Source organism: Castor canadensis, chromosome 15, assembly GCF_047511655.1.
Source record: "Castor canadensis chromosome 15, mCasCan1.hap1v2, whole genome shotgun sequence".
Lineage (NCBI taxonomy): Eukaryota > Metazoa > Chordata > Mammalia > Rodentia > Castoridae > Castor > Castor canadensis.
Genome location: NC_133400.1, coordinates 91,203,722 through 91,275,810, shown reverse-complemented (window position 1 = coordinate 91,275,810; position 72,089 = coordinate 91,203,722). Strand labels below are relative to the sequence as shown.

Sequence of the window (72,089 nt, the reverse complement as noted above, 5' to 3'; positions counted from 1 at the left end):
TCTATACTAGAGGATACTTTCTTTTCATTAAGTGTTCTTCATCTCCTTCTTTTTATTTGTCATTTACTCTTTGACAGGACACTCACTATTATAACATCGAAACTTTCCTTCACCATGTAATCCCAATTTGCTACAATCCATATCTCCTTTTAAATAGTTTAATAATTTAATCTGCTAGCATACATAGAATCTGGAATAGTGACTGCTCTCTCAATGCTGTTTGGTTCAACAATTTCATAGCTTGTTGGAACTCTGAAATATAGTTGATTTTGGTAATAATATACAAAAACCACTTGATGAAATTAGTATTAAATCTTTGATGAATTATTGAAAGTATAATCAAACATATGCAACATATGCAAATTCAATCTCATTGTTTATTTTTAATCTTTTTGTTCCTCAGTCTTGCACAAAGATAGCAATATATTTAGCTTACCTTCATTATATATCATGATGGTCTAAATGTGTCTCCCAAAATGCATGTACTGTAAACTTAATCCTTAATTCAATAGTATTCAGAGGGGAGAACTTAATTTTTTTACATTTTTCATTCACACATCATGATTGTATATGTCAACACATAACCATGTGGTATTTCAATACATAAATATAATTTATAATATCAAATCAGGGCAATTAGTATAATTATCACCTTGAACATTTACCATTTCTTCATGTTGGGAACATCTCAATCCTCCCTAGTGTCTACCTGTAATATGTATTAATTCTTGTCAATCATATTTACACTATTGCTATTCTGTAGAATGTTAAATGTTATTCTTTCTCTCCAATCACACCCTTGTAGCTGTAAACCATCCTCTCCCTGTCCCCTAACCTTCCCTGACTCTACTGAATGTGGAAAAGGTAATTACATCATGAATACCTGCCATCATGAATGGATTACTGTGGTCACCGTAAGAGCAAATTTGTTATAAAAGTAAGTTCAGACTTCTTTCTCTCCCTCCTTGCCTCCACACCTTCCTCTCTTACTCTTGTCCTCTTTCCATCTCTCCCTCTCTCCTTCTCTTTCTCACTAGTGTTCTCTTAACATTACACCATCTACTATGGGATGATGCAATAAGAATGCTCTTGGCAAATACTGGCACCTTGACATTGTACTTCCCAACCACAAGAACTGTGAAAAAGTTCTGATCACTGCATGGTGTCTTGTGGAGTACATTATTTATTAGAGGAGAGAACAAAATATATTAAGGCATAATAAAAGCAAGATTTTTCCAAAATAAAGGGTCATAAAATGAGTTAATTATAGAAGCACTTTATTGAATAATAGATGTTAATTCAACAAAGATAAAATTAATAGTCATCGCATAACAACTATAGTACTATTTCAAGCTTTTTAAATTATGAAATAAATACATGGTTATAATAAAACATCTAGAAAATAACTTAGGCTTCATAAATTAATTTTTTCAATCTAAAGTACCGATGGTAAAACATAAAGAATGGAAGCTTAAGATGGTCACTAAATCAGAAAAATATTATCAAAGCTATGCAGCACAAATTATGTGCATTTAGAAGTACAAACTAACTGAATCTTCATGCACTTTCTTTTCATTTGGTCAACACATACTATATTGAGCTATATCAATAAAATATAATATTTATATGCACACATATATATTTATATATAAAATCTTGAGCAAGTTATTTATTTCTATAAGCTTAGAATATTTCCTGCATAAAAATGGAAATATTAAATCTATTCTTGAAGATATTTGTGTATACATATGTATATACAGAGTAAAAGGTTAAAATAGATAAATTTTGTGCTTAATATAGCACAGGCTCAATTACTCTCCCTTTAACTTCACTACTCTTAAAAGATTTAAGGAAAGTTTATGATGTATTCGTTTACCATTATTGTCATGAAGTTAAAAACATCTTATGGCCTACCTATATCAATTGATAAGATAGAGCCACTCTTTAGTTTTAAACTAAAGAATGTGTGTGAGTGTGTGTATGCATGCGTATGTGTGAGAGAGAGAGAGACAAAGAGACACACACAGAGAGAGAAAGACAGGGAAACAGAGAGAGAGAGACAGAGAGACAGAGAGAGAAGGAAGGAAGGAAATGGACAAACCCAAGTTTATGAAGTATGGGCAACTAATTCGCTATATTTTTGTTTTTTGTTTTTTGGGTTTTTTTAAATAGAACAACCAGACAATTGTATTTCTTCTTCCATGCTGTCATTCAGTAATGTGTTTACTCATTCTTCCCAAGATTATAGCTTTGCACTGCAGCGTGGATGGGAAATTGCCACTCTCCTGTGTTTTACTGGAAGGCAAATAGAGGAAACAGAGCCAAAACTCCGCTGGGGGTTACAGATGTTTTGAGAGCAAAAATAGATTTTCACAGCTTCCAAATATTGATCAGTCTTTGCTAAACATCTTTTTATGTGCACTAGTTGAAAATTTTCATGAGAATGATTTTCTAGTTGAAAAAAATATATATAAACAATAATAATAATGTTGATGTGTAACAATGAAAATCCCTTTTTACATCTGAGCATTTTATTTGCCATCATGATATCACTTCATGTTAACTGATGTGTATCTGGGAAAAACTTTAATCTCTGTGGATCACTTACTCTCCTTTCTTTGTAACTCATTGAGGGATAGTGGTACCTAGCTCTCAAAGTCTGTCTTGATTTTAAATGTTCATTGAAAATGAAAAATATATTCCACTTGTGGTTATCATACTTAAAACCTATAGGTTCTTCTCTTTCTATGATCCCAACTAAAAGGCAAGTCTCAGAGAACTACCTTTCTTAAATTGAGGAGAATTTTGAAAGAAATATATCTCTTTCAAGAAAAAAAAATTAAACAGCTGAATTAGATCCCAGAAAGGACAGGACCTATAAGGCAGCTGATGACAGCTTCTGGTGGAAGGATCTTCTCTAAGTCTGTGCCCAAACAGAGTCTCTTTGTTCTCTGAGGATTAGAATGTCCAGCTGCTGCAGTCAGTAAATGGCAAGTTGGCAAGGGTGGCTGGGCAAAGGAATTTTGTTGTAATGCTGTATTTGTAATATTTGCATTTATTATATTATTGTGGTAATATTGTTAATATTTACAGAAAGGGAACCAAACAAAAACTACTAAGTGTGACTTATGAAGTTTCTGAAAATAGGCATTCTAAGAGTACGTTCCTGTCACATCATGCTTAATGGGAGCAATATTCCAACCATGGCATGCCCTCGTCACCTGATCACCCTCATCTCCTGAGTCAATGGGCAGGTATTCAGCACAAAGGGGACTTCACAGAGTCCTCTTGTAACAATACGTTCCATGTGCCCATGTGACATTACCTTCACTAAGTAGGAAGGGAAGGAAAGAAAAAGTTGGCATGAGGACAATCCAAAGATTTTTACTGAAGTTATAGTATACATCCTAAAAGGAAATAGCATGGGTTGAGAGAAGTAAACACACAGTACAAGTAAAACCACATCAACATAAAAATATTAACACTATACCTAAAGCTCCTTTATTTCCCTTTCAAGTCATCATTTCCTAGGCTGTCTCCTGAATTACTCTTGAATGAGATCTGCTTGATTTTGAACTTCATACAAATGGAATCCTATCCTATGTACCCTTTAGAGCCTAACTTCTTTCCTCAACAAGACGTTTATAAGATTTTTTTTGTGCTATAATGTGAATATATTTATTCTCATGATTATAGAGAATTCTATGAATATAATACATTTAGGCTGTCTTCTGGTTTTGATAATTACAAATAGTGCTGCTTAGAACATTCTTGTACTTTTTCTGGTAAATACATACATTTGGGGAGTTATAAACCCAGGAGTAGAACGCTGAATTATTTTCTACTGTCGCACTATCCATACATTGGAGATTAAGTAGATACAGATCTTTGCTAACACTTGGTATTATCTACCTGTTTGAATTCCCCCATTCCTGTTAGTGGGTCAATAATAACTTAGTTTTTAATACTTTGTCTAAAATAAATCAATCTTCAATAGTAAAACTATTTAGTCCAATATTAGGTGTTCCAAGATATTTTTTAAAATACAAAATGATTTAATAGGATTGCTGTAAGAAAAGGCCACAAAGCAGAGTGAGTACCAAAATTATTTCACTAAATTCTGGCTCAACACAACATATAGTTATTCACTATGATCTAAAAAATCATAGAAGTATCTTCCTTCTTCATACCAACCCAAAATATACAGCCTTTGGATGACCTCCATCAACCATCTTAGCCTTGATATATCCATCAAAAGCCATTCTGGGAACCATTCATGTTAATAGGACTGGATTGTAGTGTATAATTGCTTTCAAATTTTAGTAATAGAGAACATATAATTAAATAATAAGAGTAGTTGGTCTCTGGAAACAAATTGCTAGATATCTATGCATGAAGTTGATAATTCCTATAGTGATTAAATAATAATAATTTCTTTTGGTTATTATCGCTGTATTTCTTTCTCCAAATCCATATTCTCAGGATTCCATATGTATGTTTGTAAAAAGGTGAGAACTACATTACACACTAATAGTAGGTAGATCTTAGTCATAGTAATTTTTTCTATGATGCATGATAAACTTGGACTATAAGAGAAAAACCCAGATAAAAATATAAGTAGAAAGTAGAAGAATGAATATTTATCTGCCTGTGTATCTTAGGAAACTCATCAGAAGAAAGAAAATTATGTAAAATATTTATTTCTTTCCTCTTGTATCCTAAATCACGTTTGTATAAGAAACACCAGAAAAGGGCTTATAATATCAGATTCTTTCTAAATAAATTTTCTGATAAAAGCCATTTTTGTTCTCTATCAGCAACAAAATTCAACAATTGCCCTGGGTTTTATATGTTTCCACAGAACATTATGACTCTTGTTCATGAAAACGAGCTGGTTTTAAAACAATTCTTGAACCCAATCCAATTATAGACCTCCCTTGTTTTGCTTCATTTAGTTCTTAGCCCAGCTAACTTTATATATTTGGCCAAAAATTTGGCTAAAACATAATTATCTTTTAAAGACAGATTGGGAGTGGTAAGATATCACTTGAGAATTCATATTGCTCTTAAATTAGGGTAATAATGGGTTTATGTTATTCCAAAGAACAACTAATTGGCTAAACTAAGAGATATGAGTTCCAATCCCACACTTAATTCTAAATTGGTTCCAGATATAAAATGAGGTTTTTCTCTGGAGGCCTTTCAGAGTGGAGATGCAGACAGACACTCCATGTTATAAACATGTTCTTGGCAATGTCATGAAAGAGTAGTTTCCACCCATAATTTGCTAACATTTATGCTTAGAGTAGTAAATGATTCTCTCTGGCAAGTTGAATTTGGCAGATATTCTATGAAACAGTTAAGTCAGAGAGCCTTGCTCAGAAACACAAACAAAAGGGATATTTAGAGTTTTCCTTGAATGAATACAAATGGCCCCATAAGTCATCCCGAGCAAGAAGTGAGCCCGTTGACTGTATTATTAGCCATACCTTTTAATATCTCTAGCACTCATCCTTGTCCACCCAGAGTAATATAGGAACACATTTAGGGTGGGAAATTTACAATTTTTCTCCTGAGAACCACTGAACAAATTGACCATACATCAATTACATTCCAAGAACTAGTAATGGAATAAAGAAAAGTTGTTGAGTAACTACGAAGAGAAAATGAAGAAATAAAACAAAACAAAAACCAGATTGCTGAAAGATCAATTCATTATGTGAGAATATATTTCAAACTACATTTTAAAATTTGTATTTATTTAATGGATAAACAGTAATTGTATATATAAAGTTCAGTACTAGCTTTGTTTTTCAGAGACAGGGTCTCCCTGCATAGCCCAGACTGGCCTCAAATTCAAGATCTTACTGCTTCAGCCTCCTGAATAATGGGATTACATGAGTGACCATGATGCCAAGCCAAATGAAGTTGATCTTTATATAAATAGTAAAAAAAAAAAAACATTAATTACCATATCTATCACTTTACCACCTTATCATATTTTGGGAGAAGGGTGGTAAAAATCTATTGTTTTAGCAATTTTATAGTAGTCTATGTATTTTTATTAATGGTGGTCATCATTTAGGGCAGCAGATGACTAAAACTTACTCCTCTAGTCAAACTGAGATTTCACCTGCTTTGATCTACATCTCCCTTTCTCTATCCCTCCCATTGGCCCCTCAGACCACCTTTCCACTCTGTTTCTATAAATTTGACTTTTATAGATTCCACATGTAAGTGAGATCATACAGCAATTGTTTTTTTGTGGTTGACTTAGTTCACTGAGAAAAATATCTTCCAGATCCATCCATGCTGTTGAAAGGACAAGAGTTGTATTTTTTCAAAAGGCCATATGGTATTCCTTTGTTCCTTTGTGTTTTTTTATGTCACATTATCATTATTTATAATACCATCTGTTGAGGGATACTTAGGTTGCTTCTTATATCTTGTCTATTACGAATAATAATGAAATGAACACGAGAATAATGGGAGTATAGTTATATATTCAACATACCAATTTTAATTCCCTTGGATATACTCACAGAAGTGGGGTGATTGTGTCATATGATATGTCTGCTTTTAATTTTTTTTGGGGAATATCTGTAGTATTTTTCAAAATGGTTTTAATATTGTATCTTCCAAATTACAGTGTTGCTTTTCTCCACATCCTTACCAACACTTGTTATTATTCATATTTTCATAATAGTCATTTTAACAGGTATTAAGTGATACATTATTGTGGTTTTAATTTTAGTTTCTGCTATGAAAAGAAATATTGAACTTTTTTCATACTGACCATTAGTGTGTATATTTTTTTGAGAAAGGTCTGTTCAGGTACTTTCCCTATTTATTAAGTTGTGATTTTTTTGGAGGGGTTAGTGGGTTTTTCTTTTGTTGTTACTGAGTTGCTTGAGTTCTTTGTATATTTTAGATATTAGTCCTTTATCATATGCATCGCTTGCAAGTATTTTTTCCCAATCTGTGGGTTGACTCTTAACTCTGATAGTTCATTTGCCGGCAGAAACTTTGCAGTTTGATGCACCCCAAAGGAAAGGCAACATGTAAACCGAGCAAAGGACAAGTGTCCAGTGGGAAGGACAGGATACAAAGACAGCCAAGAAAAAAGCAATGAAAGTCAGAGTGACAAAGGCCAGAGTTTCAGTACGCCTGACACAGACAGCAGAGTTCCTCAGCTAAGCGGAGCTGCCAAATTTTCACTTTCAGAACCTCTTGGCATAATAGGGGTCTAAGGACAGATTAAAGGAGTGACCCAGCCAAATCCTGTATGTAGTAAGAAACAAAAAACAAACACTGTAAACAGACCAAACCTCAATGTTCACTAAAAGAATAAAGAGCATAAAACAAGAAATCTAGTGGGGTTTCCTTGATAGATCCAAGCTTCCCAGATTTAAGATTAAGGTTGTGTTTGTACTGTACCAGTGATGGTTCCAGCTGTAAGGGGAACACCATGGCTCTCCAATTAAAGTGAGATTTTTACCTTTTCTTTATGATATTAAAAATAACTTTATGATTTATTTTGGAATTTCAGATCCTAGAGGTTTTGAACATGATTTTCCAATGATGCTTACCTGCTATATTTTGCTCCATTCTTTTTGTCAAATCATCTTTCAACAGTTTGTTTGTCATTTTATAATAAATTACATTTCAAGAACCCATCTTACTCCCACTGCCACACTTCCCACCTTCTACTAGCATGGAGACTAAATGCTCTATGTTTCCTTCCTCCAACTGCTTTGACAGTGAGGAGTAGTAGAGGGGGATGATGTGTGAGTCTGTATGTTAGTCAGCTTTACATAACTGTGACAAGCTATTTTAGATGAACAATTTAAGGCTGATAGACATGGTGGCTCGCAGCTATAATACCAGCTCCTGAAGAGACAAAGATTGCAGTTCCAGGTCATCCTGGGCCAAAAAATTAACTGAGGATACCCAATCTCAACAAACAAGCCTCTGTGTTGTCACACCTCTGATTCTAGCTATGTAGAAGGCATAGAGAATAGGATTGTGGTTCAGGCCAGCAAAAGCATGAGACTATATGAAAAATAACTAAAGCAAAGAAAAGGCTGGAATATGGTTCAAATGGTAGAGTACCTGCTTAGCAAGCATAAGACCTTGAGCTCAAACTCCAGTACAACCAAAAAAAATATTTAATTAAATAATAAATAAAGGAATTAGTAAAGGTTAATTTTGATTCACAGTTTTGTGGATTCAGTATCAGTCTATGTTGGCTTATCCGTGTTGCTTTGGACCTATGGTAGCATAGTAAATCATGGCAGGTGTGCACGGCAGAGGAGGTTGCTCACCTCCTGGCAGTCAGGAAGCAAAGAGAAGGACAGGAAGAGATCAGGGTCACACTATTCCCTTTAAGAGAAAGCCTCCAAAGACCTAACTTCCTTCTACTAGGGCCTAAATCTTAAATTTAGGCCCTACATAATAATGCCATGATTTGGGGACCAATTCTTCAACACATGATTACCTTGGAGGACATTCCTGTTCCAAATCGTAGCACTCTTCAAGAGCTACCACACAAAGTGTCATAGACTGGGTGGTTGAAACAGTAAAAATATATTGTCACAGTTCTGGAGACTAGAACTCTGACATCAAAGTATATATTGGCTTGATTTCTCTGGAGGTTTCTTTTTTCTGATAGACTTACAATCCATATCATCTTCCCTCTCTCTATATGTGTCCTAGTCTCTTTTTATAAGAAATCCATTTATTGGATTATAGCCTTCTTTAATTACCTCATTTACCTAATTGTCTCTCTCTATAGAGATCCAGTCTCTGAATGAAATCACATTGTGAGTTCCTAGGGGCTAGGATTTCAACAAAAATTTGCGGAAAATTTAGTCTATGAATTGTGATGCCTTTCTCTCATACCCATTCCTTTTTCTTTTTTGGAAGCCCAACATTCTAGTGATGAGACTTGGAAGGGTACTAAAAGAGAAAAATCAAATGTCTTTTGAAGTCCCACTCAATACCAAATGCAAAGGGTTCCTGGAAATATCACAGAGAACTTCTTCAAACTTATGCTAGAACTCTGGGAACACACTTCAAGTTTCTGTGTTCTCAAAAAAGACATAAGCTTCTCTTATTAAAATGAAAGTTTTGTGATAGAGGAAATAGGGAAAAAAATAACAGATGGAGGCTTCTCAAATCTTTCACTTTCATATCAAACTTTACTTTGGGGGACAAGGTGGTGGTGACAACCAGAAACCTGCTTGGAGCAAGGTGTCATTTAGAGGCTCATTCATAGAGAAAATAAAACCGGAACTTTTTTCTTCTTCTAAGCTTGGGGAAGCATCTAGGTTCTTGTACCTGAGTAATTTTTTCATTCCATGGAAATTATTCATTTCTACATCATCACTGTATTAGTCGAGTTTGTGCTACTACTGTGAACTATCTGAGGCAATTAACCTATCAAGAGGAGACATTTTATTTAGCTTACAATTTTTGAGGTTCAAGACCAATATCAGTCAGCCCTTCTTCTGGGGACAGTGATCCATCATGGTGAAGCACGTGTAGAAGCAAATTGCTCATAACACGATATAGGAAATAGAAAACTAAATACCAGGGTCCCACATCACTTCAAGGGCACACTCCTGATGACCTAAAATCCTCTCACTATGTTCCACCTCTCAAAGTTTCTACCTCTTCTTAAAGTGCCACAGTACTTCCCAATACTGCCACAATGGGGACCAAACCTTCAACACATGGACCTTTTGGGGACACTATCCATATTCTAACCATACAATGGCCTGCGCACTTTGAGTTGGAGATTATTAGTAAGGAATGTTTGCTGAGTATTTTTGAAACTCCATCTAAGCATTTCTTGCCAACTACTAAGATATTTAAAAATACTCCTCTAACTTTACTTTTAGTAGTTCTTTGGACTTTGGACTTTTTCTAACTATAAATGCAATAATTCAGGCTTATTATAAAAGATGATAAAGGTGTCATGCTTTATATTCTGCAGAGTTTAATGATTTTGCAAACAGTTGTGTGATCCATCTCCTCACTAGAGCTTCTTGGTGTCTTTTAGCACAGTGAGGAGATGAAAGTCAACATAATTTAGAAGTGAAACCACATTTGACCACAGCCTTATCTTGACATTTTCTTTCTTTCTTATATCGTTCTTTTTGTCTCTCTTTCATTTTTTTTTTTTTTGTGTGTTCTGGAAATTGAACCCAGGGCCTCATGCATGCTAGGTAAGTGCTCTGCCACTACACTAAACCCATAACCCCAAAACCCATGACCCCAAAGTAATTTTTAACATAAATTATTTTGAGGGCTACAGACACAGTTCAGTAGTAAAGTGCCTGTTCAGTGTGTGAGGCCCTGGATACAATCCCCATAAACACACACCACACACACAATTTGAATGTCTTATTAAAACTACTTTCAACATTTTGCTAACAGGAAGAACAATTTAGGAAGCAGCATTCTATCTATGTAGTTAATAAAAGATGATTCATATTTGGAGATATAGAAAAGTTAATGTTTGATGAACATATTGGACTACTTCCATGAATAATTATCATTTAAGGCTTTATGATGCTCTTTCTCTTGAAGCATATATGTAAATATTTGTATAAAGACATAGTTTTACAGAGTATATCTTCTATTTTATATAAGCTAAATCTGTAATTCAAAACATTGGGTAATGTTAAAGGAAAAATCTGTTCTTCAAAAGGTCAGTTTCTTCTCACGGGAAGGTAGAGGGTCACCAGTAACACAAGCGAAAGCTTTTTTAATAACATGTACTTTCATGGTGACTGATTTTATTGTGGTGGGAGTTATTAAGATGATTCAAATGATCTTCTGTGTAGACATAGATTGCTTCATTAGAAGAGTTACTTAGCCATGATTTAATACTGAAAAATTTGCTAATGCTTTAAAAATATTAATCATAATTATAATACTAAAATAGACTATATTTTACACATATGTAAACTAGATCATCACAAATATTTATAAGACTTTAAGAACATACCACAGCATATTGAAATTGTTCGCATGCTGTTATTATGTATTTTAAAATAAAATTGCAACAGACTTTGGCATAGTACTGTTGATATATGTAAGCATATGCTGTGTGTTTATCAAGTTGCTTTGCTATTTTCTTTTAGAATGGAATGTTTGTTTCCATGGAATCTTATCAAACTGCTCCACAAAAATCCTAGTAGCCCTGCTTATCCCACCCTAAAATAGAAAAACCTTTTCCTATTTGCACTGAAGATGTTGGCACCTACTGAGGTAGAAGTGTTCTCCCAACTGCAATAACCTTTTCCAATAAATCTCCCTTTGCTTCAGTTTAGATTTGTTTTTGTATTACAATGTCACAAACATACACAAATGTTAATTGCAAGTATGAATTTATTTAACATATTTTTTAAGCTATTTGTATGTGTCCTGTGCTGTTAGATAAGTTAGGATAAAATGCTGTCACCTAGTAATTTACAAAGTATACTTCTGAAAGTTGTTTAAATAATTGGTATTTTGTAATTCAAATAATATATGACTATGTGAGAGAAAAAGTAACACAAAGCATTGAAGAAGGCAGTTGTTGGTATGTCCAGAACAGTGAACTCTGTGATCCTGATTTCAATAAGATCCTCAAGATAGCAGGAAGAAATCAATTTTTTTAATATGGAAGAGGAAAGTAGGAGATCAAAAAAAGAGTGAGAAGTTAATTTTCTCGATAGAGCCTGGTTTATCCTCCGGAAAGGGGAAGGCTTCGATGAGAGGTTTTGAGATAGGCAGAAGCACAGTGGAAATGACTGGGCAGGAGACTGGGAGCATGAAAAAGAGACAGAGACAAGTGGAGAGGCTGTGAGTGAGGGACTAGGGGGGAACACATTTGTTATTCTAGGTGCTCTGCCTCTGTGGGCTTAGAGTTCCTTTTAGTATAATTTACTGACCTTTCTCTTAATTGTGTCTTGGGTGAGTTCCTCTTCCTCACTACACACTTTGGTAAGTTATCCCAACCTGTGTTATCACTATGATATATGAACGCTGGCTGCCATTGGCCCATGGACACCACATTCCAAAAATAGGTTTGGTTGCCATAGTGTTCCTACATTTGAATCAGAGAAATTAACTGACATCATCTCTGCATCTGTCAATCAGCAGCAGGGTATTAGTGAACATCCCATGCAATGAAGCATTACAGTGAAAGCTTTCTGGCGGGCTTTGTCTGTAAGTAGTTATGGAGAAAATTCAAGGTAATGGATGTTGTGCCTTTTGTATTTGTATGTAATTTCCATTTCTATGTGATTACGTAGGAATTTGGTGAGTTTAGTTTTCCTAATTTCTAATGGTGTCTATTTAGGTATACTTTTTCTAACGCTTCTTTTGGAAATGCCAAGCAAGTAGTTCACTCTTAGCAACCACCTCATGAATGAGTTAATCATCATAATTTGCCTGGGCTCATAAATTCTTTCAATTGTTATGAGGTAAGCCTTCTCCATTGGAACTCCCAACACAAAGTTAAGTAACTAAATCAAGCTACAGTCATACAATGTTGCACGCATTTCCTTAAAACCAAGCTGTGATGCACAGACCAGTAATTAGATAGGAACTACTTTTCACTGTTCTCTTCCAGCTATTCATTCGAGGGTGTTTCTCTAGATGGTGTTGTGTCCACTCCTCTTATTTATTGCTAAATATGCTTGAAAGTTCATGCCTTGAAGCCCAAGATGGGCAATCACCTTTTTCTTCCCATTTCTCTCTCACACTCTCTCACTTTCCCTCTCTCTCTTGAGTTTGATGATTTACTTTTGCTTCTGTTTGGGAACTGGAGGGTTGGCTATAGTAAATAGCTTCCTTCAGTTTTCCTTAAGATGAGAGGGTTTATGTATCCTTCTCTTGCAGATGTTTGTTGTCCTAATGGGAAGCTCATGCCCTCTGATTCTAAACCTTAGCTGCTCAGCATGCTGAATCAGCATTGATGGGGGATGGCATGCTTTAAAATCTGCCCAGGAATTATGAATTGCAGCAGGGTGACAGCCACTAAGGAGCATCCAGGGGTGATAGGCAGATGATTCCCTGGCTATGAAGACAAAGGGACCCACTTTATTTCCCTTCCTATCTTTACTTCAAAGCACTTGTAACTACACTGTAGCATCAAAGGCATCAGGAGCCCCTGGGGCTGTGACTGCCAGAGGCCTCACAGCTCTGAGGACCTACAGAGCTTTGAAGTTCACTGTGAATTCCTATGGCTATAGAGAAGTGGTCCATTAGGGGAATTAAGGCGGCTATTTGCCAAACAGAATGGCTTTCCATGTACTTTCCCAGGGACTCTGAGGGGGAGACAAGCATCACCCCCACTTAAACTCTGCTCTCTTGGCTGTATTAAATATCATTCTTTATGATAAATGAACACTTAGTGTCCCTGTAAAAGTTATCAATGACTGTTGATTTTAACTCATTTAATCATGTTATTAAAAGTTTTTCTGAAGTAACAGGAAATATTTTAAGTGTTTGAAGACATAGAAAATAAGGAAAACTGAACTCTGTATCTGTTAACAATCTCCTATAGCAATTTGGTCCCTCGTGGACATATGGTCTCTTTAGGATATAGCTTAATTCAAATTTCCCTTAATGGAAGAAAATAAAGCAGATTATTCTTTCTAACAGCTTATTGTATCACAACATAGCTACATATGTCCAACAGAGGGAAAAGGCACACATTCTGCCACTCCAGCACACAGGTGCTCCAAAACTTTCTTATGAAATTTTCTAGGAGCACAACCTTGTAGTTTTGTCTTTAATGCATTTTTCTACTATGACTTTGGGGATTATAAATGTTAATATTCAAGAAGTATTAGAGAATAAAAGGATTAATAATATTGGATTCCTAGAAATAGCTAAATACTTTATTACCACATAACAGAAAATATGCAAATTTGCAGACTGGGTTAGTACTTTTATTTGTATATAGAAACAATTTCTCAGTAATAATTAACTATCTTCATGATACTATTTCAGAAGATGGAAAGAGGTCCTCAGAGTTTGGAAATGTTTCATTAGGTTACTTTGGATTAGAAGTAAAGGTTTAGTACAGTTTAGAAAGTAAAGAATAAATAAAGAATAAAATCTATCCATGACAATTTTGATAATTAAAATTTATTCTGCAAATATGCATTGTTGATAAGTTGTATTAAATTAAAAAAATATTTTTAAAGAGTAAAGTACCATTTTGAATACTTATAGAATGAATTTGCTATTTCTGGACAAAGTTGTTAATTTGAAAACATACCCTCACTGTGTGCAGTGGCTCAACCCTGTAATCCCAGCTACTGGGGATGCAGAGATACAAGGATCATGGCTCCAAACTTGGGCAAAAAGTTAGTGAGACCCCCACCCATTTCAATGAATGAAGTCAGGCATGTCATCCCTGCCACTGGGGAGGAGTAGGTAGGACAATGTTTGCCAGGCTCAGTGTGTTGCTCAAGTGACAGAGCACCTGCCTAACAAGTTGCAAAGCCCTGAGTTCAAACCCAGTACCACCATCAAAAGGAAGGGAACCTCAACTCTGCAAAGCAAAGAAATATGAACCAATGATTTACATAAGGAATAGTCAAGCAGAAGCAATTTATATCATGTATATTTTCTATAATGAAGTAATCTAACATGTATTAACTTCTCAAATTCTATTTCTTTCTACTATAGCAGGTTGAAAGTGCTAATGTTACCTCTCAATGTCAAAAACTCTGTGCTGAACAACAACTACTTCCATGCATAATTTTAAAGAAAAATGATCTAATGACACCTGTTAAAGCACAGTGAGGAAGAATTTACTCCTGATGATTGAGATAAGAATAGCAACTACAGCAAGGGATCTTGGAGTTGGAGAGAGATTTATTTGAATCCTGCAGATGGCCTGTGCAAGACACAGGGTGGGACCTGTGGAAGAAAAATTACTGAGAGGAAACTTTAGGAGTAATAGGGATTTTAGCTGAACTGATTTAATAGGATTCTTCCCCTCCTCCCACCTGTACTGGCTTTTGAACTAAGGGCTTCAGATTTTCCAGACAGGTACTGTTCCACTTAAGCCAGCCTTCCAGGTAGCCCTTTTTGATCCATTTGGGTTTGCCCAGGCTGGCCTCGACCATGATTTTATGCTTCCTGACATGACTGGGATGATAGGTATACCACACCCAACTTTTTTCTGTGGAGATGGGGTCTTGTCAAAGTTTTTTAGCCCAGGCTGACCTGGAACCATGATCTTCCTCATCTCAGCCTCCCATGTAGCTAGTACTACTGGCATGAACCACTGGACATGGCTATCAGGATTCTTTGCTGAGGACAGACTAGGGGATCAAACATCAGTTGGGGAGTGAAGATCCCAATTAGATACGGAGGATGATCACATATTATTGAAGATGGTGAGCTCTTGCTAAACTGAGTGATCAGGGTTCTTTGATAAAATTGAATTTCATAAGCAAGTACATAGATGGGCCTGGAAGTAAGTTCAGTAACCTGGCTAAAAGTTTGGCCAAGCAAAGAGTATCTGCTAGAACTATGTTTGAGGTAGAGCTGTACTCATGCTAACTTCCGATGCAACTTAGGAATTCACTTTAGCTGTCTCTACATTTCATTGACTATTTATAGTACCTAAATGTGGAAGCAGAGAAGTGCCATAAATTAAAAGGCCTTACAGACCTAACCACTTCTGTCATTGGTCTCTGGCATATTCTAGAAGATTTGACACATGTTCTCTCTTTTGTTTTTTTTGCGGTACGGGGTTTGAACACAGGGCTTACACTTTGATCTGCTCTACCAGAGATGGGTTTTTTTGAGATAGGGTCTTGCAAATTTGTTGTCTTCAAACTGCTGTCTTCCTGATTTCCACTTCAGAAGTAGCTTGGATTACAAGCATGAACCACAGGCACCTGGCACATGTTCTTTTTAATATCTAAGTAAACACCTGATGAGATATGTTCTACCATAGTCATGTGGTGAGGGGAAGAGCACCTTCAACTTCAATGTGTTGGATCATCTGAGATCCTGTTATACATAATTTAATAGCAGACAAGAATGAAGCCTTATATTGGGTGTTTAACAAGTTCTCAATTGATGTTAGTGCTGCTTGTTCAGAGAATAGTATCTGAGTAGCAAGAATGAGGCTTTGGCAGGGTACCAAGGGCTGACCCCTATAATCCTAGTTACTTGAGAGGCCGAGATTTGGAAGATTTCAGTTAAGGTCATAACAGGAGAAAAAGTTATTAAGCCCCCATTTCAAAAGAAAAAGCTAGGTGTGGTGGCATATGCCTGTCATCTCAGCTAAGGCAGGAAGCTTAAAATAGGAGGACCCTGATCCAGGACGTGAAAAGCCTTAAGTTAAAATGCCAGTACTGAGAAAATATGTATTGTAGCTTTTGGACATCCATGAGTCTTACTCTTCCTCTGTCCCATAGGGTGTAAGTCAAGACTTACAGAGTAACTACAGGTCCATCTATGGAGCCCTGCATGAATTCTGTAAGCCTGGATTCTTCCCTTTTAGATAACAGTAACACTGCTTACAATTTACGTATTATTTTTCAAAACAATGAAATACTAAGTGAAATCAAAAACACGGAGGATAAAATCTAAGAGATACTGAATCCATACTAAAATTCTTCCTTTGCTTAAAAACATTGATTTGCTACTAAGAAAGGATGACAGAAAAAATGCCATATTTTTTCTTCATGTATGTGTTTGTTATTCCTATAATAATATACAGGAACTACATTAGATTTTCTATGTGCTAGCCAAAATCTACACAGAATTGTTAATGTACCAAGACAATAATAGACAGGGGTCATCACTGAGTTTTATTAGTTTTAGTCAAAGTTAGACAATTTATTTCAAAGCAAGACAGCTATTTTCACTAGATGTTGTGACATTCTGCCCAATATCTCTTATGCTGTTTGATCACTTGACTTTTCATATGCTTGGTGAAAAAAATTTTTCCTTTGAATGTGTTTTTCTTATAATAAAACCTCCCTCTGAAACTAAGGGCAAATTTTAATGTGGAAACATATTCCAGCTTGAGAATGAATCAATGCCACATTTTTTCCATGGAATGAAAGCAAAATGTCATCAAGCGTTTGTGTTTTTACAGATGTTACTCCCTTTTTGCCTGGATGTGAACTCTCCAAAACATATTTAGTAGCTACAGTAGGTGAAACTTGAAATTAGAAATCAGGGAGAATGTTACGGCTACTGAAATTTTCAACTACTTAAATTTTTATTTTAAGTAATACAGGCCACCTGTAAAGCAAATATTTGGAACATGTCTGTTTTGATTGACCTTGCTGATCTCCTGATGATACTTTTAGGACAAAATGAACATATTGTTTCAGCTTCCTGTACCCTGAGAGTGGGGACCAGGCTGTAATGTCTTTAAATAGTCACAAGTTGTATTATTAACTTTTTTGTCTTTTCCTCATGATTCATGCCCCTAACTGCGGCTTTTGAATAACTGTCAAATTATGTATATATACGTATGCATACATATATTTACTACTCAGAATTGTTCAACATAAAAATATAGAGCAGTATTTATTTCTCCATTGTGTAAATAAAAATAATTGACCTTTAGATTTTAAAAAGGCAAAAAAACAAAAACAAAACAAGACAGTGAAGTCTTGAATGATGTAGCCTTTCTTGCTGTAGGCTGTCATTACTAACTTGGTATATTACAGTGAGTCTGTAAGAAGCGTAAATTTAAATGTTTTAGTGTAGATTTGTCCCAAAGCACTTCCTATCATGGGTCAGCATAAATGGCTTAAAACAGAAGTGGAAAAAAATAATGAAAAGACAAAAAGGCTAGCTTATGGTGATGTCAGCCATGGAACAGTAGGAAGCAGAAAGATTTGGAGCCAGAATGCTGTTGACCAACTGTCCAGTCTTCTTGACACTGATGATTTTCTGATTCATGGATTCTCTGAGCCAACATCAGGACAGTTGGTCATCCCAGCTGTCATCCACACTTGGGTTCAAACACTAACTCCACCTTTTACTAGCCTTGAGGCCTTTCAGCAAATCACATTTTGAAAACCTTAGTTGCCTCATCCATAAAGACGATAATAATGACTATTCCTCTGATTTTAAAGTTGGAAAGACGATGGATACACAGAGCATGGCACAGGCTCCAGAACATAGAGAGGGAAGTGGTGAAGATGTGCTGAGTCCTTCTGATGGATCAGACAGCACCTGGTGCATTTTATATACACTATTTGTCAATCCTTCTGCAATGCAGTGGGTAGGCCCATTTTAAGCCCTTCTCTACAGGCAATGGATCCACAGCAGGAGAAAATGTCCAAAGAAAATTGTCCCCAGTCCCACTGAATTGCTCTGTCCTAAACCACACTACTCTGTCCATCCTCCCACCAATTGTGTTGTATGGATTTTTCTGATATCTTCAGATAAAAATACAATAATTGGTCTTGTTCTCTTCAGAATGCCTGGAGAAAGCCAAACAGATTCTGTCATTTTTCAACAACCAGAGCTACAGTTTGGGCTGACAGATTCCAAACTAGAATGTTTATATCACTTGGACATCCCAAGACTGACTAACTCCTTTACCAACTTTTATTGTTTGTAATGGGTTATTACTTTCATGTTTGTAATGCCCTGCAGTGTGCAAAATAGGCCATTTTGCAGTGGTTTATCATTGGATCTCAAGAAACTAGGCCTTTATTACTTTAAGTATTCAAAAATCCTAGAGGTAAATGGTGTGCTTTCAGTAACATGGCTATAATGGAGTAAACTCAGGAAGTAGTTTCTGGTAGCATCTTCAGACCTTCACTGTCCAGGGGCATTTGTTTCCTTTTCAACAAATATCTCATCCAGGTTGTTACTCATGTTAGTCGCATCCTCAATTTATTTTGTGGTCTGAACACTAACCACTGAAGACAGCCTGTGGACACTGTCTGCCGAACTGTGCAGAACAATCTATTACACAGAATTCTGTTATTCTAAGAAGTCAAGCCCCATAATTCTGGCATTTTTTTCACACCGTCAATGTTGCCAGAACTCTGGGCATTGTTGTGTGTAAGCTGCTGTGATAGCTCATGCCAAACTTGACTCTCCTTTTCCACTGTGGCTGATTTTTAATCCACTCTCTTATGCTGATGTAGTGGTTCTCTTTGTTTTCCTTCCTGACACCAGGGAGAAGTTTCCAGAACCCTAAAATACAACCACAAGTGACTTACCTTGCTTATTATAGCTTAGTTAATGTATGAATATTTTTATAAAGTATTATTTCCTATGAATTGTTTAAATTTAATACAATTATTTATTTCTCTTCAAAAAGTACATAAATAAGTTAAAGTTGGATAAATTCATATGATCCTGCCATGAGAGAAGAAAAATCATTTTTTTCCTCCTAATTCTATATTTGCTGAGTTTTTCTTCAGCTTCTCTAGGTTCATTATTACCCTAGGTCATTACTATAGTGTGTTCATTTTTAAAATATGATTCAACCATTAGAGATAGTCTAGAATTTCAAATATCCGCCAAATGCCTTCTATTGATTTTACAATTTTTCTTAGGTTTTTACAAAATTAATAAAACTAGTTTTGCTGTTTAGAGTGATACATCATTGTGCCAACTACTGTTATCTAGCAGAGTCAATGGCAAAGAGATTGGTAATTTATGTTGGATTTGGATTTGGGGGAAATCATTTGTCTTTTATTGTCTTTTCTTCCCCACTATAATCAAAATTTTAAAATTGAGAAAGACAAGCCTAACAAATAAGTTAATCAAAAAGGCCCTGTGCCCATCAGTTCCCACTAGCATAACAAATGCCTAAGATAATTACTATATAAATACGAGCTGTATTTTGACTCATTTTTTTGTTAAGAGGTCCCATTCTATGACATTATCTTCCTTACTTTGGGGCTGTGGCAGCACAACATGGTGGGACAATGTGGGGAGACAAAAACCACTCACCTCATGAGTGGAAGCGACAGATAAAAGAAGAGGCTGGGTTTCCACTGTTCTACTCTGGGGCACTCTGCCAATGAATGACCTAAGACCTCCCAGCAGTCTCCACTTACTAAGGTTCTACTGCTTCCCAAAAGCACCAACCTAGAGACTATGCCCTTAAATTTTGGGCTTAAGGAACATTCTAGAGTTAAGCTATAGCAGCCTCATTCAATTTTTCACAGATCCTTGGAAATGTATAATAATAATACACTTATCTCTGCTATTTCTTTTACTATTATCATATTCAGTACACAAAAATATGAAAATGAGCAAAAATGAGGGTTAAGGAATCAATAGATTATATTAAATCATTTCTATGATACTATACGCTATCTATTTCTAGGCAATTCTCTTGTGCGCTAAATTATTGACCATTAGTTAGACCATAAGCAGATTTTTCCCCAAACACTCTGTTACAAAAAATTCTAATGTAAAAAGCTGAAAGAAGTGTACAGTGAACACTTATGTATCTATCACCTAGATTTTATAATTTATAACATTTGTTGTGTTCCTCATCTGTCTTATCATTCTATCCATAACTGAATCTATTACAAGTATAATTTTAGTAAGTTGAATTGTGTGGTTATCCATACTCAGAAGTTTGGGTGCAATGTATTTGGACAAGGAAAGTATGCAAATGGGGAGGTAGGGTGTTCTGATGGATCTTAGTACATTGACAGCCTGAGAATTCCACGTGGAGATGGACGTTTATTAAAGTGACAGGCACAAAGAAGAGAGCTCAATATTGACAGTGTTTGTACAAAATAGGAATGGTGTATAAAACTAGGAATAGTTGTATAAAATAGGAATACTTGGACTAGGGATATAGCTCGTGGTATAGTGCTTTCCTAGAGTGTGCAACACACCAGGTCTGATCCCCAGAAACATACACATGTGCATACACACATACACACACAAAAAAACAGGAAAAGTCAGGTCATGTCACATACACTACAAGTCCCTATCCCAGTGTTTGTATACTGAAAATCTCTATGCACATTGCAGACAGTATTAATTATACTGCAATGTCTACAAAGCCTTTTCTACACAGGATAGCAAGGCATTACCAATGGAACAGAGTTGAAACTATTTAGTCCCAGAACTCATTTTATAGCTTATTTGAAACTACATGTACTACAACCCTGAACATTATCACTCAATGAGGTAATCAAGCAGACTGTCTCAGTGTGGACCTGTGTTTTCTATTCCACACATAAGTTGGATTCTTATTACTTCTTATAGCATTAATACCTATATTTCTATCAGATTCTTAAATTTATTAAACTTTAACCCCAGTTCATATGCACTAGCAAGTTATTATGATTAGCTAGCATGACAGCCTTTAAGGTAAAAAAAATACTCCTACATAGCCACTACCTATTGGGTCTCTACATCACTTGTGTAAACTATTAATTCTGGCTCTATAGGCTTTGAAGGTATATTATTAAAATTAGAGGTTATAGAATAATACAGATTACTATTCTATTAACTCCTCTAACACTATGAATGTTATTCCCATTTATAGTATTATTGCTATGAGTTATATTTATAACAAACTCTATCTGCCTGCAACAAGCTGATCTAAAATGATTAATTGCTTACTCATCCCTAAGCCACATAAGCATTAGTAATTGTTGCTATCTCAATTCAAACACCATGAAGTTTTATGGGAGCCAAAGCACTAATAATAGTTTGTAGATTAATATCATTGGTACTATTCTACCTTGCAAATGCATTCTAACTAGGAATGAATTCATAGTTGCCATTAGTTCTATCTGGAAGTCTGCAAAAAGTTCTTCCAGTTACAGTTGGATGATGACTTGTAGGAAGTCTCATGGATTTAGCTCTTCCACCAATTATCAAAGTAACTAAAGAGTTTGTTCATAATTATATCTTCATTTTCATGATCTCATATAAAGATGATAATAATGAGATCTGGCATACTTATTACAGCTCTGTACATACTCTGTATATGTCCTAGTCCAAGTTAAGTAGAAATTATTTGCCATCAATGATAAAAGAAAATTCTTCCCTACATAGTTTAGAAATTCCCAAAGCAGTTGAATCAAAGCAACACATAATTGATGGAGATAACAATAAACCTGATTATGAATAAAACATAAAATCAATAAGTATAGAGTCCCTGGTATTCAATAACATCAGTCCTTTTCTAGTGTTTACAAATTCAGGTATCTTTCACTCCCTTTGTTTAAAATGAGAAAAGAAAATTGAAGTTTTGTGTTCCAACTGTAACCATCTGAGATGTTTTAACATCTGCTTTGACATGGAAAGTTCTCAGTTACTAAAACTTTGGTTTTATACAAAAGAAGAGACCAATCCTAGATATCACATGATATATAGATGGTTTGCAGTATCCATGTGTCCAAAGATGGAAAGGTGTGTCAGTGTTGAAGTCAGAAGTAGGACAAGCACAAATTCTCTTCTGTGAACCCAGAGTAAGGGTGAGATAAATGAGGAGAAAGGATATACAGCCATTTTCTGAATACTGGATTTGCTGACGTGACATTATTTGATTTTTATCATTTGTTGTAAAAATCTAAAAGACCCTAGCAAATCAACAAATTTGCCGGGGCAAGTCTCAAGTGGCAGGGTGCTTGCGTACTAAGCACAAGGCCCTGAGCTCAAAACCCAGTACCACAAAAGTCAACAGACTTCAATGAGCTTGAGTTTGAGTTTTTATAATTTCTTAGTTTATTGATTTTTCATTATTGATGGTTAAGCAGGGTGATGATTATGGATACTCTGAATAACAAATGATATGATTAAGAGAGAAGACAGGGATTTTAATACATATTTCAAGAAAGTTAAAAGTTAACTTTTTTTAAAGTTCTAGCACATCAGTGAGGAATTTCATTTATTTAGAAAATTCCTGGAACTACATATCTCATTCTCCAACAACTCATGACTGAGACATTACTTATACTCAGAGAAATATATTTTGCAAAATGTTGACTTTTTGAAAGAAGTGAAAATATTACTTTTAATTGATCTTAATTCCAATAAACTAAATTGATTTACCTTTTGAGATTTGCTGACAGTATAGTTAATGGGAGTGCATTGAGCTACCAAGCCTGGAGGGTGTCTGGATTCTGTGTGTGTAACTTACCCTCAGGCAGTGTTTGTGTAGCTGGCCCAATGAAAATAGAGGGTTTCCCTTTCTTCTTATTCTAAGACCCTTGACATCATCAGAAATATCAGATTTCCAAACACTGTGAAGATTACCAGGTCAGGTTCAGAAGCACCATATGTTCCCAATTGTGTCTACAAACACTTCTGGTTGCTTCCATTCTGTTTATGGTAAAAGCTAAAACTGTCACATCTTAGAGGCCACCCTCACAGGCAGATGATCTTTCAGATTGTGCGTGGAGGAGAAGCATTTTCCGCCTTAGGGGGTGGTCTGTGGCCACAGCATGGGGGAGCATGAGTTCAGTGTGATATCTTCATATGCGCTATGTGAGACAACTAAACATTTGAGGAGAACCTTAGTTCAATATGAACCAGACACCACAGACAACCTGCCCTGGCAGGTGGAGTTTCAGCTGGAACCAGAAAGTGGTCCTAATGGATTGATGAGTTTAAGTGCATTATAAGTTTGAAGGATGAAAAAACCCTTACGGCACAAAATGTTTCCATGGTCTAATACACAAATGCTTACTATTTCCCTATATGTTCTCAAAATTCTCAAAATTCTTCCCTCATTGAGGCCATACTGTGGATGAAAACTGTCAGAAGACTGCTTCAGACACAATGGGTAACTGTATTTCTGGAATTACATTTTCCCTTATGGATGTTTCGGGTGGGCTGGCATGGTCTCTGCAGCATAGCAGACCTAGAGAGTTGCTTGTGAAGATACTAGCATTATGATCTATACACTAAATTCTTTAAGAAAGAGTGGTTAGTGCATGTGTATGTGTACTTGCTTATGAATGTGTGATGTAGATAATATTTGAAGACCCAATATCTGATATGTGCTATGCAGACTTATTAGGAAAACAATGATCCAGAGTTATTTTAGACAGGTAACCAGTGTTCTGTCCTTAGTAGCTAGATGATTTAAAGTTGCATAATAGATGAGGTCAACCAAATCTCACCATGCTTAAGTTTAAAAGAAGGGATCAGTAGGATAGTACTGCATAATGTTCTCTGCTATCTGAATTTCTCAATTAAGTAAGCAGGTCCATTCTGGACCCAGTTACTCATGATGCTCAATGCTCCAAGGATGAGATTCTGAAAGCCTCTATTTAAGAAAACCAGCAAAACGTGAGGGATTGGCAGAGATCCTGTACGAGATAGTTCTTGATGCAAAAATAAAGTTTTAAAAATGACATCAGAAATGAGTCACCTTTCAATGCATATCCTTATATCCTCTACTTTCATATATATTGTTTTATGATATTATTGATGCTCTATCATTGTTTTCCTTTCACTTTTTTCCCAAATTCCAAAGACTTGTTCCACTATTACAAACATGTTCAGCATCTGAGTTTGTATATGATCATGTTTGTTTTTGTGTACATGTTTATCTTTTGGATCTATCTTCCTCCAGTGAGAGAAACTATGTGACCTTTGTCTTCCTGGGCCTGGATACATCACTGAACATGATGCCCTCTAATTGCATCCATTTACTTTCCAACCACATGTCATTATTCTTTATGGCTGAGTAAAACTCCATTATGTATATATACCACATTTTCTTGATCCATTCATCAGTTGTAGGGTATCTGGGTTGTTTCCATAGCTTGGCTATTATGAATAGTGCTTCGGTGAACATCAGTATACAAGTTTCCCTACTGTATCCTGACTTATGTTCCTTTTGGTAGATGCCCAGGAGTAGTATCACTGGATCATATGGCAGTTTTATCTTTAGCTTTTTGAGGCAACTCCATCCTGCTTTCCATAGTAATTTTACTAATTTGTATTCCCTCCAACATGAATTAGGGTTCCTGTTGCGCCCCATCCTTGGCAGCATTTGTTGTTGTTATTGTCTTTGATTATGGCTATTTAACTGGGGTGGGATGAATTCTAACTGTACAAGGATATGTATTGAAAGCTGTTGAAAAATGGGGGTTGGGAGGTAAAGGGGTAAGGGAGACAAACGGAAGGGGTTGAATGGACCAAAGTAAAGTATACTTACAGTGGGGAGGCACTGAGAATCCCTTTGGAACACTGACTTAAATATTCATAATAAAAGACAGGATTATAATATAGGTACAGTGTGTGGGGGGGAGAATACTAGTGCAAGGGGAGGTATGTGAATGAAGGAGATTGAGGTGAGGGATATGGTTGATGGACTTCATATACCTATATGAAATAGAATGAAGAAACCTCTTGCAGTTGCTTTAAGTGGGGCAGGGAGTTGAAGGGGAGAGACAATGGGAGTGATCAAACTAACGTACAATATAAGTCTATTCAGAATTGTCAAGATGAATCCCTCCCTGAATAACAAATATGTCACAATAAAACAAACAAACAAAAAAGAAAGAAAAGTCAGCATGTTTTGCTGTAATTGTCAGATACTTGTCAATAATTCATACACACACAAATTTATGTATAGATAAATACACCATGTGTTAAGTTCCACTACGCCCCCTCAAAGAAAACCTCCCAGAAAACTCATATTCTTGCATTATCTTGTAAGATGCCTTGTCTCCATCAGGAAAGAATATGGTCCATGTGGCTTGAAGGCCAAGCCCAAAACACATACCTGTGGATGGCATTTAGTAGACGATTATGACTTTGATTTTTATCTTGATTTATATCCTTTGCATTGTTTCCCAAGTCATCCCAGCTTGAATATGAATTAAAGAGAGTTTTTGCTTTTGTTATAAAGTGTTGATTTTATGGACATCTTGGGGTGTGGGTTGAGGGGCTCTCTGGTAAGTTTCAGCTCATTCAGGACTTTGGAATTCAGATTTCCACCTGTCCCCAAGATCATGACTCTCTCTGTGACTCTACTATCACCTTTCACATTGTGAAGCAACTGTCACTCACTGCTTTGCCCTTTGTTTTCATTCTCTCACTCCCTTCTTCTCCCACTTCCTTTTTTTCTCTTTGCATACAGGGAAAAAAACCTTACATTTTAGTTTCTAATTTAGGAATTTGCTTTATTTATTAAATGGAATCAATATACCAAAAAAAGTTTGTAAGTGTGAAGTATGCGTGGATCATATACTGCAGTATGCCCTATTTAAAGCCTGTAAAGATGTGCTTGTTTTCTACTGAGCTGGAGATTTTATTATGATTTCAGAACCTTTTAACCCTTTTTTTAAAATTATTCATTTTTTTGGCAGTACTGGCAGTTGAACTTGGCCTGGAGTTTAATGTACAGGTGTGCTAATCCTTGAGCCATGCTCCAGTCCTTCTTGCATTGGTTATTTTTGAAATAAGGTCACACTTTATTTCAGAGATGGCTTGGACTGCAATTCTCCTATTTACCTTTCCCAAGTAATTGGGAGGGCAGGTATGTACAAATATGCCCAGCACTTTTTATTGGTTGAGATGGGGTCTCACCGTTTGCCCAAGGTGGCCTCAAACCAAGTTCCTCACTATTTCCACCTCCCTAGTAGCTAGGATGATAGGATGAACAACCTGGTCCTTTTTATTTTTTAAGACTATTTCTCCTTACTAGTGTGTTAATGGCCACAAAAGCAATAATTGTATCTTGTTCACTTGTGAACATATGCCCACCCCAGCACAGTACTCTTAGTTCACGCTCACCAACTTTGTGATAGATGAAGGGGTGGAAGAATATATGACCCCTTAGATGGAGGTAGAACAAGGAGTCACAGCAGATTCACTGAACATCTAGCCATGGTTTGAACTATTTCCAGGGGTGAGGTTTGAACTGTGATCCTCTTGATATCTGCCTCTTGAGTAGCCAGGATTACAGACATGAGCCACCTGCATACAGCTTGAAGGAGTCTTTCATTTGAGGTTGTCTGGAAAGCTATCTAGCAAGACCTCAGAAAGCATACTAAATCTCCAAAGTTACAGTAATATTGGGATATTTCTGCTCATTCTAAACAAATCTTTATTTTTATATCAATGTTTTATATTCAGAATTTTGTTCTTTTTTGAAAAAATAAAACATTTAGTAATTGTATAAGCTTTAGAATCCACAAGATTCAGCTCAGCTTCCTAATGAGGCAGGGTAATATTTTCTTTGGCGCTTTCATTTTTCTCTTGCTATATTCTTTTTCTTTCTACTTTTCCATCTTTTAGCTTCTTGAATTCCTTCCTTTTCTCCTTTCTTCCAATTTCCTTTCCTGATTTCCATCATTCTGAAACGGCCGCCATGTTGCCCAATAATTTAGACTGTCGACACTAGTGGTAGCAATTTGTCTTTACTCTTCTAACGCCTATCACTTGACTGTCTCTCACTACACAAGATTTGAGAGTCATTTCTAAAACAAAATCTGCACGATTTGTAACCTGATTAGATTTGGGGGTTGGAGATCGAGAAGTAGAGGAAGACACTAGCTTCTCATTACTGGGAGGTGGGTGGATTATTCGTCACACACAAACACACACAATATGCATGCAAATCAACCCACATATGAACCCAGACACAGAAAACACCAAACCAACAAAATCAGAGCTATGTGAGAGATTGTTTGAAAGGAGATTGCTCGCTGGTAAATGGATGGAATTGGAGAACATCATTCTGAGTGAGGTTAGCCTGGCCCAAAAGACCAAAAATCATATGTTCTCCCTCATATATGGACATTAAATCAAGGGCAAACACAACAAGGGGATTGGACTTTGAGCACACGATAAAAGCGAGAGCACACAAGGGAGGGGTGAGGATAGGTAAGACACCTAAAAAACTAGCTAGCATTTGTTGCCCTTAACGCAGAGAAACTAAAGCAGATACCTTAAAGCAACTGAGGCCAATAGGAAAAGGGGAACAGGTACTAGAGAAAAGGTTAGATCAAAAAGAATTAACCTAGAAGGTAACACCCACGCACAGGAAATCAATGTGAGTCAATGCCCTGTATTGCTATCCTTATCTCAACCAGCAAAAACCCTTGTTCCTTCCTATTATGGCTTATACTCTCTCTACAACAAAATTAGAGATAAGGGCAAAATAGTTTCTGCTAGGTATTGAGGGGGTGGGGGGAAGAGGGAGGGGGCGGAGTGGGTGGTAAGGGAGGGGTGGAGGCAGGGGGGAGAAATGAACCAAGCCTTGTATGCACATATGAATAATAAAAGGAAAAAAAGAAAGAAAGGAGATTGCTCAAGGGAAAACAATCACTTTTGCACTTAGAAATAGAGTAAAGGGAAGGTAAACTGGTCACAGAGGCAACTGAAGCATGTGTGGTCAAGGTGGGCCCACAAGAATCAGAAGGAAAAAAAAATTAGATTCAGGAGAGTGGCACAACACAAACATTAAAAGAAGAGCATGCTCTGTGAAGTGGGTGAATCAACCAAACCAGTCCCAGTGGAAGGCCAAGGAGAGTAGTACTAGCAGCTAGGTGATGCAGGAGCCCTTAGAGGCAAACACCTGTATTAACACACCTTTTCAGTGTTCTGTCCACCAAAACCATTTTGGGGAAAAAGGCCGAACGTGTTCAGAAGAATTCCTGTCTGCCATCTTTATAACAAGCTGAACATATCCAGAAGTATGCTATCTGGTATTTTAACCTTCCAAATATGTGCTCCATGACCTTGGGCAAAGCATGTCCAGGAATGTGTTTCACATTTTTCCTCGTTCAACCTTAAACTGACCGTGCTCAGTAATGTATCTAAAACTCTGCATGCTCAGGAAAGTGCCCACCCCAAAGAGTTTTCCTCTACGAATATGTATAGGATCCCTGAATAAAACCTGCAGACTTCTTATGTTGGAGGAGGGCACTGCTTTTGGAAAGAATAACTCCAGTGTTCTCCTTACTTGCTTCAGGTAATAAACCTTTCTCTATTCTTTTATCTTCTGGCCCTGCTCTTATTGGCATTGTATTCACCAGAAGAAAAATTCATTTTGTTCAGTTACAGGACTCAAAATAGGAGAACACATTTGGAAACCAAGATAGAGCCAGTACCTTGTATCTTAGCAAGAAACTTCTCTTTGGCATATGCAAAGTAGATGACTGAGGTTAGTTGAGAAATAGGTAGGTAATGGAAATCTGTAGACTAATAACATATTTAGATGCTTATAATGGGAAATATGACATTAAAAGCATGTAGGGGATGGTGTGTTTAATCAGACACGCATGGCTATAGAAATTTTACCCCCATGCAATACCACTCACCTCTGCAGAGAGCCAGGAGTTGGTCCATTATGTTTAAAAATAGGTATAAATATTCTTATAAGATAAAAAAAATAAAGAAATAAGGTAATGGACCAAGCAGATTGACTTACCTTGTTCATTTCACAGTAATGTCAATGCTTCTTCAAAATGTATTTTAATAACATGATACAACAGTGATATATACCATCACACACTAAGACGACAATATTTTCAAGTAACGAGTATTAGTGAAAGTGTGGAGAAATTAACAACTTCACACATTGCTAGTGGGAATGTAGAATAGTGATTTCACTGAAGAAACAGGCTGGTGTTCTACAAAATCTAGCCATCGAATTGTCCCAGACCATTACTCTCATTCTTAGGTTTTAACCTGAAAAACTGAGAAAAAATAAGTGTTCAAAATAAAAGTTGTAATAGAGTAATCATAGCAGCATATTCATAGTAGCCACAAGGGAACAACAACCCAAATTCCACCTACAGATAACTACATAAACAAAACATGTTATATGGATACAGTGGAATAGTATTCAGCTACAATATGGAATGAAGCAATGATGCTTGCTAAGACATGGGCAAACATTGAAACCCAAGATAAATTAGGTCATATGTTGTATTACATTTATATTAAACATCCAGAATAGCAAATCCAGAGACATGAAGCAGATTGTAGCTGCTGGGTCTGTGTGTTGGGGTGGATAGATGGTAACTGCTTCCTGGGTCCTAGGTTTCCTTCAGGAATGATGAAGATGTTTGGAGCTAAAAAGTGGTGATGGTTGTCCAGTATTGTGAATGCACTAAATGCTACTGGATTGCTAAGTTTAAATAACTAAAATGCTGAATTGCTACACAAGTTGATTTTTAAAACGGTTTTGACTATCGGTGGTATAAATCAGTGGTATAGCACTTGTGTGGCATGAGCAAGGCCTTGAGTTCCATTTTCAGCAATGCAAAAAATGAAAAAATAATATAAATAAGATGATTTTGACCACTGTTGTCTTGAAATTACCTACCGAGTGACATGCTTTTTAATATTGTTCAAAATTTGCAGATTCTTAAACCAACTTTATTAGACTAAGACATGTTAGTCTGACAAGTTTCTGTTTCTAAATCATACACATAGCTTCTAAATTGCTTCTTTTTAAAAATCATGATATAGTTAGCAGGTACTTATTTGGAAAGAAAGGAATAACATTTCTTCAAATTGGAAAAAACAGATTCTGGAGATATTTTGTTTCTGAAGAGACAGAGGCTATTCACCTATTAGAGAGTCATGAAGCCATGAATCTTCTACTTAGTGTATTCCAAGGAAAAGTACATGACTCGTTCAAGTTGCTAATCAGGACCAGAGTTTACTTGTTTTCCCATTTATAGTTATATCCTAGTACTTTGAAGAAAGAGCCAAGGCATTAATGGGTCTCTGTGATGCAGTGTAATTTCAGGAGTGTTAGAAAGGTTCTCATTCAAGACATGCCTGTAATTCCATTGTCAGAGAATGTCAATTTCTCATTTCTTATAGGATCCTCCAGTGAAGTGTAGGTATTCTTGGAAATGGTAGAGCTTTAAGCTCTATAAATATCAGCTAAATTAATCGAGGTGGGATCAGAGCTCAGCAGCAAAGGGAATAATTTTGCACCCTGCCCACTTTAGGATTTGAAGGTGTGAAAGGATGGATGAGGATGGAGCAACACTGGCACTCTCTCATTCCCTTACTCCACAGCCTACCAACAGTGGCTTGAGTGTTCCTCTCTTCTATGTCCTTTCAGTCTGCTCCCCTAACCAACTTGACTCTTGACTTACAGCTTCTCTGAGAAAGGGACAGCATTAAAAACAGCAATTTTCTAGTTTAAAGCCCTGAGCTAGTGTTTATTTCTGGCTTTTGGTTTCTCCCATTTGGGAGAAAGCACATCTTGAGTGACCTGTGCTCTAAGCGCAGTACCTCTTTTTTGGCACTGGTTCACTTTGTTTCAGGAACTAAACTGGCATGGGAGGCAGAGCTGAAACTCAGCATTACAGAGGTTTGTATTTCAACAAATTATTCAAGGTAGGGACAATGGAGACTATAACATAGTATGTAACTGACGTAAGTCACAAGATTCAGAACAGAGCTGGGCACCCCCGGGGCTGTACCTTGCCACTTCTGTGGAAAACATTCTCCAGAGCTCTTTGGGAGAGGATGACTCATGTCAGAGAGTATTTTTAGGAATCCGTTAACTCATATTTAGCTTAGAGATGTAAGATCCAATTGGAGAGGAGCTCTGAGCCGTTGCACACAAGCTGCTTTGAATGTTGTAATTGTACCACGGTATCTTGGTCTGTGGATTGAGTCATCTTCCAGTTAAGCAGGAGAAGAAAACAGAAAGAGGCTGTTGCTACAACAGAGCATTTGATAAGATGTTAAAGAAAACAAAGCCAGTAATAGCGTCATATTTTTCTTTATGGGGAACACTAGCTTGTGTTGAGCTCATATTGCAATAGTTTATTACATTTGCAAAGTCAGTCCCGGACATTTTTAGGATTCCATTAAAACATCAAAACTAGGGTTAGAGGAGTTACAGTCAAATATGTACAGGGTTGGCTGAAATGCGCTCAAGTGTTTTCATGTCACACTTCAGACATTTGGAGAAGGGGCAAATTGGAGTAACAGACTTTGCCTGTGCAAGGTAGGAAACAGTAGGAGACACCTCTCCCCTGGAATGTTAGATCCTCTGAAATGCTCTGTGCATTTGAGTGTATATGTGTGTATTATATGTATACATATGTATATAACTATGGATTTACCTTTTTTGTGTGTGTTTGTTCATAAGTATTATATGTGTATATTTGTGTATGCATGTGTATGTTTGTATTTTTGTTTGTATATATGTATACATTTGTATCTAGGTGGGTTAGTTATTGAATATCAATTCTGTTTAAACACAAATCAGTCTCCCCACCAGCTAGTAAGTATGTGATGCACAGTTTTCAAAGGTGAGTAATGAGTAATGTAAACTTTTTTTCAGTAACAGAAAAAAAAATGCCATCAAATGCCCTGAGAGTTATGTTTTAGTATAGTTTGGGTTTGGTGGCAAGAATTTCTCATTTTCTGGTAATGATGGAATGATCGAATGTCAAATCAATTAACAAGTCAATGCCAGAAAGGAAAGTCTGTGTGTGTGTGTGTGTGTGTGTGTGTGTGTGTGTAGGAGACAGAATGAGAAAGAGAGAGAGACAGAGAAAGAAAATATCAGTCAATTTCGGTGTCACATTTCTTAAAGTCTTGCTGTTTTTATCCAGCATGCCTACATTTTTCCCCTGGTGGATAGTTGGATTATTTTCCAGTATTGTTTTGCCTGAATGTATGCAATCTCTAACTATTCCTCTCCAGGGCATGCAAGTTTGTGTCGATTGATACTCTACCTGGCTTGTCCGGCTTTAACTCATGAACTTAAGAAGTGATTCCTCTCCCAGCTGAGCTGTGACAGCTCGGAGCTCTCCTGAATGCATTTCATAGCCTTTCCCCTTTCACCATCACTAGTGTGAAAACAGATGGTGCCTTTCCAGTCCAACAAGAAGCTACGGTAAACAATCTTAAAGAGAAAATTGGAAAGTTGATGTTTCCTTCTAAATAAACAAAAGATATAAGCCCAGATTTCCTCCTAAAACCAAACCACTGTAAAGTAGTCCTTTGCTAAGAGACAGAAAAATAAAAATACTACACAGTATTCTTACATTGAAACTTTGACCACAGTCTCCATGTTTCAGTCAGAGTGAAAAGCAGACTTAGTGCCCTCTCTCGGCAGTATAACAGACATATTGAATAATTCCTTAAAATCATGGCAACATTTCACTATGTTATAAGCACAAACTCTCCCTAATCTGTGGATTTTCATAAAGAGTCACCCCTGCTTTCTACCCGGTGGACAGTAGGTTTTGGTGGTACTGGGATTTGAACTCCGGGCCTTTCACCTGCTTTTTTTTTTTTTTTTTTTTTGCTTTGTTTTTCATGTAGGGTCCAGCATGTTTTAACTGAGTTGCCTTAGATTGGTGATCCTCCTATCTGGGTCTGTCACATAGCTGCAATTAAAGGTGTGCACCACCACACCAGGCTCACCAAAGCATTTACTGGCTCGGAATTCATGAGAAGTCAAGAATGATCAATCTTTCATTTTTAATATGAAAGATTAGTAACTAGTAAAAACAATTTCTAGAACAGCACAGTCGCTCAAACATGAACTTTGTGTTTTTATTCCCTGGTTAATTGGATCTCAGTAACTATTTTTTACTCATATACAAATGGCACTAAATCCTGGTGAAGATTCACCAGGATGGCAGCTATAAAGTACAATTATGCTAACTAAATGATTTCACCTGGTGAATAGAGTTTAATGTTCTTCCTTTCCATACTTAAAAGTGTCTGCCAAAGAATGACAATGGCATTTTAACATAATTGGTATTGAACTCTTCCTGCTGACAATAAGTGGCTATTAGCTTCATTTACTTTGTGAAGCCACTCCTTGCTCAGAAGCAAAAGATTATATTATCTTCATAAAGGGAAGTACCTGGCTTCCCATAGATTTATAAATGAGATTGCTGTACATTTGGTGAAGGAAGTGAGTAAACTGAGTATGGATGTCTGCATTCACAGTAGTCTCTTTCCAAAATATTGAAGATTTCTGATTAGCAGTTATTAACCAGCTCATTCATTTCTTGCAAAGGGCTTCTTTCTCTTTTCGTGATGATACATGGTTGTCTTTTTAAAAATTTATTAGCATGTATAATATGGGATTCATTGTCACATTTACATGTGTGTTTATAATGTATTTTCATTAGATTCATCCTCCATTACTCTGTACTGCTTTCTCTGTGTGTTTGAGGAGATCAGTATAATGCTGTAATATCAGAAGGTTTCATTGCTCTATTTTCACACACAAATACAAAACACATCCACAATATTTGCCCTCCTTAACCCTCTCCACTTACTCTCTCCTCTCCACTGGTACCCACATCAGGACAGGTCCTGTTTACATTCCTGTCCTTCATTTTTTTTAAGTGTATATTGATTGTACAAGGGGTGTTTACCTTGGTATTACACACATGTCTATATCATACTTTAGTCAGTTTAATACCCTGTATTACTTACTCTTTCTCAATTGCCCTGCTTCTCTGTTACTCAACAGCTTTCAGTGCATTTCCTTATGCTATCTTTTACATAGTGCAATGTGTTTCAGTATTATTCACTCTCTGTCATCCCCTTTTCCTCTTCTGCCTCCCTTAGTCCCCTCCAACAGATCCATTATTATAATCATATTCTCTCATATATATACAGATATGTGTCTATAAGATTATATATGCATTTATGTGTAAATTTATGTTATCGGTCTAGCTGTCACATAAGAGGGAAAACATGTGCCCTTCATCCTTCTTCAAGGCCTTGCACTTGCTTTAAGTTATTCTTTAGATCGTGTCTTGCATTTTTGCCCTGGCTTGCCTGAACTGTGATCTTCCAGATCCCCTCCCCCATACCTGGGATTACAGATGTGAGCCACCATTCCAGCCTGAATGCATTCATAATAGACACAATTCCTAAGGTTTCATCATTTTTTTCCCAAACTTCTACTGATTTGTGATTCCTCATTTTAACAACTCCTAGAGAGAGTTTTTAATAAAAATCAAATACTGGATTAAGAATTGAGGTTAAAAGGATATTAGGCTATAAATTAACTTGAAAACTACTTTGATTTTGTCACTAGGTAAGTTGTATGGTCCTTCAAGAATAATTTCACTTTCTCAGAATTTTTTATTTTATTTTCAAATGAGTGTGTAAAATTGATGAATTGTAATGACTATTTTTGTTGTCAACATCAATGATTCTCAACCATTGAAGACTGTTCAAGGTGAGTTGTAGTAAAACCAACCTTGGAAGGGGTGTGTTATCACAGAATGCTTCATCACATGTTTGGGCCAGTATTTCTGGTGCTACGTACTAGATAGCTAGTCCCCTATTTCTTTTTCTTCCTGAAAAAACAGTTGGACCATGTTTTTGGGAGATTTCTTACAGTTACATTTGTCCAGGTGACAAATATATAACCCATAGTTTATGGTCTGAAGTGATGCATACCATTTCCAAGTATAAAACTCTTTCATGCAAAATTCCCAGTACCTTCTCCTTCACCATTTTAATGCACAGGAGCATGGTGGCTTTGGGAGTCTTGAACTTGGTGGGGAAATAAAACTTAGTGATCTGGGCATCTGAGTCACTTTCTAGGAGAAAGCCATCTTCTGATTAGAAACACCCATTTCTATACTTTCCCTTTAGGAAAAGTAGACCTCTCTTGCTTTAGAACAAGAAATAAGTCTCTATTGTTGTACAGCTTTTTGATAGTTGTATTTTTGCTTTCTAGAGCAGCTAGCATTACCTTGTTATTACTTTCATTTTCCAAAAACCTGCCTGGATTGACAGCTTTAGGAGCTGGAGGTATAGCTTAGTCACAAGTATTTACCTAGCACGTGAGATGTGCTGGGTTCAATCTTCAACACTCACTGCTAAATAAATAAATATTACATATATAAAAATAACTTCAATACTAAGTAAATATTAAATAAAAAACCTTCAAATCAGTCCACAGATTTGAAAGCAAGAAATCTATGCAATAAACTCAGACAATGCCATAAAACTTAGTTTATCAATTTTAACCTTATTGGAGTTAATGGTTGAAGCTGATTAGGTTAACTTTTCCTACTACTTCCTCTTTTTAAAAAAATTTCTTTACTTAATCTTGTGAAATGTTGTGAGGCTGTCATAGAGGCCCCATATAAATTATCTCTGAACATACATTTTTGTGTCAATTTGTTCTGCTAAATTTAAATTCACATATTCCCTTAGTTCATTTTTTCAGAAACCTGTCTTTTGACCTATGTCTTAGAGACAGCCAGGAGTTTTGATTTATACCTCCTATTTCAATGCTGTGTGTAGTCTAACAGAGAAGAAAATCCACTCAAGAATGGGGGTTACTTTCTTTGCTAGAAGACTGAGACTGAGCATCACTTAAATGCTGCCATGCCAAGGTTGCTGTTCAATTCTGTGAACTTGCTCATTTTTCCCACTCGCAGATTATGTGCATGGAATTTCAAAGTACAAAGGCCATAGAGAAGACGGACATTTTAATATTGGTATCCTGACAACTATGTGTGTTTTCAGATTCTCTACCACATGGTATTATCAGAAATCATGACAAGGAGAAACGATTACAAAAGTAAAAAGCTTTTCTCATCTGCTTTTTTGATGGAATCTGGTATGGATTACTATATTTCTATTTCTCCATATCTTTCCCACTAAATCACCACTTTCTACTCTAACCAATGAACTTTATATGAGGTCTTGTTAGGAAGGGAGGTTCTCCTGAGCCCTTATGTAACTGAAAACGGTGGGCTGATATCTTGGTGAGTGCAAAGCCAAAACAAGCATAGCCAGGAAATAAGAGTGGCAAAAGATTAATTATCTGCAGCAGGCAGGGACTGTGGGATTTACTTCCAAAGCAATGCCCTTCCTAAACATGGGAAGTGTAGGGATTTTATTCACTTTAGTGGTACATTTCTATGTACCCTCAATTTAAGGTAATAGTTCAAGAGGGAAAGATGGTGACTGGCACAAGGTCATAGAGTATATGTTCACAAGTCCTTGAGTTCAAAATCGAAGAAGTATAAGTAGATAATATTGAAGAGCTTATGTCTTGATTCTAAAGCATAAAACTTCTACAGTCTGCTTTCCTGGGTTCAAGCAGACATTGTTTAGATGTCCAGTTCTTGGAGTGACATAAATGTCTGAATATGGATTGCAATACATCATAACAGAGATATATTGAAAGAGAGGACAATAATCTCTTAATTCCTTAACTTCAGATCTAGGATTTACTTTGTTCTTGCTGACTGTACCACTGCCTTGTGCTACAATCTGAGCCTCATTTTCCTCATCTGCAATTTGAGTGCTTTGTAATAGCTGCATTGTGATGCCCTCTTCCAAAGAACCAACAACTATCAACTAAAGGTTAATTATCAGGAACACTTATGCATGGAACAAATAGTTTGTGCTCTTGGAGGTTAAAAAAAAAGTCTCATGACACAGGACAATTGTTTTTATCTGTAATAAAGATTCTTTGAAAAAATATAGTCATCAAACTCTATGACATTTTTTGATTTAATTGAATTATCTAAGCCCCAAACTTGATTGAACAATTCAATTTGGTAAAAGATTTCATTGGTTCATACTGTCAGTCCTCTGACATAAGTGGAAAGGTACACTAGAAAACACATTGGTCTAGGGACAGAGGACACCTAAATTACTTGGTTATAAAAGGTTTTGAACTGCCAGAGTTTTATATTAAAATTAAATAATTTCCTGTTATGGAAAACATATTTTATAAATTAGATCTTGAACAGTGCAAATTAATCTCCAGTGGAAAAGAGCAGTGTTTTAAGCACAATGAGAAGGAAACTGGAAATTATTTAAAAGAACATTTTAAAGAGGTAGGTAGTTTCAGTACCCAAGGATAATCAATGAGTAGGGCACCAAAAAATTACCATAAAGTTAGTAGCTTTAAATAACACAGATGTATCTTATTATTCTGGAGGTGAAAAGTCCAAAATGGGTTTCACTTACCTAAAATTAGGACTACATTTTTTTCTGGAATCTCTAGGAGATAATCTGTTTTGACTGTGGCTCACTTCCTCTTTTGACCAAAACTTGTGTCAGACTTCTCTGAGTTCTTTTTGACTAAAGCAGATCTTGGGCTTCTAACTCTGTTTTTGTTGAGTCCAGTTTGAACAACAATACTGTGAAAGTCAATTTAATGACAATTTCCTACCCTTAGTATCTGACCAGTCTGTTTATCCCATTGCCCTGGTATATATTCACCATAATACTATCAAGGCAGTATAGCCAGAATCCCCTTATCTTTAATGTTTCTTCCCAGTAATTTTCTATCTACTCACTCCCACCCTACTTCTTGGTTATTCTCACTATCCTCACTGTTCTTGTTGAAATCATTGTTGAATCCAGTCTCATCCATTGCAAGACTCCATCTCAGTGCTCCCTAGGGCTATTGTCACAGCCCCTGGAATCCTTTGATAAAGTTGGTTCTGCCATATTCAACAAGGGTTTAGATCAATTTTATCCAAAAACATTTTTCTTGCCTTTGATGGGGCTCTGACATGTTACTCCAAAATATGACTCTGAAAGATCAGAATATGTCACCTGAAAACATGACTGTGGGAGACCAGAATATGTCATCTCAAAATACTTATCTTTAGCATAAGAGTTATTTTGAGATGGTTATTTGGAGAAACTGGACATAGAAAAAGCTCTGAAATGTTAACATTTTAGAAGAAAATTTTATATCTATAAAGGAAATCTCCATTGGAAAGGTGACCTCTTTTTCCAGGAAAAGGAAGCTAACTTTGTCATTGGAGTTTCCTATCACTGGAGAAGTCATTTGTCTAAAATTGCATAGTGTACTTTACCTTTGTTTCAGGTGATTTTCTTGACCATCTCAATACAACAGGTTTTCCCCTACACCTTTCTTTCTTTGTTTTAGGAAACAACAGTACTTAAACCTGAAATCTAAGGTAATTCTTGAGATCTACTATAGAGATTTACTCAATTCTCTGAATACTTCCATATATACAGCAGGTATATATCTAAATAATCTGTTTGTTTTATCTTGTTAATTTTTTGTTACAAAGAGTCCCAACTAAGAATTTACAAAAGATGGGAGAGAAATTATTTCTCGTCTATTTTTTTCTTTTTAGCTTCTAGAATTTACTTGTATACTTGGTTCATAGCATCTTCCTCCATCTTCAAACCCAACAGTTTAACATCTTCAAAGCTCTCTGTGACTTCGACCCTTCTGTCTCCCTGTCCCCACTCAGGACTCCTTTTTTACATAAGATTCACCTGGTTAATTCAGAGTAAGTTTCCCATTTCAGGGTCAGTTGATTTGCAACATTCTGTCTACAAGCTTAGCGCCCTTTGTCATGTAACCTAACTATTCACAGGTCCTGTGTAGAGTAGGATGTGGACATTGAATGACAAATAAACATGCCACTATGGAATTGGTATCATTTTGGACCAAAGACAATTAAGAAGAAGCAGATGTAAGACGAGCCCTCTTCCTTGCTCCATTGCCTAGGGAAGGTCATAATTTTATAAAGAAACCCGCTTCTACACACATGCACCAGAAAGGACAGAAGTTAGTTACCTGAGAAAACTCTAGACTCTTATTATCTTGGGGACACACCAGAGAAATACAAATAAACACCTTCTTAGTTGTATTTCCTCAACCCTTAGCTTGCCCTTATGTTTATAGTTCCACAGTTTGCTTCACCAGGAATCTAAAAGTTCCTGACCTGTATCTTGTCACTTCATCAAAACCTTATTGTTCTGTGACACAGGTTACTCCAGAGGCACCTGCACATCCATGTTTATTGCGGCACTATTCACAATAGCCAAGTTATGGAAACAGCCAAGATGCCCCACCACTGACGAATGGATTAAGAAAATGTGGTATCTGTACACAATGGAATTTTATGCAGCTATGAAGAAGAATGAAATGTTATCATTCGCTGGTAAATGGATGGAATTGGAGAACATCATTCTGAGTGAGGTTAGCCTGGCCCAAAAGACCAAAAATCATATGTTCTCCCTCATATGTGGACATTAGATCAAGGGCAAACACAACAAGGGGATTGGACTTTGAGCACATGATAAAAGCGAGAGCACACAAGGGAGGAGTGAGGATAGGTAAGACACCTAAAAAATTAGTTAGCATTTGTTGCCCTTAATGCAGAGAAACTAAAGCAGATACCTTAAAGCAACTGAGGCCAATAGGAAAAGGGGACCAGGAACTAGAGAAAAGGTGAGATCAAAAAGAATTAACCTAGAAGGTAACACACACGCACAGGAAATTAATGTGAGTCAACTCCCTGTATAGCTATCCTTATCTCAACCAGCAAAAACTGTTGTTCCTTCCTATTATTGCTTATACTCTCTCTGCAACAAAATTAGAAATAAGGGCCAAATAGTTTCTGCTGGGTATTGAGGGGGTGGGAGGGAGAGGGAGGGGGCGGAGTGGGTGGTAAGGGAGGGGGTGGGGGCAGGGAGGAGAAATGACTCAAGCCTTGTATGCATATATGAATAAAAAAAAACTTATTGTTATTTTGCTATGATGCAATATAAGCCTGTTCTAAGCATTCTATAGAGTTACTCACCTCAAAGTTCCCCTGTGTGTATGCACAATGCACTCATTAACAAAGTTCTGCTTGATTTTGTCTGTTAATGTCTTTTACCAGTTGAATTTACAAGGCTCCAGCCAATGTACATAAGCTTAGTAGAAAAAAGAAAGTGTTTTTCTCCCCTACAACATCTTTGAGAGGGAATTTATTATAATACTACCACAGATATCTCCCATTTAAATGGAGAGGGCTACTTCTAATTCATGTAATGATGTATCTATCCACTCATCAAGTGTTCACTAAACACATGTTTTGTTCCAGGCTCTGTGTAATCCTGAATTTAGAGAGCTAAACAAGACAAATGGGATTCTTGCCCTTCAGGAGCTCCTTCTGAGACAACAGAAAGAACAAAAAAAGAACTCAGTAGCACCTCCCATGGATGTCAAGGTTCCCAGGGGCCATCTGGAGAGTACGTGCACCTCTTTGATAAAAATTTTGAAAGCTGCAGGGGTTTCAGTCCAACAGGGTGAAATCAGAGTTCATAGCACAAAGACCCTGTTTTCCTGACAGGTCTGAGTATTAACAGGAAACACTCCTCAGAGTTCTGTCTCACAGAATCTACTGAGCAGGTTGAATAATCATCAAGAAATCTCTCTGGAGAGCAAATTTAAATGTAGGTGAGTCATCTGCAGGGAATTTTGGGGGTTCTCTCTCCATTAGAACACCTTTTGCAATGAGGAATTCTTGACTTCTTGACTTCTAAGCTCTTGATAAATGTCTCACAGGCAGACAGTCGTAAAATGGCCCAAATCCCTATCAGGTGCATTCTCTCCCATTGTACAGATTTAAGATCTTTTCAAATAGTGTTGATCCTGGCTCCTGCATGAATGTCAATCGGCCATGTGACCATTGTATTTTGGCTGCCATGGGGAGGAGGTAAAATGCTAGTATGTGCAAATCACTAATTGGTGATCAATAAGAAGAAGGTCATGAGAAGGAGAGAAGAGAAAGGAAATGAAAGCAAAAAGTAGGCCAGAATCCTATAAAATTACTTTTTAATAATTGCCTTTACTTTCTCAGTGTTCCTGGCACATGCCTGACCTTCCTCACCTTTCACAAAAATGTTTCATCTACCTGCTGCCCTTTTCCTTCCTTCTCTCATCTTTCCTCCCACCAGCTATTTGGAAGGAGAAAACTATCTAGAAGTGAAAGATAATACCCTCTTATATATATATATATATATATATATATATATATATATATATATATATAAAAGATGAAATTCTTCCCTGATTGGGGACATCTTGGCTGCTGCTCTGTCTCATATCTCAGGCCACAAGAGCCCAGCAGAGACATTGGCCTCAGCCAAGCTATCTTTGTATGACCACACAGCAAAGATCTATTTCTCTTCTCAGTGTTTATTCACATCAGCACTCCACACTGTCATCCTCCACGACTGTCAACAAGAAAGAAAAGCCTCAACCAGTTTTCATGCCGAAGACTGAAATTTTTGGATGGACATGGAAGAATCTGTAAAATTAATGATTTTTTTTTCAAATGAAAACTAGCTGATGGAGAAACGTGCAACTGTGTGTTGTGGTGTCAGGTGAGTTAGAGTATCACTGACATCACACTATATTGATTAAATATTCCATAAACCATTGTGATGTTTTTGGACATGCATTATGTTCCCCCAGGAAAATATTCAATATATGGGCAAATTTAAGAGCAACTCTTGAAAACAATAATCACAATTCTGTTAAGTAGTAGTTGGAGAACTTGTGGAAGATATTAATAGGAGACACTCTACTTTTAACATCTTTTTCTGCAAACATCCCATTTCCTTTGGAACTATACAAAAAACCAAACCCTTTGTAGAATTTCCTTCAAAATTTTTCTTCAATATGAGCACTCATTTTAAAGTACCATTTTCTTTATTATCTCTACAGTGACTTTTATTCAAAGTCAGGGATTTAAAGGAAAAGGAAGAGAAACTAAAAAATCTATCAATGTGTGGACATCTCCAGCTATTTGTTATAACTAAAACAAACTCTAACAAATGCTATTAAACTCTTCCTATCTTCCTCTTACTCCTCCTAAGCCTCCTTCTCCTTTTTCTCTGAGTTCTTTTTATATTTTAGGAATTTCAGTTTTGTTCTTGAAAAGTCAAGTTACACACAATTCATTCAAAGAACATTTATTTACTCTCAAAACTAGCATATTCATGACCACCAATGTAAGGAACACTTTGGTATCTGAACATCCTAACATGTATGAGATACCAAGTCATTTCCTTCTATAAGTTTTGCTGAAAAGGACAGCAGGCAGCATAAAACACTGTGACTGAAAAAAAGCAGGATTCACAGGTTCTGTGGACATCATGAATCTGTATTCTATATATATTTCTATGAAAATCACTTCTAAATTCCAGCAAAAGTGTCATGTTTAGAAGGTGCTCCAAAATTATAGAGAACTACAGTATAAACAAAGAAACTTTGTATTACCCTAAATGCCAAATGTCTAGGATAGTGAAATGTGCTTGAAATGGGAATGTAAATATAAAAATACAACACTGATTATTTAGAACTGAATGTAGATTTCGTGTGATTATGAAGCACCTAGAATTTAAAGTGTAACCCCAGCTCACATAGACAACACAAGGCAATACAAAATACAACCTGTCTGATAACTGAGTCAAATTTTCAAGGAGGATTAGCCATTTAATGTCCAATAAAAAAGTGGCCCAAATTTTCCTTTCTGTTTAATTTTGTGATGGTGAGAATCAAAGCCAGGACCTTATGCATGCTAGGCAAGTGCTTTACCACTGAGCTGTAGCCCCAGCCTCAACTTACTTTCTTTCACCAGAAATACTGGTGGGAATGAAAGCTTCATGCTATCATAAGTCATTCCACAGGTGTCTGTCCTCCATCTCACTGGCATCCAGTCCTGTGTGAGATGCATTTGAGACAGAGAGAACAGGATGACCAAGGACCCTGTCTTCACTGGTCCTGAAGCTAAGAGTGCAAGAAAGACATGAAATCAAATCACTAATAAGTGCTCAAAAGAGAAAGAGATAGTGTGGAGTTGTGGCTAAATGTTGAAAATGTGATTTCAGATTGCTCACCTTCCAATTCTGTGATTTTGGTTCCAACACTGGCAGGGAATGACCTTGAGCCAGATGCGACATCTCGAAACCTAAGTTTCTCCAGAGAATTCCTATTAGCTCCATGAGAGTGCCAGCCAAGGATTAAGTGCATTAACTCTTCTGAACTGCTCACACTGCATGCTTGCCATAGAGGAGAATTCAGATGTGTAAGCCATGATTACTTTTGCAAAATTTACTCTTTGAAATTCATATTTAGATTCCTGTTTTGTGAATTATACACTAGCCACAGAAATTGGATTTTAAAATTCATAATAACATGAAGATATTTAGACATAAGCACTATCTTCTTTTAGTATTTCATTAGTATTCAAACTTTAACATAACATAGAATGGAAGACAATTAAAAATAAATGTTTTTTTTATTACCTACATTTTCTAAGCAAGGAGTGGACTAAGTAAAGAAAGCCAAACCCTTATCTTGGGTTATACTCAAAACCTTCTCTCAAGGTCTATATCTTGGGCTGGAGGTGTGGTTCAAGCAACAGAGTGCCTGCCTAGCAAGCCTGAAACCCTGAGTTCAAACCCTTGTACTGCCAAAAAAAAAAAAAAATAAATTAAAAAAAGATCTGCTTCTTGAGAAACCAAAACTAAGACAATGAACATTTCTTCTTTTGTTAATTTTTCACATTAACCATTGTTTAAAGAAGCAGATGTCATTATAACTAATATTACTGGGAACTGGATTAATTTCAGACATAATTCTTTGGTAGCACTAGCATTTGAATTCAGGGCTTTGCACTCAGTAGCCAGGCACTGTACCACTAGAAGGCACTCCTTCAGTCCTTTTTGGTGTAGTTATTTTGGAGATAAGGCCAATTACTTTTTGCTCATGTTGCCCTGGACCATAATCCCCCCAGTTTACATTTCACACTGTAACTGGGATGACGGGGGATTGCCACTGTGCCCAGCTATTGGCTTAGATGGGGTCTTTTGAACATTTTCCTGGGGCTAGCCTTGAACTGCCATCCTCCATTATCTCAGTCTCTCAAGAAGCTAGAATTATGAGTGTGAGCCACACATGCCTGGCTATAATTCTGAAGAACTTTAAACTATTAATTACATATACTGTAGCTTTGCACAGTCTCAGTTCAACTCCCAGTTCATTAACTCAGGGAAACATCTCCCAAAAACAGATGAGGAAAATCCCATTGTATCTATATTTTATAGATCCGGCAATTGAATGAAGGTGGGTCAGTGTTATGCCTCCTGGTAGACAAGACATCAAACCAAGTTTTAAATTCCTACTCCCTATGAAAGTTTGAAGTATCAACTGTTTGAGTTAAACAATCAAGAATTAAGCTCATTTTGTTAATGTGACTTGTATTTCACACTAAAATAAGTGGGCAAGGCTATTTTAACAACTTTGCATGTATGTATACATTTGTTCATGTGTGTGTGTGTGTGTGATGCTACATTATACAAATGCTGGGATTGCAAGACACAAACAGAAGTGCTAAAGGAATTTTCACATATTACTCTGGTTCACAAATTGTATTTAGCTAATCACTTAACAAAATGCTTGGAAGTCTTAATTTTGATGTACTCTTTCAAGTACAGTTTGTGTATATATTTGAAGATAAGTGGTTTTCTTTTTGCATTAGATTAACTTATTTCAACTAAGTTTTGCTTTGAGGACCGGAGGAAAATAGGAGCCATGAAAAGGAAATTAGATGGGACACAGAAAACATTTTAACTTGAAAACAGAGGAAACTCTTGTAGTATACACAAAATGAACCATAGCTTAAAATGTATTCATGAATGGATCATGAGCAAATTATCTACAACTGTATTAAACCAGAAGGAAAAAAGTTCAGCTTTTCACTATGTGTTCAATTAATCATCTGTGGGAACTGCATTATTTTAATTTATTTTTCGAGTTGATTAAAAGTATTGATGCATTGTATTTCAGGCTGTGTCTGAAACAAAAATTGGTTCAATTCTGTGTCCCAAGGATTTGCTAATTGTCTTATGTATATGATTTCTTTGGTTCAAAATTATTTGAGAGTAAATATTCCCTTTCCTCAGCATCTTGCCACCCTATTAATAATACACTCCAAATTAATTCAAGCTTTACTTCTTAATCTTATATTAGTTGGCTCCAAATTCATATTCACCTAGGCTATATTCATTCTCTTACTCTGACTCTTTAGATGTTAGTGTAATTTTCATAGCATTTGTTTCTCAGAGTATGAGGATTTGGTACCCACCCTGTCCCTTGGGTCTTTGCCCATCTTGGTGAATCTTTCACGGACCCCACAAGTAGTGGTTGGGAAGTAAGTATTCTGATATATTTGATGATAAGTGTGGAGTTAAAAAAAGTTGGAGAAAAGTTGAATAATCTTTTATGCTCATCAAATAATTCATTATTTTTAATGGGAAGAGAAGAGATGTAATTTTAGAAGCTGGTACCCTTCTAGGTGCTTGCTCTTAGAGTAATGGGAAGCCTGTAATGTGGATTCCTGAATGGTAGTAGACATACAGATCAAATGGGGAAGTAGGAATGATGAACCAGAGAGACACATGAAAAAGAAAAATCAAGGTTCAGGAAAGGGAGGGATTAGAAGAAAACCAATTCTATCTCGCTACATAGCTTTGAGCTGTTTTCCCTTCTAGATACTAACATGAACAAGTTAGTAATGCTTACACTTAGCAAACTTACTAGGGTTTACAATCCTGAAAAAAACAAGTCTGAAAGAAGGAAAGGATAATTCAGCAAATATCAGAGGTGGCAAAGCAGAGCTGTGCCTCTGGATATCCCACACTTAGAGGTCCTCAGGGTCCAGCCTGCTTCAGTGCTACATGTGTTTCTCACACACTGCTTAATTCCTTTTCCCATCATCCAATTCTGATTTAAAACTTAATCCAGTACATAAACTAAGTTTTCACTAGCTGTAAAATATGTTTCTTACTCTGGTTTTGATGTTTAGAAGGATTTGAAGGAAAAATTAGAAGGGTCACCTTGGCAAAAGGCAAGAAATAATATCTCAGTGTGATGGAAAGAAATATTTACTTAGAAAGTTAACTGTTTCTTAATAATATATATATATGTTTAAGGATTAAAAAAACAAACATTAAGTATTTTATGCCTTCTCAGGCATGGAAGAGGTGTATAATTTAATACATTATATATTTTGTTTTATTGCTGTTTTGCAATAAAATTGTTCACAACATAGTTTGAAAGATAAGAAAAATGGCTAATTTATATATTTGATCTTTGTAATATTTGTAATTTCATACCCTGAATTTCATATGCAACACATTATAATAGTTAAAACATCTCAATACACATTAATGCTACCTAATTTATGCCAGTAAAATTACCGGCACCTAATATTGCGTGAATAACTAAATATAAAATGTCCCTGTATTATCTGTAAAGTAGCTAACTATTTCATCAGTTCTGGTTGCTTTTAACATATTTAGATAGTTGTATAAATTGAGGTAGTGTTCCTTTATTGTTCAGGCAATAAACAGACTTTGCTAGCCAATTATGTAACATAAATGAAATAAGAGCAGAATAACATAAAACTTTTTAGAATTTTATTAGTCCTTAGGGACATAGTAGAAAAGAACTAATCATTAACCTTTCAGATATTCTAATAATTTTAGCTTCTCATTTGATTAGAAATTCATTCGCAGACCTCTAATTCCAACATTGTGCATATAATGACAAGTATTAAATCAATGTAAGAAACATGAAATTACGGACTAACATATCAAAATATATTTAATTTACTTAAAACAGCATGAAATGTATGCATAAAAGACAATGCTGAAGGCTATTTTAGCGTGAGCTCTGGGCACAAATAGTAAAAATACCAGTTGGTAGAATTTGAAAACATATGTGTACTTGGAAATATTTGAGATCTGGTATTTATACTATTTATTATCCAGGAACTGTCAAAGTGAGCTAAGAACTAAAGCATTAGTCTCAGGTCAGTTACTCACCTGAGATCCCTTGCAAAACTAAATAAAAACTCCTTATATGAGATGCTCAACAGTTCAGCCAGCAAGGGCTCTTCACTCAAGAGTTATACAGCACAGCATCTGTGAAAGTCAACAACAAAAACAAAAATCAAGTCTCAATTCAATGATTTGAAATAATAATGATAATCTGACAGTATTTTTAAGAGGATAACATTGAAGGCTTTCATGAATAGATATAATCAGAAATAATATGAGAACTAATTATGGGATTTTATCTACATGGTAGTGTACAAAGTCAGTGTGTGTATCATTACCATTTATAACACTCACACAAAAACTGGTATATATAATTCTAAAAATGTATCATTTAATAGTACATATGTTTCACATAACAATACACATAACAAATCAGAAGACTTTTCTGTAGAATAAAAAGTATTGGGAGTATAAAACTAGATCTAAATGAGTACAAAATAAAGAATGAGCATGTCTTGGAAGAATATCTCTATAAAGATATTAATTCTATACAAAGTGAGCTATAATTTCAATGTTGTATTAATTAGAGTTCTAACAGGTTTTGTGATAGACATGTACTAATATACACACAAAATGTATATTAATATGCATATGAAAAAAACACGGCAATATTTTCAAAAGCCCTACCATTTGCACAGCACATACTAAATACCAGGTGATTTCAGTACTTTAAATATAATTAATATTTTGATCTAGAAACATTTCTAAGAGACAATGATATTATTTGCCTTTTGAAGAACCTAATTGATTTAGCAACATGCTCAATATTGTGGACTCAGTCTCTACGTAAGTCTGAACTCTTCTTGATTATACACCTTCTGTAACCAGCAGAGAAAAATACAGAACTAATTACTCCTTCAAGAAGAATAACAGGAGTCTCATTTTACAATTTATCTATAGTTAGCAAAATGCTATGGATAAGAAATGTGCTAGTACAGGAAAATAGACAAGTGGAGTAGAAATAAAAACCATGAAAGGACCTATTTACACACAGTGAGTTCACCCGTAAGAAAGACTGCAGTGTGTGTTGCAGGTTAAAGAGGGTCTGTTCACAGCTTGTCTGGAAAAGCCAGCTATTCACTGTAAATATGCTTTAGAGCATATCCCTGCCTTGCAACCCACAGAAAAGTAAAATCCAAAGATTAAGTTTGAATTTAAATGAAAATAATTTTGAAGTGAAATTATGGAAACATCCTTGTAACATTTGGGAAATGAGGATTTTAAAGATAAACCTTAGAAAGCTAACATTATAAAGAAAAAAAACTATAGAATAAGTTTAATATCATTAAAATACTAAACTAATGAAAAATAAATATCATTACCAAAATGAACAAAATTAAGCACACACCAAGAAAAGATGTCTACAATCTGTATAAGAAAGGATATACTTACAAAAAAGTCTATTGATTTCCTCAAACTCACAGGGAAAACAATATAAATAAATAGACTTATAAATGAAAAGGATGCCCAAGGAATAAAAAAAATGGAATTTCTCAGATGCCCATACAATGTGGTCAGTTTCATTAGCAATGAGAGAAATGCAAATTATCCCATAATAAAATACAACTTAATACCTAACATATAGACAGACATATAGAATAAGTCTGATAACCAGATTTTAGCCAATACAGAAACTAAGGTTGCCCATTTGAGTAAGGATAAATTTGTATAACTCACAAAGCAATTTTGCAGTACATGATAAAAGCTAGAAGGCATATATTCAAAACAAACTGTTTTTTAGGATGATTGTAGACTGTGGAGAATGATTTCAAATATTTTTATTAGTTTGCATACACAAAGCTCTTCTTTGTAACAGTGTGTGAAATAATGGTAATGTAAAACACTGTCACTAAGAATACTTAATAGCCTGGTTTATTCACGCAGTGGTGTATTGAACAGCAGCTAAAATCAATGAACTGAATCTGTATTTACACAGACAAAACTCACAAATATGAAGTACAGTGAGGAAAATAAGGTAAAATTTTGTAAATAGGATAACACAATATACACACATTTAAATATATTTCATTTTGAATTAGTTATGGGTACTCATTTATGTACTATAAGTAAAGAGACAAAGATAGAAACAGTAAAATATATAATTCAGAATAGTGTTTAACTTTTGGCTGAAAGAGAGAAAAACAGATGGACAGAGAGAAAAAGACAGTGTTCACACACATGAGAGAAAAATGAAACTGTTGACAAGTGTTCAATTTTAGTGAATGACACATCAATATGTCTGATATTGTTTTCTGCATTTGGAACACTTTATGATTTGGAACATTTATGATGCTTCATTGATTGTAAAAAATATATGAAAGGCTTATATCAATATGCTTTAGAAGAACAAAATAAATACTTCGGAAAAATATAAGGTTATATGTGCATAGATGTGTAGAACCAAGTGAATAGAATACAACTTATGATGCTGATTGTATAAATTATATATTAGGATTGTAACAGTTTCTAGATTATTTTATCTAAATTTAATATAAAATAATCTGATCTGGTAGTAGTAATTTCAAAGATCTTGGAGTATTAGTATAATAGTTTTAAGATATGCTACTGCTACTGTCATTTTTATGGTGTGCCTTGGGAAAACGCTTTTGAAGACTGGAAGAAAGAAATATAAAATCCATATGTATATATAAATATGGATATTGTTTAAAATGATAACCACAGTCTTCAAAAATCATATTTATGATAATTTAACAAAAAGGTCAATGGGTTTTGTTCAAATTTACTGACATTATCATGACTTATGATTTACTGAAATATTACAAGAAAATGTCTCTGTGAAAATATGCTGGATTATATTCTTAAGAAATCTTTTCTGATGCATGGCATAGTTGGCATGAGGACTGGAGGCTGTAAAATAGGATCTTTCTGGGTAGCTCAGCTGGCCTCAAACTAGAGATCTTCCAGCCACAATCTCCTGAGTGCTGAGATTACAAGAGTGTACCACCATGCCCTGGTCAGTAAATGCAATCTTTAAAGGTCTCACAATGATAAGAAAACATAAGTTCTAAGAGGTAAGAATTACTGAGGATAAGAACTGCTGCTCAAAGTGTCAGCAGATTCCTGGTGACCTAAGGTGAGCATGGGACAGGCTGAGAAGTAGGCTGGGGACTGGAGACAGGCTGTGGGTTTGTATCAAGTGGAATGTCAGTTCAGTGCTACCTATTCCCTGAGCAATTAAAAATATCTAGAAAGTTACTCTTTACTGAGTAATCAAAGCAAACAAGGAAAAAGAAATCTTCAGGGAATTTTGCTTGCCTAGGTCCTTGGCTCTGGGTGGTTCAGGAAAATTCTGGGACCTCAAGCTGCATCATTCTTGTGGGATGAACTAGAATTTATACCATGTGTGAGTAAGAAGAGAAAATGAAATTTTAATGTGAAATAGTTCGGGTTAGAACTGTGAACATTGTCCATAACTGAAAGAAATGATCACAAGTTCTGTTTTTAACAAATTACTTTAAAGGTAAATGAAAAGATATGAACTGTCAGTCCTTCACAGACTAAAATATTGAAATTTCTGATATTAATAAATAAAAAATAAATTTAGAATGTATGAAAACACAGATATTTTAAAAGGTGGACAAAGTGTAAGAGGTTACTAAAATGCTCAAACTTACAGGTACTGTACAAATAAAAAACTCACAGAGAGGCAGGCAACTCTACCCCTTGATCCACTCCACCAGCCTTGTACACCTGGAGGGAAATGGAAAAATGAGACTGTTGAAACTATTCCAGGAACGGAGGAGGAGTGATAAAGGAGGTTGATGGATGGAAGAGGTGAATTAAACTATGATATATTTGATAAATTCTAAGAACTTTTGTAAGTGTCACAATGTACCCCCAGCATAACAATAATAAAAAAAATAAAAATCCCTGCGATTGAAAATTAAACATTCTAGTTGACTTTAAAACCAAATATGTGGATCAATCTAAACAAAGTTAGTGAACTGTTAAGTATATCTGAAAAGAATAATTCATAGAGTGCAGACCATAAAAATGAAAAGGGAGGTTTTGTTGGTTTTTTTTTTTTTTTTTTTGGCAGCACTGGGGTTTGAAAATAGTACCTCATGTGCTCTTACAACTTGAGCCCTCTGTCAGTCATTTTTTTGGATGAGTATTTTTTGAGATAGGGTCTTTGCAGACTACTGGCCCATGGCTGGCTTCAAACAACAATCCTCCTGATTTCTGCCTCTTGAGTAGCTAGGACGTCACACATATGCTCACTGTAAAAGGAGATCCTTTAAAAGATATAGCTATGGATGTCAGAACATCTAACATATGTCCAACTTCAATTCAACAAGAAAGAATCAAGAATATGAAAGAAAGGAAAGCTTCAGAGACAGCTGCTGGCCATAATTTTGAAATGCACATCCAATGATCACAATGAACATTTTATATATAATCTATAAACCTTATAATAAGACCACATAGCATCAAAGGCTGTGAAGGCATCCTACAATGCAGAATTTCCCAAAAGGCACATTCTACACTGAGGAATGGCAATGGGATAGATAGAAATCCTCTATCATTAACTGTTGAATCAAGAATGAATGGAATAGTCTTCAAAATGCAGAGAAAACATGACTTTAAAACTAGAGTGTTTTACTCAGTGAACTCAAGATGGTGAACAAAGTACATACATTGACTTTCAAATAAAAAAGAACCATGCTTTCCCAATCAACACTCACTTCAGAAACTTTTAGAGAACATATTTGAAGAAAAGACAAAATAATTCCAGATGGAGAATATGAATGCTGGGGGAGTAAGTAGAAGTAAAGAAGAATTTAATAATATGTGTGAAGAGTATGAGCTAGTATGAGTCAATAAAACTATATCTAACTTGTGACATTAAAGTTATAAGCACAAACTATTTGAAAACATGAAATATAAGTTAAAAAAGTGTGTAAGATTGAAATTACTTAAAGTTCTCATGCTATTTGAGAGGCTACCAATAATATTACTTAATGTTTTATTTCATTGGATAAAATGTACATATTAAAATTTCTTACATAGATAGACAATTTATGATTTCTAAAATAGTATAGGAAAAACTGGAGCCAAGGGAAAAACAAAATCCTCAACCCATTCATATAATGTCTGGATAAAGAAAAGGAAAATGTAGATAGACCAGAAATGAGATAGTAGAAATAAATCTAAATACAGCAATAACTACAATTTCCAGGCAAGAACTGAATCATCCATTTGAAACAAAGATTGTGAGGCTCGATTTAAAATATCCAGCCATACAAGCTTTACAAAAGACACCTAAAATAGACTAGAAAAAAAAATTCCATCAACAAACAATGTAGTTACGGAGTAACAAAAATATAAGTAAGCAATAAAAATTTAGAAACATTTTGGCAAAATGATGAATCAAGAAAAAACTAAAAGCATATATCATTAAAGAAATTATCTCAGTAATTCATAATCTTTCCATTAAGAAAATAAGAATTTCAGAGTTTTGCAACATCTACTAAATGTACAGAAAATGTGATTTCTCTTATAGAAATCTTTCCACAAGATATAAATGGGGAATTGCTCTTAAATTATTTATGAAACAAATAATGCTTTACACTTTCAACCAGAGTAACCCAGTACAAGACAGGAAAATTGAAGTCCAAGCCAAGGAACACAACCACTACATAAGAACACCCCAGCAAGTTCTGCAGCATAATGAAACTATGTGGTTTGATGGTATATGAATGGAATTGGAGGAAATCATGTTAAGTGAAAAAAATCCAGGCTCAGAATGACAAAGGCTGTATGTTTTCTCTTATATGTGGAAGATAGATCCAAAAGGTAAATGTGGGATCCAAGACGGTGACAAGAGTGCAGATGTAGACAGCATGAGCTCTGTAAATCAAAAATTTTGCTGAGATGCTGGAGCCACACTTGACAGAAAAAAGAACCAAGAAGAATCAAACTTAGACACCCTGAACCCCCAGCCCATACAAAGCTGCTCCATGTTACACTGAGAAACAGGAGGGCTCCTGTGCAATGAAATGCCAGCTCCAAACCTGCTTGGAAGACATTCAGCAGACCAACAGGTGAGCAAATAAGCAGCATGTGGTATTCCCACAGCCACCCCTAGGATAAACCAGCATAGTCCCCTGGAGAGACTGCCCCTTGTCCCCCCCAAAAGATAACAATAATAAACAAGGAACTGAAAAGGAATGTGCAACAGAGGGGGTGGGGAGCTTTAAGTGCACCAGAGAAGGGGGGAGGTGCAAGGAGATGATCTCTGCATGAACTTTCAGTAAACAAAGTCTGGAAAGGCAGAAAGGCCAAAAGTGGGCAGGTGAAAAGCTGCTCCCTGAAATAGGGCAGATAGCGATCCACAAAGCTCATCTTCTGAGTCAGTGAGCAATATCCAAAATCAATTGATGTTGCAAAATTGAAAATTAATCAGCAAACCAGCATAACACACTGACAGCAGGGAGCCAGCTGACAGAATTCTGACCTTACCTCAGACACAGGAGGCAAGGCAAAGAAACAAGATCCCAATAAACCAACACAACAAAAACACAACTCCGAAGCAAGATGGCAGGTGGGCCACAGACCTGATCTCCTGAACCTGAGGAAAAGCCACACCTCACTGAGGGAGGAGCTGACTAAGCAGCTGCCACTGAAAGACAGGAAAAAGAACTGGTAAGTCTCCCCAACCATCTGGCAAGACTAAGACAGAGCTTCTACTTAAATACCAACACCAGGACTGGATGCTGAAGGAGTAACACCAGAACTATTAAGACTGAAATTCTATTGTTCCTGAATCTGGAATTTTTTAAGTGCTTTTTTTTTCTCCTGTTTGTTTGTCCACCACCTCTCCCTGCTAATACCTTTAGTTTTCTTTCTTTCTTTTTTTTCTTTCTTTCTTCTATTTTGATAGTTTTACTATTGTAAGTTAACTAATACTAAATTATACACAGACCAGGGACAGAAACAGCATATATCCACTAACCTAAAACCTAACACACCCACAAAACAAAATTAAACCAAGGGAAATTAAACAGGTGACTGAAACCACCAATAGCCTAGCAAGAACATAGTTACACAGTACCCAGTGAAGTGTTGGGAAGACAAAAAAGGGATGGAAACCATTCTCCCCCTAAAAATAAATTAATACATGAGGGAAATGAAGAAAATGGATACTCAGTTCCAGACTTCAACAAAACAAAGATAAACTATGGTATGGAAACCAATGAAGCCCACAATAAACCCTAAAAGAAGAAATCCTGCAAGTAATCACTGAGAATTTCATGGAGCTGTTACAAGACATGGTCAACCAAAACATACAAAAGGCACCCAAGAAATTCCAAGACAACAAAAATAAAGAATATGAGAAGACACAAAAACAAATAAATGAACTCATAGGAGCCCTAAATAAACACCAAAGTGAAACAGAGAATATCATAAAGAGAGGAATGAATGAATTAAGGACGAAAAATGACAATATTAAAGAGGAAGTAAAAAAAAAAACAGGAAGTGACCCATGATATGGAAAACCTTAGAAAAAAAGAAAGAAACAGAAATACAAAACACAATGGAAGGCCACTCCAGCAGACTATAACAAGCAGAAGATTTAATGTCAGAACTTGAAGATGAAATGGAAATTAAAAGAAAAACTGAAGAGCTATTAGTCAAATAACTCAAGACCTGTGAAAAGAATATGCAAGAACTCATCAACTCATTCAAAAGACCAAACCTGAGAATCATGGGCATTGAAGAAGGAGAAAAAGTGGAAGCAAAAGGAATTTGTAATATATTCAACAAAAGAATAACATAAAATTTCCCAATTCTAAAAAAACTATGCCCATTCAGTTACAGGAGGCCTCCAGGACACCAAACAGACTTGACCAAAATAGAACTACCCCATGACATATTATCATTAAAACAACAAGTACAGAGACTAGAGAAAGAATATTGAAAGCTGTAAGAGAGAAAAAACAAATAACATATAAAGGTAAACCCATCAAAATCACAGCAGACTTCTCAATGGAAACCTTAAAAGCAAGAAGAGCATGAAGTGAGGTCTTCTATGCACTGAATGAAAATAACTTCAACCCTAGGATACTCTACCCAGCAAAACTATCATTCAAAATAGATGGAGCAATAAATGTCTTCCACGATAAGCAGAAACTAAAACAATATATGACCACCAAGCCACCACTACAAAAGATTCTTCAAGGAATTCTGCACACAAAAAATGAAAGTAAACAAAACCATGAAAGAACAGGTAGTAACAAACCACAGGAGAAGAAAAGACAAGAAAGTAGAGAGTAACATTGATTCAGCTGCACACAATCAAATGCTTAAACAACAAAAATAACTAAATAACAAGAATCACCACACACCTATCAATACTAACATTGAATGTTAACAGACAAAACTCCCCTATCAAAAGACGCAGTTTGGCAAACTGGATTAAAAAAGAACATCCAACAATCTGTTGCTTACAGGAGACCCATCTCATCAACAGAAAGAAGCACTGGCTTAGGATGAAAGGCTGAAAGAAGATTTACCAAGCCAATTTCCCCCCAAAATAGGCAGGAGTAGCAATACTTATCTTGGACAAAGTAGACTTCAAACGTACATTGATTAAACAAGATAAAGAAGGACACTCCATACTAATAAAAGGTGAAATACACCAAAAGGAAATAATAATTATCAACCTATATACACCCAATTTCACCAGACATACTGTAAAAATGACTTAAAAGCACATGTAGAATCCAAAACAATGGTACTGGATCATCTCAATATATGCAGAAAAAGCCCTCAACAAAATCTAACACTACTTCATGATAAAAGCTCTAAGAAAACTAGCAACGAAAGGAAAGTACCTCAACATTATAAAGGCTGTAAATGACAAATCTACAGCCAACATCACACTTAATGGTGAAAAACTGAAACCATTTTCCCTAAAATCAGGAATGAGACAAGGGTGCCTACTATCCCCACTCCTATTCTACATAGTACTGGAATTCCTAGCCAGAGCAATTAGGCAAACAGAAGAAATAAAAGGAATACAAATAGGTAAAGAAACTGTCAAAATATCCCTATTTGCAGATGACATGATCTTATACTTTAAAGAGCCAAAAAACTCTACCCAAAAACTCCTAGCTACCATAAACAGCTACAGCAAGGTGGCAGGATACAAAATCAACTTACAAAAATCATTAGTTTTTCTATATACCAATAACAAACAAACTGAGAAAGAATATATGGAAACCATTCCATTTACAATAGCCACAAAAAAAATCAAATACCTAGGAGTAAATGTAACAAAGGATGTAAATGAGCTCTACAAGGAGAACTATAAACACCTGATGAAAGAGATCGAGGAAGGCTACAGAAGATGAAAAGATCTCCCATGCTCATGGATTGGTAGAATCAACATTGTAAAACTGGATATACTACCAAAAGCAATATATATGTTTAATGCAATTCCCATCAAAACCCCAATGACATTCTTCACAGAGATTGAAAAATCTACCCGAAAGTTTATTTGGAATTACAAGAGAATGAGAATAGCTAAGGCAATACTCAGCAAAAAGAGCATTGCTGGAGGGATCACAATACCCAACTTCAAATTATTACAATCAATAGCAATAAAAATAGCACATACTGGCACAAAAGCAGACATGAAGACCAGTGGAACAGAATAGAGGACCCTGATATGAATCCACACAGCTATGCCCAACTTATTTTTGACAAAGGTGAAAAAAATATACTATGATGAAAAGACAGCCTCTTCAACAAATGTTGCTGGGAAAAGTGGTTATCCATCTGCAAAAAACTAAAACTAGGTCCATGTTTATCACCCTGTATTAGTATGAACTCAAAATGGATCAAGTACTTTAATATCAGACCTGAAACACTGAAGTTAGTACAGAGAGGAACAGGAAACACTCTGGAACTAATAAATATAGGCAAAGACTTCCTCAATAGAACCCCAGCAGCCCAGCAACTAAGAGAAAGGATGGACAAATGGGATTCCATGAAATTAAAAAACTTCTGCACAACAAAAGAAATGGTCTCTAAACTGAAGAGACCACCCACAGTGTAGGAGAAAATATTTGCCAGCTATACATCAGACAAAGGACTGATAACTAAAATATACAGGGAACTTTAAAAAACTAAACTCTTCCCAAATCAATGAACCATTAAAGAAATGGGCAACTGAACTAAACAGAACTTTCTCGAAAGAAGAAATTCAAATGGCCAAAAACACATGAAAAAATGCTCACCATCTCTATCCATAAAGGAAATGTAAATCAAAACCACACTAAGATTCCACCTCACCCCTGTTAGAACAGCTATCATCCAAAACACCACCATCGACAAATGTTGTTGAGGATGTGGGGAAAAAGGAACCCTTGTACACTGCTGGTGGAAAAGTAAGCTAGTGCAACCACTCCGGAAAACAATATGGAGGCTACTTAAAAATCTAAACATAGATCTGCCATATGATCCAGCAATCCCACTCCTGGGGATATACCCAAAGGAATGCAACATAGGTTACTCCAGAGGTGCCTGCACACGCATGTTTACTGCAGTGCTATTCACAATGGCCAAGTTATGGAAACAACCAAGATGCCTCACTAGTGATGAATGGATTAAGAAAATGTGGTACTTACACACAATGGAGTTTTACTCAGCCATGAAGAAGAATGATCTTATCATTCTCAAGTAAATGGATGGAACTGGAGGTCATTCTGAGAGAGGTCAGCCAGGCTCAGAAGACCACAAATTGCATGTTCTCTCTCATATGCGAACCTTAGATCTAGGGCAAAGGCAGTAATGTTGTTAGACTTGGGTCACATGCTAAGGGGAGAGCATATACGGGAGGAATGGAGGACAGGTAGGAAACCCAAAACATGGAAGTGTTTGATGTTGCCACTGCAGAGGAGACAACATAAACATAGAAACCTTAAAGTGATAACGGTCAATATGGGAAGGGGATCAGGAACTAGTGAAAAGGTCAGGTAGAGATGAATCAATTTGGGTTGTAACACAGTTGTGCGTTGAAGCCATGCTAGGAATCTTTCTGTGTAGCTGTCCTTATCTCAAGGAGCAAAAACGCTTTGTCTTTCTTATTATTGCTTATGTCTTCTCTTCAACAAAATTGGAGAAAAGGGCAGAACAGGTTCTGCCTGGAAGCAAAGCGGTTTGGGGGAAGAAATAACCCAAACAATGTATGCACATGTGAATAAATGAATGAAAAAAAGATAAATGTGTACACAAAAACAAACATGGCTATATTCATGTTTATATGTAGAACATGTTTATGACATTGAAACTACTCTATGACAGTTGGGTGAGGATGGAAGGAAAAGAAAATGATGATCAACAATATAGAAATGCATTACATCTCTGCAGCCAGAGGACACAGAAATATGTTCTGAAATCTTGGAATAGTGCGAGGTGGGAGGCAACAGGTAAGGGAGAGCAATAGGAGGTGTTGAACTGACCAAAGTTAAGTACATTCACAGCTGGGATACATCAAAAAATTCCTTTAAACATCGACTCTGTAATTAAAAATGAAAGACAAACTGTATAATAAGTATATTGTGGGGGTACTTGGGGGAGGGGTGAGGGTGAATGAATAAGATAAATGGAGGGCATATGTTAGATAGGCTTCATGTACATAAATGAAATAGAATGATGAAACTTCTTGCAATTGCTTTAAGTGGGGGCAGGGAGGGGACTGGGGAAGCTGGTGGAGGCAATCTCATCAATGTACAGTGTAAGGCTATTCGGAATTGGCACAATGAATCCCCCCTATACAATGAATATATCCTAATAAAAATGGAGAAAATATGAAAATATGAAAGGAAGAATAGTGACAGGGAACGTTCTGTTCAGCATTTTCAGAAAGTACTAATGGAACCAGTCTGACTAAAGCAGAGGAATTGTGTTATGGAGCAAGGGGAGTAAAGACCGCTGGGTTAGGTATAAATAAACTGTGGCTTGACAACAAAATCTAAGTCTGGATTCCATAATAAACATTGAGAAATTCCCTACTATTCCACAAAAGAATAGTATTTTGCTTAGGCTTTATCTATAAGGGTGCCTAGATGAGCTTTAGAACTTCTGGGAAGTCTTTGTCCATTTTTTATATAAGACAGTGAGACTTCCTGGCCAGGGTCTGGCTGATACCATGTAAAGCTTAAGGAAGGGCCAAGTTTCCTCCTTTGTGAACAGAGTGAAATGCATGTTAATCAACTCCCACTAGCTCCTCAGTGGTCTAATCCAGGTGAGCTTTAGGGCTCCAGGCAGAATTTTGAATGTTTATCTGCCTTTGGCAATAGCCAAAGTAGCCTTTGAGACATGAATGCATGCAAGGCTGTAAGTCAGCAGTACTTGGGGATGCTCCTAAAGGAGTTTTGCAGGGTTGTGACCATAGATCCTGAAGAACTGAGACCAAAGCCCCATGATTTTCCAAGGGAACTTCTGATATGTGTAATTATTACTGGACTTTTTTCTAGTCTGTTGCTTTTGTGGAGAAGTTGTCCATGGATTAGAAGCCAACTTTATGTGAGAAGATTAAAACAGCTAGCTCTAAAGATTTCTAGACTAATGGAAGAAAAAAATGTATGCTACTTAAAAAATTTAGCTTTCTTTAAAAACAGAATGATGGCTTAGAATCAACTGTAAAGGATGGAATGAAATTCTTCAGGAAATTAATGGTAGAGGATCATTCCCAGTGAGACACAGGAAAGAACTTTCCAAAGCAGAAGATCATTCAGGCAGCTGAAGAGCTAGAGACCTATAAGAAGATAGCCAGAGATCTCAAAGAAAACTTGGAGAGAACCAATCATTATTACCAAAAGCAGATAATTTCCTATGAGAAAAGAGCTCATTTTAATTGGTTGGTGGCCCAGGCTGCTGAAAAATAACTCAAGTATTTTAGGAAAGTTAATGCCAGAAAGAGACAAAAATTAACTAAAATGGAGTTGGAATTTGAACCTATAGAAAAAAAATTCATATGCATTTGATATTTCAAATGCATCACGTGGCAAAGAACACTTTCCTTAAGGCAAAGCAGTGGGCCCTGGTTTTGTTCCTCCTATTAGAGGTCCCAGTGGATCCAACAAGCCAGTGCATGAGAAGACGGCTATCTTTTCCTCCACCGCCTCCAGGAAACATGTCTTGAGTTTCTGGTGATATTTTCCACCAAGGTTTGTGTTCCCAATGGATCCATGGAACACATGCACGAGAAGGAGGCCTCCTTTACTTCCAAATCATCTAGTAAATGTGTCTGGAGTTTCTGGAGATCATTTTTCATCAAGTGACTGCCCTGGTCCACCACATTCTCCATTTCTAGTGAGAAATGTCTGTTCACCAAGGGGTTTCCCTGATTGTCTTCCCCCAAGAGTTAGATGTCCCCGCAATGTACCTACATCATCAAAGTAGAAGTGAATTTTCTTCAGGGTGGATTTCACCTTCAAATGATCCTGCTACTGAATCCTTAGAACCAGAAGAGAAAACATGGCAGTGTTTTCACCTCTTTTCAAAGTACTTTTGTCTTCTTTCTCATTTTCAGTTTAAATTACTGCTGTTACTTAGTCATTATTCTTTACCTTAAATTGAAACTTAATAGAATTATAATTCTGAGGATAGTATTGAAAAGCAGATGATTTAAATGTGAATCTTTTTGTTTTATTTCCTTTTATTTTATTTAGATAGTATTTTATTTTTTAGTATAACAGTTTGGTAAATTTGGTTATTTAATCCACTATTGCATAAACAATAGAGTTTGTGTATGTAATCTTGCAGTGGAGCTATTTTAAATTCCAAAGGCTGTGTCTTTATGCCCAAAAAATGTATTTCTATAATTGTAGACCAATGTTAAAGTAAGATCTCTTTTCAAAGTACTTTGAATTTCTCTCTCATTTTTACTTTAAATTACTTCTATTATTTAGTCATTACACTTTATGTCAAATTGAAGCTTAATAGAATTATAATTCTCAGGGGAATATTTTATATAGATCACTTAAATAAGAATTTATTTTAGATAACATATTTTTATTTTATTCTTGATAGGCTAACTATTTTAATTTGATTATTTAATCCACTATTACATAAACAATTGGAATGTTTGTATGTAATCATGCCGTGGGGCTATTTTAAACTCCAAATTCTGTATCTTTATATCAAGTAATGTATTTACTCTAATTGTTGACCAATATGGAAGTAACTTTATGTTTAATTGAAAAAAGAAAAGCCAAAGAAATAACAGCAAAATGCTTTCTTCACCTGAAAAAAGTTGTAAACATCCCGAAATGTGCATTTTTTTAAGTGAGTTATTTTATAGACTTAGGATTTCTACTTGTTAATGCGAAATAGATAGAGATTTTGTAACAAGGCCCATAGGAACTATGATTTCTCTAGGAAATATCATTCTGGGGGTGTAGATGGATACCACCATGAGCTCCAAGGTAGGAGAAAGACTCATCTGTAGAGACCATCATGCATACATATTTCCTTTGTGTAACCAGTGACACTGCTATGGGAAGGTGGAGAAAGATTGACTTTCTTTCTCCAAGTTTTTTCCCAAAAGCTGTAAATAAATTCATTTTCCATTTAAAAATAGAAAAATAATTAATACAACCCATTGAGTTAATAAAGCTACAGAAATTATCCAAATGATAATCATTTTAATGCAGAAAAGTAAGTAGTCACAGTACAAATATTAAAAGTTGAGAACTCCAATTCAATAAACATTTTCTCCAAAATATCCTGTATCTATCTTTGAGCTTGATGGTAAAAATGTAAACAGTCTATTTAAAATCAGGAATGACACAATAGAATTTGCTTTTCTATTTGCCATTGTCTTTGATGTCTTTTTCAGTACAGTGTAGTTAGGAAAATCATAATTACGGAGGTTATAAAGAAAGATTCAACATGCCAGTACTCATGAAGGGCATTATGGTTTTTACCCGAAATGAAAACATAAAATATACTTAATAATATGTAGTGATAGTGTTTTAAGTCATGGAAACATAATAAAATGAAAAATCTGAGGATGTATTTTTAATGAAATAGAAATATATTAGATATCTAGAAGTGAATTATTCTGAGATCTGTGAGATAGTTATGGAAAATACTACAAAATTATTTTAATGTTAAAAATCATTGAAATATGCAATACATGGAAAGTTTTCCCTTGTTTTATTTTATGGATTGGGGGAAGTAAGACTGGTATTTGAACTTAGTTCTTCCTGCTTGCAAATATAATAAGTCTACCACTTGAGCCACACCTCTAATCTGTTTCTTCTGGTTATTTTGGAGATGGGGGTCCCAAGAGCTATTTACCTGAGCTGACTTCATACTACAATCTTCCAGCCTCCCAAGTACCTAGATTTACAGGCACGAGCCACTAGCACCTGGCTTGCCTGTTTTCTTAAATTCAATTCTGTAAAAATTTCATTTATCTCCAAATTGGCCCATTAGATTAATGTAATTCCTATCAAAATTCCAGCCAACTTTTTCATGAATTGTATAATCTATTCATCAATTTATATAAAAAAGTAAATGACACAGAATAGCCAATGTGTTCCTGAAGAAGAACCAAGTTGGGATGTGTGTATGTGTCTGTGTGTCAGGGTAGGGGTGGGGTTCTCTCTTCACCGGATTTGAGGAATATAATAATGCTATAATGATTAGAAGAATGAAAATGTAGAAAATTATACTGTGAAGAACAGAGAGGCCAGAAGTAGAGCAATTCATAAAAAGAAAGCCAGGTGACAGAGTACCAGGAAAACCACAAACTCCTGCTCAGTTACTTGCTGCTAATTGTGTATCTAGCAGCAGAAAATGTTAGATTTTTTTCATACCATGTCCCCGAAATCAGTTCTAGATACCCTAAAGGCATACAAAGAACACATTTTTAAACTTTTAGAAAATTTTGGAAAACAAAATAACCTACTAGAAAAGCCAGATGAGGCCTTTTACAAGTAAAAAATAGATACAAAGGTCAATGCATACCTAATTAAGATACTCAGGACAGTTAATTCTCAATTGAGTGCAATTAATATTTCAATGAGTCTAACATTACAACCAACTTTTCAGAAAAATCAGACAATGCCAAGTCTTCCTCACTGGTAAGGATACAAATGGACACAATTACTTTTAAAGTATTTTGGATTTCCTAATGTATTTAAGCATGAGTTTAGAGAAATGAGATTTATGGTTCTTTCTATCCCACGAGCTATGCCATAAAAAAAGCTTGCACATATGAGCTAAAAGGCATTAAACCTCTGTATAATAAAAATAATGGAAACCAACTAAATGTCTACTCATTGGAAAATGGAATATAAATGGTCATATAATAAGTCTAGGGATCATAATTATGACACAATGGATGTGAACAAACTAACACAGGCACTAATAAGGGCGACATCCCAAATATAATATGGAATTCATTAACAAAAGCAAGCAACAGAATGCAGGTGTAGCTCATTTTTAAAATTTCAAAGACATGGTAAATTAAATAGTATAATGGCAAATAATGAATCCAATTTTATTTACTAAACCTAAGTTTAGTAAATGTAATTTAATAAAGATAATAGATCACTAATGAAAAACATAATACTGCACCACAAATTCAGGACACATTTGCTATCTCTGATGTGCTTGTTAAGGTGTATCATTAGATCTTAAAAGATATTGATAAGATTCTATTTTTAAATTGCAGTGGTGGGTCTATGAAATTATGTTCTAATTTTTTTCTGCTTGGTGGTATGGGGGTTTGAACTCAGGGAACCACTTGAACCATGTTCTCAAACCTTTTTTTCTTTAGTTATTTTTTTGAATAAGTAAAGAGTCTCCTATTTACACCCAGGCTGGCCTGGACTATGATCCTCATATGTTTGCTTCCCGCATAGCTGAGATGACAGGCATGCAACCATCACATCCAGCTTTATTTGCTGAGATGGAATTTCATGAACTTTTTTCCCAGACTGGCCTGAAGTCACATTCCTCTCCATCTCTGCTTCCCAAGTAGCTAGTGTTACAAGTGTGAACCACCATACCCAGCTCTAAGGTTTTTTTTTAAGCAAAATCTTGATTATACATATTTTTGCTATTATGATATATTTGCAATATATGAAAACTTTCAGAATTAATGCAGCATAAAAATAAGTGTGGGGATTTTTTTTCTAAAATAATTGTAAACCACCACTGAAGAATTCGAAGTTTATGCATTTAAAATATGTATTAAGCATTGGTAACTTTAAGATGTACAGTTATTGAAAAGAGCATTTTGACATTATAGTCAGTGAAAGAATTATAAAATATTGAAGGACATATTGAACAAAATAGCATATAGAGATATCTCAATTAGACACATCTTTTATTATCTTAAAAGCAGCACCCATTAAAAAAAATCCCCCAATACTGTATGATATTGTGTTTAAGAGTCAAAACCAAAAATATTTTAGTCTCAATGAAATTCCTGTTTGTTTTCTGATAAATAAAACATGATACAGTTTGAGAAAAAGTATAATTACTAGGAAGTAACTTTAATTTATATTTTCAGTAATAGAATATACATTAAGTCCACAAATTCAAAGTATTTGTTTTGATCAAAAAAGTTATAGGTTAACTCTCCTAATTTTGATGATCTGCTAAGGTATCAGTCTAGACCTTATTATTTGTTAACAACCTGCACTTTCCAGATGAGTAGAAAGAATCATTCTTGAAGTCATTTGTCACAACACTGGTAGCATTATAATCAGAGAAAAGCAAGTATGTGAGAAACATCTTCCTCTGATGGTGTCAGTAGTCATTGGGATAGAGCTGGTTATTAGCTGGGCTCTGCAAACTGGGTCTGATGTTGGTTGATACTTTTAAAACAGTGATCTGTGACACAAAGTAATAAGCAAAGAGTACAACTCAATGTTATCTACTTGACAGGAGGGATCTATGAGTAGTAAACCTGTAGATCTGCTGCTGAGTCATCTCTCTAATATAAAATTTAAAATTTTGCATGGACATCTTTAAACTTAAGCATGTACCCAAAGCACCATTATCATTAATGAAAGGGACATTTTGATCTCATATGGAGAACAGACCGTTGGGATCATAGTACATGAGCTCTGGATGGCTAATGGAGCCATCTGAAAATAAAATAAACAATGCAGCATTCATGATGAAGGCAAACTACATAAAGGCTTTAAAAATAGGAGAACATGATTATTTTAGCAATTACCTTAAAGTGTTTTCACCTGTTGAATTTTTAAATGTATATAATGGTATGTAAGCAGTTTTGGGTTCACAATAAAACTGAGCACAAGGTACACAGATCTTTCAAATACCTTTAGGCTCCACATATACAAAATAATATTCACTATCAAAAATCTCAAACCAGAACAGTATATCTGATGAAATCGATGAATCTAAATTGATATGCTATTAGTACCCAAAGTTATTGTTTGTTTACATTTTGACTCACTTCAGTGATCTACATTCTGTAGATTCTGTCACAGGTATGATGCCACTGCAGTGTCATGAAGAATGATTTCATTGCCCTGAACATTCTCTGTTTCACTTATCCATCACTGTCTCTCCTCCACCTTAACCACTGGCAACTACTCATCCCTTTACTGTGTCCATAATTTTGGCTTTCTAGATATCATAGCATTGAAATCATATAGCATTGCCTTTTCATATTGTCTTCTTTCACTTGGTAATATGCATTTAACTTTCACCCTGTCTTTTCATCATTTGACAGTTCATTTCCTCTTAACACTAAATAATATTTCATTATCTGGACAAAACATAGTTTATTTTTCCATTTACCTCCTGAAGGACATTTTGGTTATTTCTAAGTTTGAGAAATTCTGGAAGAAATGCTGGAAACACTGATATACAGGGTTTTGTGTAAATATAAGTATTCAACTTCCTTGAGGAGATACTGAAGGGTGCAACTGCTGGGTCACTAGGCAAGAAGTATATTTAGCTTTGTAAGAAACTGCCAAGTTGTCTTCCACAGCAATGTACCATTTTGCCTTCCCATCAGGAATGAAGAGCACTTCTTGTTAATCTCAACCGCACTGGCTTTGGCTGTTGCTGGATTTGAACTATTCTAATAGGCATGCAGTGCTATTTCATGGCTTATTTGTAGTTCCTTAATGACATATGATGCTGAGTGTGTTTTTATATGCTCACTTTCCATCTATACATCTTTAGTGACATAACTTTGTTATTTTTTAAAAACACCATATAATGTTAAAAATGTACAGTCCATTTTTGGCAGTGATAATTCTTTACAACTTCACTGGAAGTTATGGATACACACTTATTTTCAAAACAGCTGAGTTTGTGATCTAATAAAGCAGATATGAAAAACATAAAATCAATTATAGTTTTTACAACCCACATTTGAAGATCAGACTTTCTCACCCAATATATGTCTGCAAAGGCAAAGATCTTCATACAATGACATCTTCTTATTTTACCTTTTAACACTCATGGCATCAGTTTTGAAATGCAGATTAAAATTTAAATTCAAGTTTATGACTCATGAAAGAGATTAGTTTCTCTGTTAAGACAAAATTAAATTAAAAGAATAAATTCAGTTCTAAAAAGGACATTGTCTTATACACAGCATTATACTTTATTACTATGTTCAAAAACAGCATTTAAAAATATTTCAACTTAACCAAAAAAACCATACAAAGAATTAATGAAACAAAAAGTTAGTTCTTTCAAAAAATAAACAAGATTGACAGATCTCTGGCAAACCTGACTAAAATGAGGAGAGAAAAAACCCAAATTAGTAGAACCAGGAATGCAAAAGGGGAGATAACAACAAACATCGTTAAAGTCCAGGAAATCATCAGAGACTACTTTGAGAACCTATATTCAAATAAATTTGAAAATCTAAAAGAAATGACAGATTTCTAGATACATATGATCATCCAAAACTAACCAAGAGGATATAAATAAGCTGAATAGATCTATAACACAAAATGAATTTGAAGCAGCAATCAAGAGTCTCCCCAAAAAGAAAAGTCCAGGACCTGATGGATTCTCTGCTGAATTCTATCAGACCTTTAAAGAAGAACTGGTACCAACCCTCCTTAAACTGTTCCATGAAATAGAAAGGGAAGGAAAACTGCCAAACACATTTTATGAAGCCAGTATTACACTTATCCCCAAACCAGGCAAAGACACCTCCAAAAAGGAGAACTATAGGCCAATCTCCTTAATGAACATTGATGCGAAAATCCTCAATAAAATAATGGAAAAATGAATTCAATAACACATCAAAAAGATCATTCATCACGACCAAGTAGGCTTCATCCCAGGGATGCAGGGGTGGTTCAACACATGAAAATCAATAAATGTAATAAACCACATTAACAGAAGCAAAGACAAAAACCACTTGATCATCTCAATAGATGCAGAAAAAGACTTTGATAAGATCCAACACCATTTCATGATAAAACCTCTAAGAAAACTAGGAATAGAAGGAAAGTACCTCAACATTATAAAAGCTATATATGACAAACCTACAGCCAGCATTACACTTAATAGAGAAAAACTGAAACCATTCCCTCTAAAATCAGGAACCAGACAAGGATGCCCACTATCTCCACTCCTATTCAACATAGTACTGGAATTTCTAGCCAGAGCAATTAGGCAAGAAGAAGGAATAAAAGGAATACAAATAGGTAAAGAACCTGTCAAAATATCCCTATTTGCAGATGATATGATCCTATATCTTAAAGACCCAAAAAACTCAACTCAAAAGCTCCTAGACACCATCAATAGCTATAGCAAGGTAGCAGGATATAAAATCAACATAGAAAAATCATTAGCATTTCTATACACTAGTAATGAACAAACTGAGAAAGAATATATGAAAACAATCCCATTTATAATAACCTCAGAAAAATTCAAATACCTAGGTGTAAACCTAACAAAAGATGTGAATGGCCTCTACAAGGAAAACTATAAACTTCTGAAGAAAGAGATTGAGGAAGACTATAGAAAGTGGAGAGATCTCCCATGCTTATGGATTGGTAGAATCAACATAGTAAAAATGTCTGTACTCCCAAAAGTAATCTACATGTTTAATGCAATTCCCATCAAAATTCCAATGACATTCATTAAAGAGATTGAAAAATCAACTGTTAAATTTATATGGAAACATAAGAGGAGGCCATGAATAGCCAAGGCAATACTCAGTCAAAAGAACAATGCAGGAGGTATCACAATACCTGACTTTAAAGTATATTACAAAGCAATAACAATAAAAACAGCATGGTACTGGCACAAAAACAGATATGAAGACCAGTGAAACAGAATAGAGGACCCAGATATGAAGCCACACAACTATAACCAACTTGTCTTTGACAAAGTTGCTAAAAATATAAGATGCAGAAAAGACAGCCTCTTCAACAAAAACTGCTGGGAAAACTGGTTAGCAGTCTGCAAAAAACTGAAACTAGATCCGTGTTTACCACTCTGTACCAATATTAACTCAAAATGGATCAAGGATCTTAATATCAGACCACAAACTCTAAAGTTGGTACAGGAAAGAGTAGGAAATACTCTGGAGTTAGTAGGTATAGGTAAGAACTTTCTCAATGAAACCCCAGCAGCACAGCAACTAAGAGATAGCATAGATAAATGGGACCTCATAAAACTAAAAAGCTTCTGTTCATCAAAAGAAATGGTCCCTAAACTGAAGAGAACACCCACAGAGTGGGAGAAAATATTTGCCAACTACATATCAGACAAAGGACTGATAACCAGAATATATAAGGAACTTAAAAAACTAAATTCTCTCAAAACTAATGAACTTATAAAGAAATGGGCAAGTGAACTGAACAGAACTTTCTCAAAAGAAGAAATTCAAATGGCCAAAAAAACACATGAAAAAATGCTCACCATCTCTAGCAATAAAGGAAATGTAAATTAAAACCACACTAAGATTCCACCTCACCCCTGTTAGAATAGCCATCATCAGCAACACCACCACCAACAGGTGTTGGTGAGGATGCAGGGAAAAAGGAACCCTCTTATACTGCTGGTGGGAATGTAAACTAGTACAACCACTCTGGAAAAAAATTTGGAGGCTACTTAAAAAGCTAGACATTGATCTACCATTTGATCCAGCCATACCACTCTTGGGGATATACCCAAAAGACTGTGACACAGGTGACTCCAGAGGCACCTGCACACCCATGTTTATTGCGGCACTATTCACAATAGCCAAGTTATGGAAACAGCTAAGATGCCCCACTACTGACGAATGGTTTAAGAAAATGTGGTATTTATACACAATGGAATTTAATGCAGCCATGAAGAAGAATGAAATGTTATCCTTCGCTGGTAAATGGATGGAATTGGAGAACATCATTCTGAGTGAGGTTAGCCTGGCCCAAAAGACCAAAAACCATATGTTCTCCCTCATATACGGACACTAAATCAAGGTGAAACACAAGAAAGGGATTGGACTTTGATCACATGATAAAGGGAGAGCACACAGGGAGGTATGAGGATAAGTAAGACACCCAAAAAACTAGATAGCATTTGTTGTCTTCAACGCAGAGAAACTAAAGCAGATACCTTAAAAGCAACTGAGGCCAATAGGAAAAGGGGACCAGGAACTAGAGAAAAGGTGAGATCAAAAAGAATTAACCTAGAAGGTAACACACATGCACAGGAAATCAATGCGAGTCAACTCCCTGTATAGCTAACCTTATCTCAACTAGCAAAAACCCTTGGTCCTTCCTATTATTGCTTATATTCTCTCTTCAACAAAATTAGAGATAAGGGCAAAATAGTTTCTGCCGGGTAGCGAGGGGATGGGGGGAGAGGGAGGGATTGGAGGGGTGGGTAAGGGAGGGGGTTGGGGAAGGGGGGAGAAATGACCCAAATTTGTATGCATATATGAATAAAATAAATAAATAAAATAAAAATATTTCAACTTAAAATCTTAGAAAATAATTATAGGATTTAAAAAGACAGAACTAGCATACACGAATTTTTAAAAAAACACTTATCAGTCAATTTTATACCCATTGCTTCATATAATATACAAATTCCAATATAACAAAAATGTGATTCATCGGATAACTTTAATATAGAAACAATATTTCTTATACATTCTCTGTAGAAAACACCTAGGGTGAGAAATCTCACACAGGATAGACAGACATTATGTCATACTTCATGTCACCAGACATATGGTAGGTAATGTAATTTACAAACAGAGCTATGCAGATCTGTGAGACTCTCTGGTAGATAATAAAATATACTCCAGAAGAGCTCCTGAATGGAGACCCAGATGTTTTCAAAAGAGGGTATAAAGAAAGAAGAATTTTTAAATTTCTTGTGATTTTCTTTTCAGTACTGGAATTTGAACTCAGAGTGCTGTGGTTGCTACTTAGGTGCTCTACCTTTAGACCTATTCACCCAGCCTTTGCTTTATTATTTTTCCCATGGAGTCTCACATTTTTACCTGGAGCTGGCCTCAGACTACAATCCTCCTACCTGTGCCTCTTGCATAGCTGGGATTATAAATGCACACCACCACAACAGAATTATCCATTAAGATGTTGTCTTGCTAACTTTTTGCTTAGCTGGCCTCAAAGCATGATTTTCCTGATTTTAGCCTCCAAAGTAGCTAGGATTACAGATGTGAGCCACAGTGGCAGTCTATGAATTTATTGGTCTTTTATGAATGTGCTCAGGTTCATATACCCATAAATCCAAGTAAGCCCCTTCATCAACTTCAGGGAAGCTGCATGCATGTTATCATTCCCTCAGACTTTGTTCAGTTCACTGTGATTAATACACATCACACAATTGTGGAGTCATGATTTCTTGTTTTACTAGCCAGTCATTTGTTCTACTAACCAGTGTCATTATTTGGCGAAGAATAAAAGCTCATCTGTCCAGTGTCCTGCATAATTTAGCTTGGGTTCAAAGCAGTCTAGTTAGTCTTTTAGTTAAATCCTGTTATTTTCCAATACCAGAAGCTTGGTTATGCTCAAATGCAGACAGAGATAACTGGAAAAGTCTGAGAAAAGGTCTTGTTCCTATGACAAATATCACATTCTGTATCTCTCTTGATGGGAGAAGTCATTAATATCAATATCAAGCATTTACAAGATGGAAAGGCAATGACATCACTTACAAATAAGGATTAAGATTTTCTAATCGGAGGAGTAATGGCTATTCAGTAATCAATATATCAGTAGTATTTTTAAAAGGTAAATCTGAGAATGTTGTGTAGAAGGCATCAAAGAGGAGAAATAGGGTACAAGTTGAGGAAATTGAATTCCTCCTGGGAAAAGGTGTTTATAAGTTGAATCAAGCTGGGGGTAGTGCAGGTGCAAGAATCATTGCACAAAATGAGTCAGCACTCTTGGGAACTAATTAGATGTTATTTCTTGGGGAAGAAAGAGGGTCCACTGTACACAAGTGTTTTAATTTTCGTGACTAAGAGT

General features: G+C 35.8%; 1 protein-coding gene across 5 annotated transcripts; it reads left to right on the top strand.

Annotated features, from left to right (window-relative positions):
• The first annotated feature begins 31,585 nt into the window (after positions 1-31,585).
• On the top strand, positions 31,586-46,582 carry LOC141417549 (uncharacterized). 5 transcript variants are annotated; one of them, XR_012442193.1, is made up of 6 exons: positions 31,586-31,927; positions 36,357-36,538; positions 38,837-38,931; positions 39,693-39,904; positions 40,794-40,941; positions 41,888-46,582. XR_012442193.1 is itself a non-coding variant. In XM_074056748.1 (5 exons), exons 1-5 carry the CDS (start codon positions 31,848-31,850, stop codon positions 42,031-42,033), a joined length of 681 nt encoding a protein of 226 aa, XP_073912849.1. In that variant the 5' UTR covers positions 31,586-31,847; the 3' UTR covers positions 42,034-46,582. The 5 variants fall into 5 exon arrangements, 2 of the variants coding, with proteins under 2 accessions (XP_073912849.1, XP_073912850.1); XR_012442191.1 differs by lacking the exons at positions 36,357-36,538; positions 38,837-38,931 and adding an exon at positions 32,632-32,824; XM_074056748.1 differs by lacking the exon at positions 36,357-36,538.
• Positions 46,583-72,089: the final 25,507 nt, after the last annotated feature.

Excerpts from the sequence above, each read along its gene's own strand:
- LOC141417549 (XM_074056748.1), top strand. The coding sequence starts at position 31,848 with ATGCGCTCAAGTGTTTTCATGTCACACTTCAGACATTTGGAGAAGGGG. Across the intron at positions 31,928-38,836 it reads ACAGACTTTGCCTGTGCAAG|GAAACAACAGTACTTAAACC; the intron begins GTAGGAAACAGT and ends TCTTTGTTTTAG. Across the intron at positions 39,905-40,793 it reads AGAACATCATTCTGAGTGAG|GCTCTGTGTAATCCTGAATT; the intron begins GTTAGCCTGGCC and ends GTTTTGTTCCAG.